At 35.6% G+C, this 72,089-nt stretch overlaps 4 protein-coding genes across 4 annotated transcripts; 2 read left to right on the top strand and 2 right to left on the bottom strand.

Annotated features, from left to right (window-relative positions):
• The first annotated feature begins 32,072 nt into the window (after positions 1-32,072).
• Positions 32,073-32,868, top strand: LOC119769798. The gene is made up of 2 exons (XM_038263439.1): positions 32,073-32,353; positions 32,422-32,868. The coding sequence occupies exons 1-2, from the start codon at positions 32,156-32,158 to the stop codon at positions 32,587-32,589; spliced, it is 366 nt and encodes a 121-aa protein (XP_038119367.1). The 5' UTR covers positions 32,073-32,155; the 3' UTR covers positions 32,590-32,868.
• A 4,203-nt stretch (positions 32,869-37,071) lies between these two features.
• Positions 37,072-37,545, bottom strand: LOC6046796. Its single transcript, XM_001863905.2, has 2 exons — positions 37,315-37,545; positions 37,072-37,251 (listed from the first exon to the last, which is right to left on the bottom strand). The coding sequence occupies exons 1-2, from the start codon at positions 37,531-37,533 to the stop codon at positions 37,081-37,083; spliced, it is 390 nt and encodes a 129-aa protein (XP_001863940.2). The 5' UTR covers positions 37,534-37,545; the 3' UTR covers positions 37,072-37,080.
• A 6,719-nt stretch (positions 37,546-44,264) lies between these two features.
• Positions 44,265-44,746, top strand: LOC119769243. The gene is made up of 2 exons (XM_038261176.1): positions 44,265-44,459; positions 44,528-44,746. The coding sequence occupies exons 1-2, from the start codon at positions 44,265-44,267 to the stop codon at positions 44,708-44,710; spliced, it is 378 nt and encodes a 125-aa protein (XP_038117104.1). The 3' UTR covers positions 44,711-44,746.
• A 6,953-nt stretch (positions 44,747-51,699) lies between these two features.
• Positions 51,700-52,342, bottom strand: LOC6053458. The gene is made up of 2 exons (XM_038264185.1): positions 52,113-52,342; positions 51,700-52,048 (listed from the first exon to the last, which is right to left on the bottom strand). Exons 1-2 carry the CDS (start codon positions 52,311-52,313, stop codon positions 51,866-51,868), a joined length of 384 nt encoding a protein of 127 aa, XP_038120113.1. The 5' UTR covers positions 52,314-52,342; the 3' UTR covers positions 51,700-51,865.
• Positions 52,343-72,089: the final 19,747 nt, after the last annotated feature.

Genomic DNA, 72,089 nt, shown 5'->3' with positions numbered 1-72,089 from the left:
GCGATTATTCCATCCCTGACCCAGACTCGATTATTCGAAGGCCTTGTAAAAAAATCATTTGAGACAATCGAATCACGAAAAAACCCATTTTTTTCATTGTCTTATTATTGACGGTCGAACTTAAGAGCGAGTTTTTCACCAATGTGTAACAGGTCGTATCGAGGTGCTCCGATTTGGATGAAACTTTCAGCGTTTGTTTGTCTATACATGAGATGAACTCATGCCAAATATGAGCCCTCTACGACAAAGGGAAGTGGGGTAAAACGGGCATTGAAGTTTGAGGTCCAAAAAACATAAAAAACCTTAAAATTGCTCGCATTTTAGTAAAACTTCATCATTTCCAACTCTCTTAGATGCATTCGAAAGGTCTTTTGAAGCACTTCAAAATGAGCTATAGACATCCAGGATTGGTTCAACTTTTTCTCAAAGCTTTTGCAAATTACTTTTAAAAATTGATTTTTTTTAAACCTTAATATCTTTATGCAACAGCCTCTAACATCCATACTCTTATAGGTCAAAAATTAGGGAATTTCATGGACTGTAAGCCTACGGTAATAACTTTTCGACCAATCGCAGTTTTTCTCATAGTTTTTCGATTTTTCAATAACAAACTTTTTACAAAGTTAGTTTTTCCCCTGTAGGCCAAGAAGACGGCACTTTTTGGTATCAATTTTGTCATATTCGGAATCCTCGGAAAATTTCATGTTAGTTAGAAACATTGAAGTTGTAAATTTGATTAGAAAAAAATGCCATTTAGAATGAATTAAAATATTTTTTAACAATTTGTTGAATTAGGGCAGGCCCGTAGCCAGGGGGGGGGGGGCTTCCGGGCTGCAGCCCCCCCCCCCCCCGAAATTTTTTCCAATTTTTTTTAAAATTGAACTACCTTAAAAAAATCTTAAATCAATGATTGTGTGTTCTCTTCCCAGAAATAATTTGTAAGATAGAAAATCAAGAATTGATTGATCAAACTAAGTAATTTGCCTGTCCATTGCCGGGCTCAGTTTTTGTAGATTATGGATCCAAAATTTGGATATTTAAAAATTGAGCTGCAGATTTGAACATTGTTCCATTCAGTAACATCTCATTTATTTTGTAGTTTTAGCATTACATTGGTTAGGATGGTCCAAATCTGAGCTTACTTGGGGCTATCCCCTGAAATCAAAGATTTACGCATCACTAGCCTAAGTTCCAAAATTTGAGCTTTTTCTGACCACTGACCACCAAGTTTGGGCAAAATCGTCAAATTGTATGGAGAAAAGCAACTGTTTCAGTTTTTGACCAATGGAAGGCGCAATAACTATCCAGTTCTTATCAATTTTCAGAACTAATATCTTCTTTAAATTTGGAAAAACTTTCCCGAAGACACCTTATTTTTTTGGGTTTTTGCTAAAAGTTATTAACCTTCGAAAATAGCAATTTCCGGCCCTGCTCTAAAGGGCTACATAGAACTAATTACCGTCATCTGGGGCGAATCGGGACTACAGTCTGAATAGGGACAGCAAAATCCTTAGATCTTGTTGTCTTATTTTTGATTGTAGAACTTAAGTATGACCCTGAAGAACCATAAAATAATTTAGAATTTTTGGATTCAATGTGGCGGTCAAAATGGAGCTCAAGAAATATTTCTGGTGTTTTTTAAAGGTCTAATAAACCAAATTTCCAGTTTTTGCTTTTTGGGTGCTTTTGAAACCGTCAGGGTATTAAAAACACCCAAAAGCAAAAACTTGGTGTATTGGACCATTAAAAAACAGATGCCGAATTTGATGTTAAAAACAAGCAAATAAAACATGCCGATTTCATTTGTTCCTGATTCGGTTATCCGAAGTCCTTCGAACTTCGGATAATCGAAACTTTGGATAATCGAGGCTTCGGCTAGTCGAATTTGGATTGTAAAACTAATAGCCCTCCTTTATTTGCATTAAAACCTTTAAACTGTTAATACATGTTTTGACAAAGAACTTTGTCCTAAGGTTTCTATACGTGGTGTCAATCCAAAATTTTCGCGAAGCGAAAACTAAAAAAATATCATTTTAAAATTATGTTATTCAAAATCCAATAAATTATGTTTTTTCAATCTTAATTTTTGGATGCTTTAAATATTTTTATGTTTGAATTCTAGTATTCCTAAATTAATTTATATTTACCAGAAAATTAAGTGATTTTTGTAATGGCTTTTCCCTTATTTCAGCATTTTAAGATTCAGCGTTTTGATAGTCAGCTTCATGAGGCAATTCTTCAATATTATTTAAGCGAATACATTATTTTCAAACGTTATTTTCAGTCGCATCCAAATAAACAAATCAAAATCTCATCAACACATATTGCTCCCGAAGAAATATCAAACGAAGCTTTTGTTTCTGTTCCTTTTCAGCTGCGTACCGCTTAAGAGAAGTCTTTTCGTAAACCTTTTCTTGACCGTTCCTTGAGATTTTTTGTATGGAGTTTTAAGAGTCTCCGTACTACAGGACATTTTAAAATTTTCGTTTGAAAGTAAAATATAGTTCTTGTAGCAAAATTCAGACTAAGATTTGATTCACAGGAAAAATGTAATTGATTTAAGAATTCTTACATAAAGTATTCTTTACTTTTAAAACAAAAATTTCAGATAATAATTACACATGATAATTTCAAAAAAATCAGAAATTCCAAAAATGAAAAAAATCAAATAATAAAAAAATATAAAATAATTACAACTAAAAAAATCCTTAAATTATAAAAAAAAAACATTTTTTATCATTTTTAAATAAAGATATTCAAAAAATAATTTTCAATCATTTCAATAAATTATGTTTTAATAATCTTATTTTTTTGATGCTGAATATTGGTATGTTTGAATTCAAGTGCAGACTAAGATTAGATTTACAGGATAAAACTAATCAATTTATGAATTCTTACATAAAGTTTTCTTTATTTTTAATTTAGCAAGGTTTCGTAAATATAAAATTTCTAAACCATAAAATGTGCAGGATTTTGTTCCTAGAGTCAAGATATTGCTTGAACAAACATCGATTTTAATAAATGGTTACAATCCTAAATTATTAAACATGTATAAAGATTAAAATTTTATTAAAAATTATCTTTAGAATTGAGATCTGATTAAATTTTTTGTCATGTTTTAAAATTTTATTTTTGCTCAAATTCTGGACCAATTTTCAGAATACAATGAGTAATGAATTTGAAAATGGCGTTTAGTCGGAATATTGAAGTTAAACATGATTCGTTTTAATGTTTGATGCAATCGAGGAAAATTTTAACGGTTACATATGCATTTAAAAATGGTTACATATGCATTATTAACAACTCTTCCAGTGAATATTTTGGCGTTAAAAATTAATTTTATACATTTTATCTTAATTCTTTAACACATTAAAATTAAACACAGGCACTGATTTTTTTTCTTCAAATATATATTTATTATAGGCCTACACAGAAAAAAATGTGAATTTACTCGACACGGAAAAAATGAATCACATGTAAACTCAGTTGATGTAAACTTGAGATTCGACGTAATTTTTTTTTGTTGCCATGGAGACACTTCAGAAGCTGAAATTTCAACGGTTATATTTTTTTGTATTTCATTAAAATTATTTATTTTTGAGAGCACCAGGAGCTTCGCAAAATATGAAATGGCTTCAATAGCTTAGAACAATTAAAATAAAACATTGTTTAAGTTTGTTTATAAATTTTTAAGAAAAACAAATATTCCAGTTATGAGTTTTATGTTGTGCTAGAAAAAATGAAAAATGTTAGATAAACCATCATAATTATCACACAGCTGAACATGTAAATACAGACGGTTTAAAATTTCTCTCAGTATAAAATACAGAAAACACAATACTTATGGTTAGATAAATCGATATTTCTTTTAAAATAAATTTATGCTTTCAAAAATTTGATTCAAGTTAAGTATATTTTAAATTTAGCGACGTTTATCACGAAATTGGATTACAATTAAACAATTCAAGAAAATGTTAAAAAAACACTTTCTCTACTCCTTTAATACAAACTAGCTGTTAAAATAAAGAAAAAAATGACGAACGAGTTTCTTCAATAAATACATTGATAACTTAATATGAAAATCTTCGAAAACTTTTTTGCATACATTACATTAAAATTTTACAATTCATCTCAATAATTATACCACAAACCAAGTGATGGTATAAATGATTTGCTGATTTTTATACTCCTTGAATTTTTGCACCCAAGCCCCCCCCGAACAAAAATCCTGGCTACGGCCCTGAATTAGGGGTAAAACAGGTTTTCGCCTACTTAATACAGCATTTGACGTATTGACCACAGAGTAAATAAGATCTATTTCTTTTTTCAAAAATGTTTTATTTAATCATTTTTTAAAACAAATTTACAACTTCAATACATCTTACTAACGTGAAATTTTCCGAGGATTCCGAATATAACAAAATTGAGACCAAAAAGTGCAGCTATGGAAGCCTACAGGGCAAAAACTAACTTTGTAAAAAGTTTGTTATAGAAAAATTGAAAAACTATGAGAAAAACTGCGATTGGCCAAAAAGTTATTACCGTAGGCTTATAGTTCATGAAATTCCCTAACTTTTGACCTGAAAGAGTATGGGTGTTGGAGGCTGTTGCAAAAAGATATTAAGGTTTTAAAAAAATCCAATTTTAACAGTAATTTGCAAAAGCTGAAAAAGTTGAACCAATCCTGGATGTCTACGGCTCATTTTGAAGTGCTTCAAAAGACCTTTTGAATGCATTGAAGAGAGTTGGAAATGATGAAGTTTTACTAAAATGCGAGCAATTTTAAGATTTTTTATGTTTTTTGGACCTCAAACTTCAATGCCCGTTTTACCCCACTTCCCTTTGTCGTAGAGGTTTCATATTTGGCATGAGTTCATCTCATGTATAGACAAACAAACGCTGAAAGTTTCATCCAAATCGGAGCACCTCGATACGACGTCTAGAACAAACCGAGCAATATTTACAAATACTGCCTCTTAAGTGTGACCCTTAAGCTAAGAACAAGATTGTCCGTTCGACGCAGTGGTGAACGCAGAACGCTGTGCCAGTTCGATTTTTCCATCAACTGTCAGTCGAACAATCTGCAGGGGTTGCTTTGTTCAATGGTCGATTACTGGCAGGCTATGATGACAGGCGCAAAGTTTTGTGTTTGCGTTCAGGCCTGACGGACAATCTTGTTCTTTCCTCGTCGCCATCGTGCTAACTTGTCGTACGTGCATTTTGGGCCAAATTGAGTTAAGAACGCCCTTTTTTCGTGCAGCTCTCAAAGCCTCACCTTTTGACCTTCACAGATCCCCAAAATTCGATTTCAATCCTGAGATATTCAACAAAAACCGAAAAAACTCCGTGCATTTTTGTCACTTTACATATGAAAGTAGTTTCAATCTTGTCGTGCTATCTTGTCACTCCATGAAAATTGATGTAAGTGCGACAAAAGGCCAAAGGGATTTCAGGCCTGGAAAGTCAGGGTGCGTTTGTCGCACGTACAAGCTAGACTACCGTAAACATTTGTAATTATAACTCGGGACTCCAGCAACCAACTTCAACCAAACTTTGGGACAATGCACAGAATGGTCAGCCAAACAAAACGTTTTTGTTATTGTTTTCATTGCGTGCTTTTCTCGGAACGTCAAAATGGCGGGTGCGACAAGATAGCACGACGACGTCGACCTTTAGACTACTCTAAAGTAATTAAGATTTTTTTTAAATCCAAGGCCAGACTTTTATATAATATTGAGAAAAAATGCATTTTGTAATTGAATAGGCAAATAATCATTCAAGTATAACTTAACTAAGGTCACAGAACTGAAATTTGACGCAGAAAGAAAAAGATGAAAAAGTCTCATACAATTCTCGAGGCTTCGGATAATCGAGTCTGGAATGTACTGGATATTTATGGTTTTTTGAAAAAGCACACGATTTTGAACCAAACTACATCAATTTCTCAAAAGCGACGACAATGCATATGGGACATTAATAAGAACATACACATGGCTAAAGATTAAAAAAATCCAAATCAAGAATCCAGCTGCGAAAATATTTTAAACTAAAGTTTTTTAAGTGCAATTTCCTAAGGTGAAAACGTTATGTTTTAAATGCTCTGGATTTCATTTACGGTTGTATTCTTCTTGAAGGCATTTAATAATTTATTTTGCTAAAACAAATGTGACTCAAAATTTATGTGATTTAACGATGCAATCATTTACGTCCCGGTCAATAAACTCTGATTCTTGATGATCTTCATAACTTTACAAGAAATAAAACAAATCGTCGCCAAAATAATCATTACGGCTTGGTACCGTTCTAAACGGGTGTACCCCATTTGGCATAATGGACATTTGGCATAACAGGTTTTCAAGATGGACGTTTGGCATAATGGACGTTTGGCATAATTGGTCCAAGACATCAGGGACGTTTGGCATAATGGACATTTGGCATAATGGACGTTTGGCATAATTCGTTCAAAAACCATCAAGGACGTTTGGCATAATGGACGTTTGGCATAATTATTACTAGCTTGTTTTTTTTTGTTAAGTATTTGTCATTTTCACGAACGAAACTGTATATTTTTTACCTTTTTTATATTACTTTAACATTCCAACGCCCAAGCCTCCAAAAAAGTTGGAACGGTAACTTCAACTCAATGGTTCTCGGGCATAACTCAACCAATTGAGATGATTCTTCTTTCCAGTGATTTGTTAGGATGTTCAGATAATTCTAGAACTTTGCAGAACTTAATTTGATCAAATCTGTAATTTTTGCGATCAAAAATATCGTTCCAACTTTTTTTTTCGCGTGTAAAAAAAATTCGCCAAAAATTCCGCGGAGGTAGTCTTTTGAAAAAAGGTGGAACGATGTTTTCGGTCGCAGAAATTACAGATTTGATCAAATTAAGTTCTGCAAAGTTTTAGAATCATCTAGACATCCTAACAAATCACTGGAAAGAAGAATCATCTTGATTGGTTGAGTTAGGCCCGAGAATCAGCGAGTTGAAGTTACCGTTCAACCTTTTTGTGAGGCTTGGGCGTCCGTGTAAGTTGGACATGCGTTGGGCGTTCCAGTGTTAAGAGATCATCATTTTTTTCTATAAAAAATTAGGTATCTCTATATTTTTCCCCAATAGTCAATTCTTTCCTTTTTGAATAATTCACAATAAATCTTTTCAATGAGATTTTGATATTTTTATTAAATAATTAGTATAAAGAAGAAAATATCTCTTGTTAGCTTAAGATTTTTCCCCTTTCAATATAATTAGCAGTAATTTTTTAAATGAAATTTTCCCTTTTATATGAAATTCATGATGAGAAAAACCACTTCAAATTTTCGACAATTGAGCTTTTATAATGCAATTTGCCCTTCTTTTGATCAAAATTTTACTTGAAGAAGGAAATCTCTAAATAAATTCACATTTTTCCCTTCTTTTTCGAATTTAATCTAAAGAAACCCCAGAACTGGGCAGCACTCATCCGACACGAGACTAGCGGAAAGATTCACAGACACAGAGAACACAGTTCTAGATGACCGAGAGAATTATGCCCTCGAGTCCATTTTCAAGAAAAAGTTCATCCTTCAAAACAAAAAGTGTTCTCTACGGGAACTGAACCAGAGACCTTTAATAGACTAACTCAATGACTAAACTGCCTTGGCCACAGCAGCTTGGTGACACAAGAGTAGTCAGATTTCGATGTATGACTCTTGTTGCAGATTTACTGTTTCAATTAATTAATGAAATTAATTGTTTTGCAGGTGTGAGTTGGTACCATTATTCTATCGAGTTTAGCATTGAGCTCTCTATAAATTTTGATGGAATTATACTCTCGATCCTGTAATTTGGGTGAATGGATGTCGATGCTGCTTTTCTTTAAATATTTTGCAATTAAGTTTTTTTTATTCAATTTTCCCATAATTTTTTATATTTAACTTGAAGAAGGGAAATTCTCTTATAGATGTTGTCTTTAAACATTTATATAATTTCTGCACATTTTTTCTCTGTTGGTTTAATTTTTGCAATAAAGTTGTTTATGGAATTTTCCCTTCTTTTATTTATTCAATACTAATCTTAAAGAAGGGACAACTGCCCAAAAAAAAATGCTGATTATATGTTATTTTTAAGAGAGGTAGGTGAAAAACATAAAAACTTTGCGATAGTCAAACATTTAAAGAGTGTCAAAATGTGAATCTTTAAATTTACCTTGCCTTCCATAAGTTGAATTTTATATAAATAAATATAAATGTTATAAAAAATTTCATAATCGAAGTTAATTGTCAAATATTCAAAAAGTATTGTTTTTAGAGATTTTCCCTTCTAAAAGTTGAATTTAAAATAAAAGAAGGGAAAATTTCATAACTCATTTGTCCAATATTTAAAGAAAGAAAAAATGTACATCCCTTATTAAGGATGAATATTAAAGAAGAAAAAATTGCATAAAAACAATGATTGCAAAATTTTGAAAAAAAAAACAAACTGCACATTTTTTGAAAGATTTTACATTATTTTAGCTTTAAAATAAAAGAAGAGCAAATTGCTTTAAAAAATTTAAATGCATTTCGTTAAAGAAGAGCAAAATGTACATACATTCTTTAGGTTGAATTTGAAAAAGGAGGGAAAAGGGTGAACAGTATAAAATCTTTATTGCTTAATTTCAAAGACTGGCAAAACTTACATCACTTTGTTAGGTTGAATTTAAAATAAAAGAAGGAATAATTGAATACAAAAAATTAGCTGCAAAATATTTCAAAAGAAGACAAATCTCAATATTATATATTTATGAAAAAATGCATTTTATATTTATGAAAAATTGCATTTTCAAGCTTTATTAAGAAAAAAAAAGGAAAAAAATACATCTATTGGGAGAAAATGACAAAGATACTAGATTTCTTAAAAACAAAGATCATTTTTAAAGTAAAGTTATCTGCTTAGAAAAAAGAAAAAAAATAGCTAGCAAAAATTATGCCAAACGTCCATTATGCCAAACGTCCTTGATGGGTTTTGAACGAATTATGCCAAACGTCCATTATGCCAAATGTCCATTATGCCAAACGTCCCTGATGTCTTGGACCAATTATGCCAAACGTCCATTATGCCAAACGTCCATCTTGAAAACCCGTTATGCCAAATGTCCATTATGCCAAATGGGGTACACCCGTTCTAAACAATTTGTAGAGGATAAAATATTGTCAGGTTTGCAAAATGGTCAAAGCGTTACGTCACGTGTTTCATGAATTATATTATGTCACTTAAAATAGCAATGGTTTAATCTAATATGCAAATTAGAGAGCATCGCAAGGAGTGCCCATATTCTTCAATGAGTTTATCAGTAAGTTAGACTTCACTACAAAATGTTGTTAAAAAAAATGCCAAAAATATCACGTTCTTTCGAAACGGTAGATTCATTCATCAGCACCTGACCACCAACAGAACACAGAAGTCACTGCACTGCTTTTCTCGGCAAAATATTTCGCCACTGGCATTTCCCCGAGATCAATTTGCATGCTTGCCGGCCCAATCTGATCCGTGTCGTGTTCGGTTCGGGGTCCGTTGTGTGCAATAAATCTTTTTCACATTTCATTTGACCAAGCACGTCTTCGCCGTGTCCTGGCCTGTCCATCCATCCCGATCCATTGTTGGAGCCCACTTGTCAGTTATGACATTCCTGTGATTCTTCCACTTTATCAACTCTATCGCACCCCGTCAGCCACCCGTCGGTGACCCGTGAAATATACGACCGACGGTGAACCTGTTCCGAGGCTGATCTGCTTCTTCGTTGCCTGCTCCCGTACTACACATTTGTATACGTCCGCGTGGTACAAATCGGCCGCGATTCTTCAACAGAGGCGGAGCAATTCTTTGCTAAATCAACATTTTTAGCTATATTTCATCATATATTTTAAGCAACATTTTGAGAACGTACCTTTTCCAGAGAACCTGCCAAGCAGTGACGAATCGGAGATTAAATTTGCATACAAAATTGACTGCGCACGCTGCTGCTGCCGCCGAGTCGGCCTCCAGATCTCCCGAGAGCGCCCAGGCACCGCAGGTCCTCCAGAACAGGTCCCCAAGAAGATGTCGGACGACACCAGAAGCCGTTGATCGATTTCTTGGCCTGGATGAACACGGCGTGTGTTTGTGGTGTGTATCGCGAGCACTTCTACGAAATTTTGCATGCTAATGAACTGCCTTGGCCGCCAAGCAAGCAAGCAAGCGTTCGTTCAAGTTGTTTGGGTTCCGTTTTATTTTCAGTTTTCGCCATCATGTTCTGCTACCGCTCATTTCTCATGGACCATGGACCGGCAGTAGGGCTCGGCCCCTCCCTCCTCGTGACCGGTTGGTTGGTTGGTTGGCTGTCCAAACGGTCTCCAAATGATATGTGAGTGTGTATACCGGGCCCCTTTTTCGTTCCCGATTCCTGCCAAGGAGAGAACCCGTATTACGGCGGTGCGGCATGGGTTTCAAGCAGGCAAGGGAGCATGCGAGCAAACCCCCACCGTAAATATATCAAACTGTCAAAATAAGGCTCTGGGCTATTCAAGTCCCCGACCCGGGCGGACACTTGGCGGAACTAGACATGTGACCCTCGACGTCGGGTTGTTCTTTGGAATGGGGCGAAATTCCTTACATTGCATTATTTTCTTATTTTCTGAAATGGGTTCTATTTCAAATACAGACCTGTACCTAAATGGGGGGAATGAATACCATTTTTACGCAAATTGTCCCCTATTTTCACTGTTAGTTGTGGAGAATGGCGATTTCAAAGTTTATTCGGTACCATTTCTGTCCTCCCTTTTGCTTTTGAATTTGTGATTTAAGCAAATTGAATCGCCCTGATGAGCTACCATTGTCAATATGTGATCGAAATTGTTAAAATTTTTAGTTTGTTCAGATTTAAGTGTTTTAAAAACAATTTTTCAGTTATTGCGGAAACATAATATTATTGAAAATAGGTCCTAACGGTGTTATTTCAAGGTGTCAAGAAAAATACATACCCAACCCCTCTTCACGGAAAAAAATCAATTCTCGAAATCGTGAATTAAATTCACGAATGCGAAACCATTTTCGCGTTTTTTTTCGCGAAACTTTGTCCCTGCATTCCCTTGATCAAAAGAAGCAATTTTGTATCATTCGTTTTTCTATACAAGTCTCCATACAATTTGAGGCGCTGGTCATACAAAATGGGTTTGTTATGCATACATACATTATGCATTCTTTATCTTGAGAAGAAATTTTCTGATCGATGTGGTGTCTTGGGCAAAGTTGTAGACTATGATTAGAACTTTTCGAAAAAATAGGTCAACGGAAAAAATCGTTTTTTTATTTAGATTTTCTATCAATAAAAACAAATTCTCAAAATACACTTTTTGGTAATTATTGATTTTTTATATGTTTAGAAGAATGAAAAAAAAAACGTCTTCTGAGCTGCTTCGTGCTGGTGGAAAATCTGGTTTAAGAGATGATTTTTTGAAAATAACCTTGTTTTTTGGGACCTTCCATAAGCCATGTGGATACTTTTTTATGTTCTTTCAGTGCCCTAAAATATATCAAAAAGTATGAAAAATTAAAAAAAATCTGGGAATTTAACTCTCGGCGATAAAAAAAAGATTTTTTTTTCCGTGCTATTGTCTTATGGGTAATTCTCCGCAAACTCACACAGCAGTTGCCCCGACCCCTCTTCGATTTGCGTGAAACTTTGTCCTAAAGGGAAACTTTTGTCCCTGTTCACGAATCCGAGGTCCGTTTTTTGACATCTCGTGACGGAGGGGCGGTACGACCCCTTCCATTTTTGAACATGCGAAAAAAGAGGTGTTTTTCAATAATTTGCAGCCTGAAACGGTGATGAGATAGAAATTTGGTGTCAAAGGGACTTTTATGTAAAATTAGACACCCGATTTGATGGCGTACTCACAATTCCGAAAAAACGTATTTTTCATCGAAAAAAAACACTAAAAAAGTTTAAAAAATTCTCCCATTTTCCGTTACTCGACTGTAAAAAATTTTGGAACTTGTCATTTTATGGGAAATTTAATGTACTGTACGAATCTACATTGACCCAGAAGGGTCATTTTTTCATTTAAAACAAAATTTTACATTTTAAAATTTCGTGTTTTTTCTAACTTTGCAAGGTTTTTTTTTTTAGAGTGTAACAATGTTGTACAAAGTTGTAGAGCAGACAATTACAAATTTTTTAATATATAGACATAAGGAGTTTGCTTATAAACATCACGAGTTACCGCGATTTTACGAAAAAAAGATTTGAAAATGTTGGTCGTCGTTGATCATGGCCGACAGCGACAGACACGGACGACGAAACAAAGAGAAACGCATTTCGTGTGAGTTGGTAGTGAATTACCCATATCCGTGGACCATGGTGTTCTGCATGCATGCAAATCGGCAAAATTGTCAATGGTCATTTGTATTATGTCGAAATCAGAATTTTTCAATTTGACCTCCAGATCGAGGGGATAAAATTGAAAAAAATATGAATATATCAGTAAATCCAAGAAACAACCAGCAAAACTGAGAAATCATTAAGTATCAATCCGTTACACTAGTACAACTGTAGGCCCGGGTCTCTCTTCTCCCGCCCAAACACCCCGGCTACATTTCTGCGATTGCGCGCCAATTGTGCTGCTGCGCCCCTACGCGATTGCTTTTGCTTTTGCGCGCGCGCCCAGAGTTTAAATAAGACAAAATAAAATAATCACGGTGGGCACAACAATCAAAGTGCTTTCTAAGCGAATGGAGTTGAGCTGCTTGATTTGATTGCTGTTGAATAATTTATTTCCTCGGCATAGCACAGCTCGCTTGTCTTGTACTTGCTGCTGCCGGTTTGCTACTTTTGCTGTTTGCTGCAATGTCGTCGCAGAACTAGACAACAACACTGCTGCGGCCAGTCCGCCAATGTCCGGGGCTTCGGGGCTCACAACAATGGGATGCATAGGAGGAATTTTAATCATTGGCAGGCCGGCCGTCGGCAGGAGAGACTGACTGACTGACAGTGAGCAATCTAGCACCTCCTCCCCATGGGTCTCTTGTCAAAGGTGCTGCAGCAGCAGTAGCGAATTTCGAGTTTCGAGCACGTTGCAATGAACCGTTGCAGAAGTGCCCGATTGAGCCGGCTCAACAATTTTATGGCGCTAATTAAATGTTTAAAAAACAAACTCTGTTTTATGATTCCACTCCGAAAGGCACTAAAAAATCATGTTTCTGCAGAATCTCCTTAATTGGTTTGGTGAGCAAAGTGATCGTCAATTTTCACCATTAGCAAATAGTCGTAAAATCCGGAGGCAGTCTGCAACATTGTGTTTCGTTGAGGTCCCTCCAAAGGCGTCAATAATCCTTGTGTGGCCACCTTTGGCCTCTTTAGCTTATACCTACCCGTTTAATGGGCAGAGAAATGTGCGCAACCTTTTGCACCTTTTTTGCTACTTTGTACCCGCTTTCGTGGGCTCAAAACCGGGACCATCACCTTTTTATTGGATTTTGATTAATACAATAACTGTCACACACAAGGCGCAGGTTTTATAAGTCACTTCGGTGCAAAGGGGGCTTGTTCGTGGTCCTGCCGTCCTGCCACATGCGTAGAGTACCACTTAGCCGACCTGCAACGCGGATTATTGGTTACGATGTTTGCGTTGAAAGCAGGTCTATGTAAAGGCTGCCATTTTAATGAAACCAAAACATTACCAACACTACTAAACACCAGAAAATTTTGACAGGAGCTACTCACAAATACTAACGCATGGACTAGTTTCAGACAGAGGCTACTCACGAATACAACTGCATGAGCTACACTCAAACCCCGATGGTTTGACACCAACTGTTGTCAAACGAACGGGGTCACTTTTTAGTTTAACACCCCTTTAACACGGTGTTCACACACACTACCAAACGTTTGTTTTGGTAGTGTGCGTAAGCGCCGTGTAAAAAGTGACAGTTTGTCACTTTTTAGTTTGTTTTTGACCAACCAACGGGGTACAAACTAAAAAAGTGTCAAACGAAAAAGTTTGAACATGATTGAAGTCGATATCGTTACTACGGGTTAGCCAATAGATTTCGATTTTTAAATTGGGTACTAAAGCCATTTGCCAATTTTTATGTACAACGGTAAAAAAACACAATTAAAAACCATTTCTGATCAATTTTTTTTTCATTTTAAAGCAAAAAAAAAAATATTGACAAGACAACATTTTTTCGATGGATCAACTACAGTCCTTTTGGAACGAGCTGTCAAGTCAGAACTTTTCTGTCAAGAAGGAACGCGAGGTTAATTTTTCCAAATTGATTTAAAAATCCATTTTAAACTCTTTGTGGTCGTACAAAGGGACATTGTACTCAGAAAAATAAGCTTTATCGCTGTAAACAATAATATCAGCAATCTAAGCTTCATTTTAGGACCTGATTCCCGGTTTTTCCCGGTTTTCTTCCGAGATCAAAGAGAATTTTAACGGAAATTGTTTGCATTAGATGCCAATTCTTTTTTATCTAACCTGTGCATCAAAATACATTTTAAAATGCTTACATTTGGTACAGGTATTTTGTGTATTATTTTCATGTCTTATGAAAGTTAACAATGTAAATTTAAATCTATTAAATTCTTTTTAAATATTGCACATGTTTTTATCATGGATTTATCATCAACCAATTTTTATACAAGAAAAAAAATTTGATGGCGATTTGATTTTTTTTTTATTATAGAGACTTTACACCATTGTGCATTCATCTCTTCAAGATTACAGAGTTTAAAATCACTTGTCTAGCTATATTTCAATAATTGTTGCCATGCCTTTTTTCTAACGATTTCTGTCTATGTTTCAAATATTTAGCGGAATATTTAGACAGTGAATTATCAAGTTCTTCAAGTTTATCTTCGTCGTCTTCTTCCAGGGATTTAGAAGTTATCTCACAACACTTTTTCTTATAATATTTTGCTTTTATGACACCTTCATCTTCTTCATCTGTTTCATCTGCAGCTTTCTTCGTTTTAATGAAAATTTTTACATGGAAACAGAATTCTTTAAGTTCCCCCAACCTTTGTGCAATATTTTATTTTTATCAAGGCCAAATATTTTTCAAAGCTCATGTCGCCTCCTTCAACCAGTGCCGAAAAATCAGTGGGCAACAAATGTTTCTTTCAAAAAATTTTACAACTTTAATAATACATAATAGAAATCTAATCAACTGAACAATTTTAAATGCCTTTTTCGTCCTTCATAATCATGATTTGCAAGTCCGGGCTCGTTTGAAAATATTTTGAATTTTTGTGAAATTCCATGCACAGTATAGCAACAAGATTTTTTTTCCACATCCGTGGTGTCCGGTGGAGTTGGCTGGCTACTCTCCATACAACAGATTCTGACAAATTTCTATTAACATGCTTTTTTTTTAGTTTTTCATGTTATGTTTGTAGATTGTAAATTTTTATTTTAAATTAGGCCGTTGCAAATATTTTTTGAAGTTTATGTCCTTCGACTCTGACCAAAGTCGAGGGGGGGGGGGCAAAAAAATAAAAAAGTATAAAAATTGATATTACGAGCCATGTTTTCAACCTTTTAATGAAAAAATTGTTTTAGAATGCATTATACACCTGCACAATTGTTTTGCCATCATTGGTTTCCAAAATATCTAAGTAATGACGAAAATTTTATTTTTTTTCGAAAAATATTTTTTTGGCGGTGCTGTACATTGGAATTTCATAAAAATTAAAAACATTTTAGAAAAAGCCCAAACATGCTAAATATGATAATCAATGCAGAAAAATGCTTTTTAGATTGTTTTCAGTTGATGAGACTTCTATTTTCATGGAAATCTTGAAGTTCTTTGAAAAAAAAAAAATTGCCCCCTGATTTTTCAGACCAATTTTGAAGGGGGGGCGACACAAACTATGGAAAATATTTGCAACGGCCTTACAAGAATCGGTAAATCACACTGCAACAGCAAAACAACAGAGCAATTCTCTACGAAATCGGCCGACCATTTTTTTGTATGTTTGTTACTTTGCTCAAACATTTAGGGGGCCTTTCTTATGACCAAAGAAGCCATTTTGTGTCATTGGTTAACCCATACAAGTCTCCATAAAATTTTGACTGATCATACAAAAATGGGACGTAAATATTCGGAAATCTGTAACTTTTGAGTGAATTTTTCGATCAATTTGGTGTCTTCAGCAAAGTTGTAGATATTGTTGAGGACTATTGGGAAAAAAACATAGGTACACGGAAAAAATCTTGCTGGTTTTTTAATTAACTTTTTTTTCACAAAAATTATTTTTTTCATTTTTGATTTTTTTTGATAAATTTTGCAGCCATAGAAAAGTATGGTCAAAAATTTTGCCGCTGAGTTATGATTAAAAAAAAATGGATATTTGGAAAAGTTTAAGTTTTATACAAACATTTTTTTTGATCTAATTTTTTATGTAAATTTGAATTTGCAATCGAAAAGTACCTGACAAATTTTTTTATTTATAAAATGCCTCGTATTCAAAATATAGCCTCCAAGAGTTGGATTTCAGTGAAATATTTGCAGTTTTTCGATTTTTAAAAATAGTGACCATGAGTGACCATTTCTGAAAATATTTTTTAAGTTCAAAAAATTTCTTATAAAATTAAATATCTAAAAGACATTGAAGATTGGACCTCTGGTTGCCGGACTAACAATTTAAAAGGGCTAAACATTCAATATTATTGGTCCCTCATGGTCACTATTTTGAAATCGAAAAAGTGCAAATATTTTATTGAAATCAAACTTTCGGAGGCTATACTTTAAAAATGAGGCACTTTATCAAAAAATCTCTAAAATACTTTTCGATTGCAAATTCAAATTTGCTTAAAAATATGAGGTTTAAAAAAATATGTATTTAATTGAAAATAAAAATAAAATCCGTTTCCGGTTTTGGTAGAGAATTGCTCAACATTGAATGTTAGAACAAATAACAACAAAGTTTGAAATTTTACAAAAAATGATAAAATAATGGACATTCAACGCTCAAACTCAACCCTTGCCCCACCTAACGCATTAGTGTACGAGGGGTCCAAATCGCAGAAAAAGATCTGCAGCGCACTTTGCATCTCGCAGCAATATATCCATTTTGATTGTCTGAAACTAGGAACGACCATCCACTTTGCTGCTCGACTCGCTTTATAATCCGCTTAGTTGAAGCCAATCTGACATTGGTCGAATCTTCTTGAAGTCGCAAACCTACGCGGAGGGGAAAAGGTGACGTGTTTTGCGAGTGTGTACCTTTGAGAGATCATACAAAGTTGGCTCAGGTGGTACGATTCTGACAGGAATGGGGACCTTAAAGATTAACAGACTCAACTTTTAATCTTAGTATAACTTGTTTGAATTTTGAGGAGTTCCTTATTTATTTTTAGAATCTGACATTCTATTCAACGACAATGTTGATTTGTTTAGTAAAAAGTTTTTAATACATTTTGTTGAAGGCAAGTTGAAGGCTCATCTAACATGTTTTATATTAAAAAAAAAATTTGAGAATTTCTTCAAATGTGTTTTCAGCAGTATTTTTTCACAAAAAAATATGGATTTTCGAGATTTCTTATGATGTTATGAGGTTTAAGCAAAGTGCCCCATTGTTGGAACGGGAAGGCCCCACGAAGTGACACCTTCGGGGGCTCATGACAACTGCACCCCGAAAAGCTAGGTTAAGTTTAATTGACGTCTCACCCAGAAGGGCGCGTTTGTGCGCTCGCAAGATGGCGACCATGATCAAGTAAGTCCAGGGACGGATGAGGGCAGGGTAATTTGTTTTGAAAGCCAAACCTACACCTTTTCGGTGTGCCAGTTGGTGCACAGATTAATAACTCAAGTCACCGAAGAACAGTGACTTTGTTGCAGTTTCGCAAGATGACGATTGGGTGGTGCACAGAACGAGTTGAAAAAAGGCAATCATTTGTAGCTCAGTGAGTGCGATTGTAGATTGCAGATTGTGTGGCTGATATTGTAATAAACCTTGTTGGAGGCTTGATTAATTTGCAGCTGTCAAAGGGGGAGTCTAGTTTGGAAGCCAATCTGATCTGAGCTTGGCTTAGAATATTGATATTTTAAAGAATTACACTTATTGTTTCAAAACAAAAAAAAAAAAACATTACTGAGCAGTTCTCTCAGATTTCGGTCATTCGATTTTTTTTGTATTTATTTATCCGACTGAAACTTTTTTGGTGCCTTCGGTATGCCAAAAGAAGTCATTTTGCATCATTAGTTTGTCCATATAATTTTCCATACAAATTTGGCAGCTGGCCATACAAAAATGATGCATGAAAATTCAAAAATCTGAATCTTTTGAAGGAATTTTTTGATCGATTAGGTGTCTTCGGCAAAGTTGTAGGTATGGATATGGACTACACTGATTATCAAAAAGTTTATTTAAAAAAAAATAAAAATATTTTTAAGTTTTTTATGTTAAAAATCGTCAGTTTTTGATTTTTGTATTTTTTAAAAAAGCAAAATTTAAAAATCGGGCTTCGTCATGCACACGGGATATGTCTTGAGAGTCTTCATCCCAAATTTCAACTAATTCGGTCCATCTCATCTCGAGATATCGTGGCACCCGTAAATAAACTCTGGGTTTAGAGAAAAATGCTCACAAAGTTTGACAGTTCGCTTTGCGCATGGCAAAATTTCAAACTTAAATCGTCTGTTACTCACTTGAATCAAGAAATATCTTCATGAAACTTTCAGGAGTGATTGAAAATCATATTTTAGTGGAATTAACAATTTTGCCGTAAAATGAAATTTTGAGATTTTCTACATGTATGTAACCCCTTAAATGTACTTTTCGAATCTACATCAACCCAGAAGGGTATTTTTTTCATTGTTGAGTGGCGGAAAATGGAAGAGCCTTTAAAAAAATAGTGTTTTTTCGAAAAAAAAAAGTTTTTTTTGGAATTTTGAGTACGCCATCAAATCGGGCGTCCAATTTTACAAAAAAGTCCCTTTGACATCTCATCACCGTTTAAGGCTGCAAATTGTTGAAAATTATGTCTTTTTTCGCATGTTCAAAAATTGGGTTTTTTGAAACTTTTTGAATAGTTAGGTTTGTTAATAAAAAAAAAATAGTCATCTTTGTGAGAAAAATTCACAAGTGTTTCTTTATTTGACAAAAATGTCAAATTGAAAAGCAATTAGCCAGTGGAATCAACAATGGTGACCAAATAAGAGACATGACCATGAGCTACCAGGTTTGTAAGGCCCAAAAAGGCTATAAAGTTACTTTGCATCGCACTTTTACTGTATAAATTTAAATGAACTAAAAAAAATTACTTTTGAAAAAAATATAAAAAGCGATAACTGAAGAAAACCGGTTTCTTCACTTAAAATAAAAATACAAATTTATGATTGCTGAAAGTAAAATGAAATATCAGCCATTGACCCCTTTCGCTCTTTTCTGCAAGGAACAACGAAACTGCTGTTCGTTCAGTCTCGTCCCGAAATTACTCGATAAAAACCACCCGAAAGAACACAAGAAAACGGTTATTTGAACACGTAACTTTGGCAAATTTTATGATAATATGCCCATAAAAGTTATCAAAGATAACAGCCAAATATTTTGACCATAATGTAGTGTGATTTATTGCCCCCTCCCTAATATATATTCTTATTTTATAGCATGCATATTAAATTTTACAGCGCCCCCTTTTTGACACATTTTTTTTCGGTCTCCTCGAACACTCTCGAAAGTCTGAGCTGATGGCACCACGTCCGCTGCAATACAATATCAAATTAATAAAATATGAATTATTGAACAGTCCATCTCGAACCACGATCAGGATCGAGGCGTGAGCTGCTCACCCATCTCAAAGCGAAAAGTGGGTTGGTGGCCATCGTGTGTGATCTTTAATTTATGTCACATTCTGGTGTCGATGGCAATTTATAAATTCTCATCGATTCGGAGAGGAGATTTTCATTGGCTTATATTTTTTTTAGTTGGAATGCATTATTTCTAGAAATAACATAGTTTAAGAAAATCAAAGAATACAGAAATATGACTTCTGTCAACACGAGTAAAGAAGTTAATTTTTCCTTGAATAATAAAATTGGCACCACTCAATCACCAATCCAAGCCTAAGCCGGTCAAACTGATCACACCTTCCAGCGCAGGGATGCCATCACGATTTTTCACGCTCTATTCCGGCTTTTGTTGATATTGATGATGTTGCTCCACGGTTGTTTATGAGGGCAACTTTGGCTAAATCGGTGAATAATTTATTGCAATCGGGTTTTCTTGCCAGCTATAGATGAGGGTGTTGATGGATGAGGACCGACAGGGACGAGATCTGGCCACATTTGTATTCCGATTCCAACGCGCGCAACCCCCCCTTGGCGGCATTTATGATGTGTATAAGTCGACAGTGATTTAAGGTGGGGATTGTCTTAAGAGAACGTTTAGCGGTTTCGAAAGCTTTCTGATTGATTTGTCGAGCTGTGGGATTGGATAAAAGCATGTAAATCAAGATGAAACCTTTATAAAATATAATTTTAAATGAAATGATAACAGTTGAATAAAAGATTCTGCTTGGTTTATGGATGGTCTTAATCCTGTACACTGATTATTAAAAATATTCAATTAGGTAAATCCAAAAAAGAATATTTTTTACGGGTTAAATCCCATTTAAAATTGAAGGGCGGAGCGCCAGCTCCTGTTACGTACAATCAAGCTCATTTTTGGGATTTAGGCTCAGTATGCCCACCGGAACAAACCCCGGAATGCCCGCCAAAAAGTCATTTTTGTTACACTCTAACCTATAAACTATTGTCTTTTATATGTTTAGAGGATCTATTAAAAAAACTCTAGAAGTCATCACTTCAATATTATGTTTTGAGGTGTCATTTTTTTAGAATTGAGTCGGCGGATGTTTATGAAAAAAATGATCTTGAAAAGCTTTTTTCAGTTGTGTGATCAAATTCCAAGTTTATTATAAAAAAAAAATGTTTTTCAACTCAAATATTTTCGATTGCTGTACTGAACTGAATCGTCAAGACTCTTACTAGATTGACCTCTTGATTGTTTATTTTGACAACAGTGTTGCTAGAATATTTTTTCTAATAACAAGGTGTTTAAGATAATTGATTTTGGAAAGTTCTGAAATGTTTTAAATTTAAACAAAAATTATTTTGATTGAGAAGAACAGAGTTCACAAAAAATCATTTTTTTACATTAAAAATCTATCTAACAGTTTCCAAGATAACGTCATTTGAAAAATATAGTCTGATTGGGTGACCATGGAAAAAACTCATTTGTCAAAAAAAAAAAAAAAAAACTTTCATAAGCTGTTTTTCTTGTGTAAGATGTTTTTAAGCTTTTCGAAAACATTTTTTCCATGAGTGTTTATCACTCATGAAGCGCTTAAATTGCAAAAAAAAACATTTTTTGAAAATTTTCCATAGAATTCTTATTAAAACTAAGTTATTTTTTAATGGAAATTTGATTTTGCACTTAAAATGACAATTTAAAATATTGTATGACCTATAGAAGCACAATATTAAAAAAAAACTTATCTTAGGGACCAGAATTTGCTCTTTTTAAATTTTAGCGCAAGGATGCATCATTATGTTTTTTTATACTTATAATTTTTTTATTCATATTTTTTATCTAGCTGCCTGCAAAAAATTCACTAAAAACAACAACTTTTTGTAATGAAGAGAAAAATCTAGATTTTTTTCCGTGGACCTAATTTTTCTGAAAGATTCTGAACATACCCTATCGTAAGACATTGAAGTGATAACAAAATCTCTTCTCAAAATACAGATTTTCGAAAATGCACATGCTCATGTTGTATGATCAATTTCAGAAGAGATATTTTTAAATTTTGAAATTGTACTATATTTATAGAAGGTCTGAAATCCATTTTTTTTTTTTGAAAAAATAGCCTAAGATGTTAAAAAAAGACTGACGAAAAATGCAGGATGGTATGTCTCTTCTAAAAAAAATACAAAAATCATGTACTAAAACTGTTTTTGGTACAGGGGTGTAATCGTCATTTTCAAAAAAAAAACGATAGTGGGAATCGATTCTCCAGACAATTTTAAATAAAAGACTATGGTGGCCACTGTCCTATGTCCAATACTTGGAAAGATACAGCGGTTTTAAAAATAAAAATGTTGAAAATATAGGTTTTTTGGTGGTTTTTGGCAATTTTTATGTGACAGAAGACTTGATTTTTCAGTCTCGTATTGTTATTGGAAAGCTCGTCCAATTTCCCATAAGTTTGCCTTTGACATCTTTTTAATTTGACTTGTTTTAATATTTGCGTAAGCTTATTTAGTATTCAGGTTTCTACCGCACTGAAAAAAATATTCTATTTTCAGTTATGAGCATTGTAATTATACTTATATCTGTAAGCCCATACATCCAATGGAAAAACTGTCAAAGGCAAACTTATGAGAAATTGGACGAGCTTCTCGATAAAAATATTTACGAGACTGAAAAATCGAGTCTTTAACATAGAAATAGCCAAAAACCACCCAAAAACCTATTTATCCATCATTTTTATTTTTAAAATTGCTGAATCTTCCAAAGGATTTGACATAGGACAATGGTCAATATAGAGTCTTTTATGTAAAATTGACTGGGGAATCGATTGCCACTATCAGGTTTAAAAAAATTGTCGTTTAGACCACTTTTCAAAAAAACAGTTTTAGTCATTGTTGGAATTTGAGCGAGAAGAAGGAAAGCATTTCTCGCTCGCGAACGAGGGAGAGAACTTGTAGTACTTTTCTCTTCTCGCTCGCGCTCGCATTTACGTTCGCGTTCTCGCTCTCACCGCGAGCGCTCGCGAGCGCCTCGTGCTAGCCGTTCGCCCTAAGCTAGCAATTTGTTTATCAGGCTTATGAATACGAACCAGGCGATGGTATAGAGGTGTGTTGTTTTTTGTTCGTTTCTAACACGTTCAACTTCTCGCGAACGGGCAATTCTGGCTCGCGAGAAAGCCCGTTCGCGAGCGGAGGAGAGCACGGGCAATCGGTGAGTTTCTCTCGGCAGCTCGAGACTCGCGGCGAGAACTCGAGAGAGAGAAAATTTTCTCGCGAGAGCGCGATAATACCAACACTGGTTTTAGTAAATGATTTTTTTATTTTTTTAGGAGAGACATACCATCCTGCATTTTTCGTCAGTCTTTTGGTAACATCTTAGGCTGTTTCCTCAAAAAAATTGAACGAAAAAAATCGAGACATTACCTTTAAATTTCACTTTAATACTTAAAAATCAAAAAATCTCCTAGAGGTGGCGTGTATTTTTATTTCAGTGTATTTTTTTTCAGAAAGCCCGTTCAATTTCCTACAAGTCTGCATTTGACCACTTTTTGGTACGATGCAACGGCTTCGAGATACAGTAATTTTTAAATTGCAAAATATAAAAATATTTAAAAAACTTACGCCCTTCTCAAATGTTATTTTCGAGTACAATTGGTTCCATATACACAAAAATGGCTTATATAGGCCTAGGAAAACATGTCTACAAAGTTTCATTGAATTCGGAGAGGGTCGGATACGAAAGCACCAGAAATATTCCTGATTTGAGCTGGAATTGCTCTAAATGACAAAAGTAACACCAAACTAAAAAAATATCAGGGATGGAATACTCGTAAAATAATATTCTTTGCTTGCGAACTTTTTTGTGAATCTCTTTGTTAGCCACACTTAAATCAACTTATTTTGTTTTGTTTCCATTCATTGTTAATCTAAGACAGGCCATTTTTCGACGTGTGACATTACACCTGCAAGTGTATTAGTGAAATCGGTGTTCCGCCGAATAATCCAGATGATAATATTTTGAGTGTCCTTTTACTAATCTTTCGTGCACTCACCGTAAAAAAATGTGTAATTTTGGAAGCTGTAATTATGAAAGGTTGAATATTACCTCTTTTATGATGTAATTTTACCTCAATTTAGACTGAAAAGGTGACATTACATCAGAAAAGTGGTAAATTTACATTTTTCCAGAGGTAAAAATACAACTTTTTTCTGACATAAAAGATGTACCACTTCCCAGATGTAATATTACCATGATTTTTTTACTGTGTAGAGAGGAGAGCACTTTTCCCTTCCGATTTTTCCCCTTGATGAGCGTGAAAAGATTTTCTTTTGATGAAGATTCTTCCATCGCTGATTTTCATAATATTTTCAAATAAATACTTGGTAGAAAAAGTCAGTTTAATTTGCACCGAACACTTAGAAAAATCTTCTTTGAAGAAACCTCTTGAATCTCATGAGAAACTATTTTTTAATCAACTCAAACTGTTTATAATTTTGAAACAAGTTTTCACCACCAAAGTACACACAAGCTTGCCATAAATTGCTCAAATTTATCACATTTTCAACAATACTACTGCAGCCTTAACCACAACACGAGGGGCATGGCCAAAAAAGAGACCACACTTATCTTTTAAACAACATCTCCGTTGCACCCCCAAACGGTCTCTAAAACAGATAAATTTTCTCGATGGCGGCCTCGGGGTGCAGGCATTAGAATTCATTTCACCTCGTTCACGTGATAGCTTAATTTCCCGGCAGGGAAATTATTAGGTAGAATTACGGAACCGTGGCGGCCGATCTTTTCGGCTGGGGATCGCCCTCTAAAAGTTGGCGCGAAACAAAAACCTAAAAAAACAACCTACACATCGTAATTAGCCGAATGTTCTGAAAACCCGGAGCATTTCACGGTTGATAAATCGTGAATGTGTTGGAACGGCCATTAGGAGCGAAATTTATTGGTCAATTGTTTTGGAATTTTACGCCGCGGCACTGAACAATTTCGATTAGAAGTCGAAGAAGAAGAAGAAGAAGAAAAAAAAACTGCTGGTTGGGACTGATTGACGTTATTAAGGGACGTAAACGGAACATAAACGAAGCTTTTCCTCCGCGTTTCATGCTTGAAAGCTTAACGGGAAGGAAAATGGACACTAACGCTGAATGATCAAGAGCGTTGCAACTTTGTTGCTGGACTAACGGACGGCAACAGGTTGAACAGTTGAGAGGGCAATAAATGCGATTTATTGTCACAGCAAGTGAGGGTAATTTCAGCGAGGGAAATGTTGAGGAAATGCAGCGATGGCCAGGGATCCAGGGTTTAGTGAAAGTGATCGTAGAATATAGCATTATGCCTCTTATTTCCTTATTATTTCTCAAGCTAAATGCAATGTTAGTTTGAAAAACTGCTCATAATCGAATTTGAACTGTAATGCAGTTTACAACACCTTTGTAACTGAAATAAAAAATGCAATGAGGTAAACTTTAGTTGTATATAATACATAATCAAATGGACCGTCACTCTAGTTTGAAGTCTTTGTGAAATGCTAATATTACCCTTAAGAAATTGACAATTCCGCGTTCGTTACGCCTGCAAGGTTATTCTTATTCTATTCAAATCGCACTTGAAATCCAAACTTAGCGAGACACTAAACCGCTCCTAGGGGAGCTGGGGGTAAGACGGCCAGGCGGGGTAAGACGGCCACCCCACCGTTTTAATAAGTATAATAATGAATATTACTAAAATGTTTAGCAATACTGTTCCTCATGCTAAATAATGCATATGGAGTCACCTTTGCCAGAAATATTGTTTGAAATAGTATAAAAATAGCACAAAATAAACAAATAATTTTTGAACTTGAAACTGGATGTAATTTTCATGAATTACAACTTAGGCATTTTTGTTAAATAACAATATGTTTTTCTGTATTCAAATATTTTTTCATGATAAATTGAAGTTTTCCCTAGATTATGTCCCTCGAAAAAGTTCAAAAAATGCGATGAACTGTTTACAAAAAATGTTTAAAAAAATAATTTATTTGGGAGCAAGACGGCTACCTCCTCCGGGGGTAAGACGGCCACCCGTAATTTGTAGATTTTATTTGATATAGGTTATATTTTTGACGGTTTTTGACTATTAAGACATATTTGTAGATAAAGGAAAAGCATTTTCAATAAAACTATCCATTGTTAATCAAAATGCTCTTAACTACCGTTTCGACAACATTCTTTACTGTGATATAGCAAAACTCATTGAATAGTATGAAACCCTATAAAACTTTTCATAAAAATCGCTAATTTAATATTGTTTACATAATTTTGATATACTTATTCTAATCGAAATACACAAACTAATTTTTTTTTGTATCAGATTGTGCTTGGTTTGTAGTAAAAATTCATAGTTTTTTCATAAAAATGTGGTCGCAATAATATGAAATTCACTGAGCCAAAATATTAAATTTTTTAAACAGCATTTTTCTTCACATTTGAATCCTGATTTTTTTCAACCAAAATAGTTATGATGTTCAGAGAAGTCTGTTGAACCAACCATGTAAGTGTTTGGGTGGATTTAGCAAGGTTATTAAGTTAATTTATAGTATTGGCCGTCTTACCCCACATAAGTGGCCGTCTTACCCCGCGTATTTCATATATATATATACGATTTCAATTAATTTTTTAAAATTGCTGAAAAGTATTGAAAATTGGTTTTTAGACCAACTAATTTATGTCATTTCTATAATGGACTAGTAGTAGAACAATATGTACGTAATTTGAGATTAAAATAATCTGTTGGGAAAATTTTATTAGACTTCTCCCTTAGGGTGGCCGTCTTACCCCCATCTGCCCTACCTCTTAGACGGGGAAACATCGGCGCGGAGGAATCTACCCTCCCGCGCGATAAGCAACAATGCCGCGAAAGGGAGGGCTTGGCAGCACTGTGAAGCCATTTAAAGCCATTTTGTGCGCGGGTGATTGTCAATCGCAGCACACTGCAATAGATGCAGAATTACGACAAAGTAGCATTTTGCGCGCGCGTGTGCATTAATAAGCGAATTAATCAAACAATAAGAAAGCAACTCAATTGGCAGCTATTTTTCTTGCTTAAGCATGGCCGAACCTTTTTTGAAATGCTAAAACAAAGCACTGTAGAAAATGTGGCAACAGTTTTTAACTATCGATTTACAACTTTCATATTCATTGGCTTTTATGAAATTCATCCAATTTGGAAATATACAATTTTCTGTGTGAAAAACTATCTTTTTCCTGTGATTTTTTTTCCATGCCAACGAAATCGGAATTTGTGCAAAAGCACACTAAACCACCGCGAGCAACACACGGAGTGCAATGAATGTCACTGCCACTGAATGTCTCACCAGCAAATGTTCTTGGTCGTGATCATTGGGTTGATTATTCGCTGACTTTTCAGAGAGTCTATGTTTCCCGCAGTTTTTTATTTAAAAGGCTCATGTTTAATGCCACACGATCGATGATTGATGGTGTTGCCAATTTCGCTCCTTACTACTTTGTGGTGTGCTAATCGCACCCAGTTGCAAGGTTTCTTATATATGTTACTCAGCGGCGGGGTCTGTGTTTGATTACACTCAACCCCCGGTGGTTGGTCACTTTTTCGTTTGACACTTTTTTAGTTTGTACCCCGTTGGTTGGTCAATGTCAAACTAAAAAGTGACGAACTGTCACTTTTCACACGGCGATCACATACATTATCAAAACAAACGTTTGGTAGTGTGTGTGAACTCCGTGTAAAAGGGGTGTCAAACTAAAACGTGACCCCGTTCGTTTGACAACAGTTGGTGTCAAACCATCGGGGTTTGAGTGTATTTGTACTTGTTCGTAATTAGCATTTTAAAATGTTGCCCAAGGAATGTGCGTTTGGATTATGCGTCAAAGTATTTTTCCGTTCACAGAATTTGATCTGCGCTTAATGCAACATACCAATTTGATATTGAGAGGACTTCGCATGGCCGATATTACGCCCATTTAAAATGCTAGTCTTGATTAAAAAAATTCAAAATATTTTTTCGGAAAGATCGGAATTTCACGAATGTTTTATGTTTTAACATTGAAAATCGGACCATAAGTTGCTGTGATATCGACATTAGAAAATGGTGAGCTGTTTGGGTGAGTCTTCGAAAACTTCAATTTTCCAGAGGTCCAATCTTCAATGACGCTTAGACAATTTTATAGCAAATCTTCTGAACTTTTCAAAAAAATATTTTTAGAAATAGTCACTTATGGTCACTATTTTTATAAATCAGAAAACTGCAAATATATCGCTAAAATCATACTTTTGATGGCTATATCTTGAAAACTGCGCCCTTCATCAAAAAATCTGTAAAGTACTTTTCGATTGCAAATTAATATTTACATCAAAAATTGAGGTAAATTTTTTTTGGTATAAAATTTCGATTTTTTTTTCCAAAAATCACTATTTTTTCAAAAAAAATTAACTCGGCGGCAGATTTTTTGACCACGTTTCTCTACAGCGGAGTAGTCCTCAACAATACCTACAACTTTGCAGAATTGGTGTCTTCTGATCAGAAAATCCACTAAAAAGTTACAGCTGTTTGAATATTTACGTACCATTTTTGTATGGACAGCAGACTTGTACTGCCGTTTTACGGCGATATGATGTATATGCCATTGAGGTGATTTTGCTGTAGACACGATTTTCTGTTTTTGTTCATTTTTTCAATTTAAAATGACTAATTTAAGGTCTGCTCTGTAGAAACTGTTATAAAGTACAATAAAAATGTGGCCCCTATAAAATTTCTTGATTTTTCCTATTCTCTACGATTTTAAACCACAAACATCATTTGGCCGTAAAAATAGCATTAAAAAATCACTACTTTTCCTTCCCAATGATAATGTATACATTGGTCGATCAATGCAAGCTATATGTTTTGTGCCAGCTATTTTGACAGCTGAGCGGATTAAGGGAATGCATTGTCCACGTGGATACTTTAAGGGGCGGGGGAGGGTACTAGGGAGCTTTATTTTATTACGTAACGCATTTGGGGGAAGGGGGGTCGGAGGCCGTTTTACGCTCCATACAATTTTTTAAAATTTGTATGGAAATTTTGTTACGAGGGGGAGGGAGGGGGTTTAAAAATCCGATTTTTTGCGTTACATAATAAAAGAACGTTCCCTTAGCGATAATCTACGCTCCATAAAAACATTTTTGCATGAACAATTGTCCGTAAGGGAGGTGGGTAGGTCCAGAATTTTCAAAAAAGTGTCTACGTGTGTGTGGATAAGGTGTCATCCATTAAGTACGTCACATTAAAATCAGCCAAAATTTACTACACCCCCCTTTGCCACGATTTCCCTATGCTTTTAACGCGCAATGTCACGCTTGCTCAAACCCCCCCCCCCCCTCCCCCTCAGAACGTGGCGTACTTTATGGATGACGCCTAATGGATGTCCCCTTAAGTATTAAATCGAAATAATGTAATAAATTATTTCCCAGTCTTGATTTGGTACCAAAACATCAAATAACAATTCAAACAGTATTGAATTTGACTTCTATCAATTCTCAATGTATACATACATCATGATGAGTAAAATTGGCGTATACATCATTGTTTGTTTGCTTAATAAAATGGGCCCCAGAGCAGCTTTTTGAAAAATTCTTTCGTCAGGAGGTAGCTTTTAAGATTCTTTATCAGACTGTTCAATAAAATTAAAAATGTCCAAAATGGCGTATACATCATATCGCCGTAAAACGGCAGTGTATGGGTGAACCTATGACACAAAATAGCTTCTTTGGTCATAGGGAAAGCCCCCACAAAGTTTGAGCCAAATCAAAATATACAAAAAATAAAAATGGTCGAAATCGGCCGACTCTGTAGAGAGTTGCTCATATGTAGAATCATTGTCAAGTGTGAGATTGTTATGTAACATATTATGACAAAAAACTTTTTCGAAGACCGCAAAACGATTCGAGTTATGTAGAATCAAAAATATTATTACTGAGAAAATTTCATTTTTTATGTGCTAAAACAAACAAACAAAATCAGAGTTTTGTAAAAACTTGTTTGACTCACAAAATCAATGTTTTGTTTGAATCAACGAATAGAGCAGAATTAAGAAAACAATGTTCTCAGAATTGCTCAATGTTTTTGAATGGCGGGCCAAATTTGAAGTTTAATTAAGCTTGCGGGCCAAATGAGAAAAAAAATATCAAAATTTCAATCACTAACTAATTTTGAAATTTAAAAAATCTACCAGTTGTTTTTTATTAATTTCAGGTATTTTAAGAAATACTTGTCGTTAAAATGTCAGAAAACAAAGAAAAAGTTTTGTACAAAAAAGCTTTCAATCAATTGGTTAAATTTTATTGGTATCAGATAAAAAAAAGAATATCAACACAAATATTATTCATCTTCTTTTCATTGTAACTTTCATGCCTCAACAATCGTGATTTCAATGTTAAAAGGTTGTTTTTTGATTGTTTTTTTTTTTCATTTTTTTCTAAGAATATATTTTAGAAGGTTTACACAAATTTTGTAGAAGTGTGTTATTTTATTTTTAAATAATGTGCAATCTTGAAAATAAATAGTTGCTCAAGGAATTTCAAAAAATATTCCTCCAATTTCAATGAATTTAATTCTGCCTTAATTAGATGTTACTGAAATTCGTAACCCACACGTTATGAGTTCAAATCACGAGGTGGATCCATCCATCCATCCTCCATCGATGGTTCTATGTGGAAAATAATGAGGCCTAGATAATAAAAAGTCGTACTTAATTATTTTTGCAGTTTTCTGCTTTTATCAAATTTAAACGTTCACTTCCAAAAATATTTGATTATTTTTTTAAATTTTCCTTCCTCTTACCTACATTATTTCAATAAGATTGATTATTCTTCACAATATTTGTTTCATATAATCGGGATCAATGTATGGAAAAAACATTAGTTTACCTTAATTTTGAAACATTCAATATTACGCCTTTTTGAAACGTTAGTCTTGATTTGAAAATCTTGAAAATATTGTTTTCGAAAAGATCAGAAAATTTCACGAATGTTTCATATTTTAACTTTGTAAATCGGACCATTAGTTGCCGGGATATCGACGTTAGAAAATGATGGGTTTGTTTAGGTGAGACTTAGAAAACTTCAATTTTTCTGTTTTTAAACCTTTGCATGGCAATATCTCAGAAACTAAGGGCCGTATCAACAAAGTTCAAAAAAGCAAAATATAGAGAGTTTGCACAAATTAAAATAAAGAATAACTGTGACTTCAAAAAAAATTATTTAAAAATGGCTATAACTTGAAAACGATACTCTATAAAATAAAAATTTCACTAAAGTACTATTTAATTTCAAATTTGTTTTTAACATCAAAAAATAAAGTTGAATAATTTTTGCGATCATTTTTTTTTTGAAAAAAACTGTCTCGATTCGAATGTTAATAACTCGTTCAAAGATTTTTTGCACAACCTGGAAATTTCTGAAAAGTTGGCATTAGATGTCCCCTAAAACATATAAAAAAATGCAAATCAAGTTTTAATGACAAAAAGTGAAATTAAAAATCACCAATTTTTTTAAGGTGTATCATTTTTTTCAGTGTAGTCCTTATCCATACCTACAAGTCTGCCGAAACACCAAATCGATCAAAAAATTCCTTCAAAAGATACAGATTTTTGAATTTTCAAGCATCATTTTTGCCAAATTTGTATGGTAAACAACATGGACAAACTAATGATGCAAAATGGCTTCTTTGGGCATACCGAAGGCACCAAAAAAGTTTCAGCCGGATTAAAAAATACAAAAAAATAAATAAAAAAAGAACGATTTCGTAGAGAACTGCTCAGTAGTTTAATGCTAAGATATCATTTTCGTTACTTTCGCCGTTTTCACAGTATTTATCCGATTGACCGTAACGTTTCCGAAAACCAGTTTTGATCTTAATTTGCCACTTTCATTCTCAATAAAATGTCTCGTCTGCATTTTAAGCTGTCTTCTTCTCACAAGTCTGATTTTTTGGGTACGTAGCTCCAAACTTAAAAAAAAATGTAATCATGCTCAAAGTCACGTACATTTTTCCATTTCCAGTTGAATCGAGTATAAAATAATTCGGGAACCTGTTTTCGGTTTATCTGCAGCGTGAATTTTCAGCACAGATTTGTTTACGCTGAGCCAAAAAGGTCGTAAACATTGCAACTCGAGAGTCCCTTGGCAGTGACCCACATCGCGAGCAAGATTCATTCATTTTTTGTCCATTCAATTAACTTTACCTCTCGTTCGTTTTTTGGGGTCATTCCGCGATATAAAAATGCCCAAAAATTGTAATGTCCTTGCGATTAATGCTGTATAAAAGCTTCGAAGCTCGTTGGCCTTGGGTTAGTGCCGATTCTGTGGTCCGAGATTAAGCAACCATGTCCGGAAATCAGTACCTGTTCGTAGTCGGGGTGATCGTACTTGTGTGCAGTTTCCCAGCCGCATACGGCTTGGGTACGGCACCAACGCCAAATCTGTCGCAATTTCTAGGAGTGAAAGCACCCGCCAATACCCTCTGCTATCAGACCACGATTCCCAAAGGAACCCGAACGCCGGTAACGGTAGCGAACCCAACGGTAAGTGTCGACCTTTTGTCTGCAGTAGATGCAATAAAAATCGCCTTCTTTTAACTTTTTGCTTGCAGCCAGCGGCGGCCATCACGTACATCCAAGCCGTTGCAGATCGATTCAACAAGGCCGGTTTCAACATGAGGATCGTTTCCGGTGCCCTTGGAGCAGTCGGTACCATTCCCATCACGATCTCCGGGAAGGCCATTCTGCCGTACAACATAATGGTAGAATATTGGTGTTAACTGTGTGGTGTGTGTGTGTGCTCATGGTTTCTTGGCGCAATTGTTATCCTAAGAAGATAAACATTTTTGGGATGAGTTGTCATTTGACTATTTAATTTCATAAAAGTACATAAAAGTGGACAATATCGCGTAAGCCAAAAGTAACAAAAACGATGAGAGAGAATAACGTCGAGACGAGTTAATTAAAAAAAACATAAATTTATTTTGAAAATTTACCATTGTAGTCAAATTGGTACGGTTTAAGTATGAAAATAAAGGTGACTTGGTGAAGAAAAGGTATCAATCACAATGATTTATTTATTTATTGATCGGGGCTTTTAATCATCAACCATGATTCACTTTAGTAGTTAAACTCAAAGATTATATTTTCAGATTTTATTTAATAATTTCTAAAAAAAATTGAGTGAATTAAAAGTGTAGCATTCGTTGGAGTCAATTTATGTTTTCAGATGACACTCGACTATTACCGAAAGCTATAACGTCAACTTCGTTTTCCAATAATTGTCACAAAATGAAAATATAACGCATTGCTTCTTGGAGTGAATGAACAGGTTGAAGTTTGACTCTTTGCAAGCCTTTTAGTTACATGACAGGACAACTAAAGTAGCTCCATAAAAAACGCCTCCACTATTTACTCCTTAGCATCAATGCTTGGTCAATATTTTAACATTAAAAGCTTGTTTACTATTTCCATTAAAAATTGAGAAATTAACAATCTGGTGTACTTCCGTCAAGATTTGGAATATATTCAAAGTAAGGTAACACAATAAAAAAAGAATCGAGAAAAAAAAGTATAACATATTTCCATTTCTCATGACAAGTTTTTCTGTACAAGTCTCTTTACAATAAATGAAACCTGTATGACATGTTTTGCTCTTGTGAATAAAAATAAAATTATGGATGGAAATTATGGAAAAAATTGGTCGTCGACGATCATGGCCGTTCATCGCCACCCGCGTCAGACACGGGCGACGAAACAAAGAGAAACGCAAAAAGTAACTTTTTCAAAACTTTTTTTTCGTAAAATCACGATAACTCGCCATGTTAATTTTGTTCTAAATGAAAAAATGACCCATCTGGGTCAATGTAGATTCGAAAAGTACATTAAATTTCCCATAAAATGACATGTTCCAAAAATTTTTACAGTCGAATAACGGAAAATGGGAGAATTTTTAAAACTTTTTTAGTGTTTTTTTCAATTAAAAATACGTTTTATCGGAATTCTGAGTATGCCATCAAATTGGGCGTCTTATTTTACATAAAAGTCCCTTTGACACCAAATTTCTATCTCATCGCCGTTTCAGGCTGCAAATTATTGAAAAACACCTCTTTTTTCGCCTGTTCAAAAATGGAAGGGGTCGTACCGCCCCTCCGTCACGAGATATAAAAAAACGGACCTCGGATTCGTGATCAGGGACAAAAGTTACCCTTTAGGACAAAGTTTCACGCAAATCGAAGAGGGGTCGGGGCAACTGCTGTGTGAGTTGGCGTAGAATTACCCAATTACAAAATTTGACATTTGAAAATTGCCAAAATAAGTGTTTGTAGCTTTGATAAAATGTTTGGCAAAATATTCAAAATGAAATTTGAAATTATATCTATCGGAAAGAGCAGGAAACTTCACTTTTAATGGACATTCCCTCAGTTTTTCTAAAATCTATTTTTTGCAGGGCGCTTTTTTCATTTTTTTTTTCAAAATGCTAGAATTGAACATTACAAATACGTTTTTGGAAATTTTAATCCGTGTAACAGAAAGTGAAACAAAAAACAGGAAATATTTTTTTCCGTGCAACTCCTTTGTTTCTGAAAAGTATTAATGGGTTTCATAAATGTTGAAAATCTAAACATGTCATATCTAATCTAATCGAATCAAATCAAATCAAACACAAGCGCAGCCAGTCCGAAAAAAGCATCCTGGAAGAACATGTGATTAGATTACGCCCCATGATCTTTCTTGTCAATATTAATGATTATAGTACATTCGAGTATCCCCGAATCATATTACACTCATAAAAGCGGCCAGGCCAACTGCGTTGCATTAACCGCAGAGAGGATTCTGTGAACGGATCACATTTCACAGAATCTACAGGGGAGGAAGGATGCGTGGACATACCGTACCAAACGCTCCGGATCAGTTTTGATGTGGTGTTGTGTGTTGTATGTGCAGTTGTTGTAAGTGTCGTGAGTTTAGAAAATCTTAATATGTCATATAACTGTTTTTTTTAATCCACCGAAAAGATGATTTCCAATCACTCCTGAGAGCTTCATGAAAAAAAGTGGAGTAACACACGATTTAAAGTTTTCAGCTTTTTCTTGCAACACCGAGTTGATTTACGGGTGTCGCGATATTTCGAGATTAGATGGACCAAATTGGCTTAAATTTAGGGTGAGGACTTCAATACATATCCCGTGTGCATGACAAAGCCAGATTTAAACATTTTTGTTTAAAAAATGAAAATTCATAACCCGAGCAGACGGAAATAACTTGGGAATAACATTTTTGATATTAGAAAATACTAGGTCAATAACATTTTTTGTTATTTATAACATGATTTGTTATTCGCCGTTATGATTTTTTTGTTATTGGATTGTTATTGTAATAACAAATTAATAACATGTTGAGTTATTTTTCGAACAAATCTTTGTTATTCTTTTTTGTTATTTTAACAACTACGGATTAGTCATCCCAATAACAGTTGGAGTTATTTTTCCATAACAAAAAATGTTATTCCAAAGTTGTTTTGGCTTTCAACCAATATCAGACCAATAACAAATTTTGTTATAATAACATAAACTGTTATTAAACTCTTATGCGAAAATGGATTTTGCAAGAATATTCCATAACGCTTTTTGTTATTTTAACAGTATTTGTTATTGAAATGGCATGAATTTTGTTATTACCGTCTGCCCGGGAAAAACATTTTTAATCTTTTTTAATTATCTTTTTTGAAAATCGGCCTTTGTCACGCACACGTTCTCATACCAAACCTTAGCATTTTTGTCGATTTACATGTATGTAACCCCTTAATCATAACCTACAACTTTGATGAAGCCACCAAATTGATTCAAACATTTCTTCTCAAGATACAGATTTTTGCTAGCAAAACTGTATGGAAACTTTGATGAAATATCTTATGACTCAAAATGGCTTCTTTTGCCATAGGCATTGGGATAAAGAAATATAAGAATACAAAATCAATGATCTCGGAAAATGCGAATTTTCACAGCATAACTGCATTCTGCATTTTTTGTAAGAAATGTTGACGTTAGATGGAAAACCTAAGTGCAAGAGTCAAAAAAATGTTTTTAATTTTCTCAATAAAATTTTACCAAAATATTGGAGGTTGTAGAATAAACCTAATGCTAGTGACCAAATTACATTGCAAAAATAATAATATAATAAAAAAAAATAAAAGAAAAATATTGAAAATAAAAGATGCTTCCAATCAAACTGTAAAGTTAAATGTAGAAAGAAATTTCCTGAAAAATACATCGATAGCACGGAATAGAATCGAGAATCGAGAATAACATTAATTACACGGAATAGAATAGAAACAAATGGAAGTAGAGGGTTTATTTTGCGACTTTAACGATGCATTAACCTTTTAAAAAGTTGATGTTCATTTAAAAATTGTCATCGAATTGCGATATCATAGTGTCACTGCTTAATTTCTCTAAATTTTGCTTCAAAGGTCCAAAATATATCCAATACAATATTCAATAACAAAATTACTAAGTCAGTAAAAACTGGCAAGTGAAAAATAGTGGATAAAAGTAGGAAAAAACAGCATCAAATTCCATTGGTAGGATTAGCAAGGCCTCACTTTTTAACCCCCTTCTTTTAAGTTTTCTTCCCTTTTGCAATTGAAATGTGAGATATGTCGCATGATCACGACAACGCACGGTTGCACTTTTTATCCTCCGTGTCCACAACTAAATGGTCAATAAAATGCATCACCACGCTTCTATTGGCCTCTTGCCCGGAAAGTTGCTTCACACAGGGTCTTATTTTTTTGTGCTGAATTGTGTCCCCGCCATCAACTTCTTCAGGCCGTTCTTTAGCCACGGAGGTTGTTTTGTTTCACAATTCTCGCAGCAGCAAATCGCGCCTGTCATTTGATGACTTAACCCTTCTGCGGACTTTACCTGTACCTTCCATGCGAGGGGGGACAAATCTGCGGCCATGGTCGGCTGCAGATCAAAGGAAATTGTAGATGCATGAGAAAAATTGATTTCATCAACAAACCGGCGGCCGTCCGAGATTCCGCGGTCCAGATAGAGGTGAGATATGTTTGGAGTTATTTTTCCACATATTGCGCAAATTGTGCACCGGGTTGCTGTCTTTCTCAACGTTACATCTGGAAGGAGTCTAGGTTGACCTCATTTAATTGGTTCAATAATTTAAAAATTTTAAAGTATTTTTTTTATTGAAGCCAAATACAGTGCAGTAAATTATTTTCAAACAAATTAAAGATTTTCAATTTAAACTGCTCAAACGCACCAGTACTGAAATACGACATTGTACGGCAGGACGGCCTTTCCAGTAAGCTGGAAGTTCAATGTCACCGTTCCAAGCGCTCCACTCAGAATGCTCACTCTGAAGCCGTATTTAGCGTAGCGATCAGCATTAACCGTGACGAAATTGATGAGTCCTGCGGCCACCTAGAGGATACAACAATTTCAATGTTGGGCCAGTTCAAAATAAGAAAAAGTCTTCAAACTTACCGGATTGGTGTAATACACGTTCACCGGTGTTGTGGTTCCTTTGGGAATGGTCCTCTCAAAGCACAGCACGTTGCCAGCCGGACGAACTCCGAAAAAGTACGACAGATTTGGTGTGTAGGCGCCCGAATTTGGAATAAATGCATCAACTTTGCGGAAATTGCTCACCAAAACAACGGTAACAAGCAATATAGCAGACGAGAGTGCGAACAATTTTGCCATTTTTGAGTTAGTTCAGTATTGATACTGCTGAAATTTCATGCTCATCGATCCCTTTTATAGCGGATCATTTGAGGTTCTTTTAAAAGTATTTTGCATTGCTACACTTTTTGAATAATGACTATACATTAAACTAATGACCTTTACATGCTTTCCCCGAAGCTTTCACTGAACTTTAATCAATCGCTTTTGCGGTGTGCAGATCGATGACATAATTAATTCACATTTTAAAAATTGTTTTGGCTTTGTTTTAACAACTTTCACTAGTAGCAATTGACAAGGTAAAATTATTTTTAACTTTAGTCCAGTCACCATCCGTGCAAGTGAGATATGCATGTATGCTTCGTCCAAGGAGTCTTTCTTATGCAAAATTAGCTGAACTTTCCGAAAAAATACTTTCAAAAGCACACGATTGAGTTTTATGGGTTAAAAATTCGAAAAACTGGTCAAAAATGGTCAAAATCATAACTTTTTCAAAAAACTTTTTTGTAAAATTCCGATAACTCGTGAAGAATACATGCAAACCCCTTATGTCTGTATATCAAAATTTTTGTTTTTGTCTGCTCTACAGCTTTGTAGAACATTGTTACCCTCTAAAATGTAATCCTGCAATGTAAGAAAAAACACGTAATTTCAAAATGAAAAATTTTGTTATAAATGAAAAAATGACCCTTCTGGGTTATTTTAGATTCGAAAAGTACATTAAATTTCCCATAAAACGAAATGTCTCACGATTTTTGACAGTTGAGTAACGTTGAGTGATTTTAAAACTATTTTTTAACTTTTTCTAATCTAATCTAATCTAATCAGACCCTAGCGCAGCCAATCTTTCGAAGGGATCCTGGAGAGTGCCTTAGGTTAGATGACGCCTAGCACTCTTCTTGTCATTTATTAACATTTGTAGTGCGCCATTGCATCGGAATGCATTGAAACATCACAAGCGTTAAAGCGGCCAGGCCTACTGCGTAAAGCCGTATCGCAGAGATGACTCGTAATTGGGTTGAGTTTGAGCACTGAGTGTTCGAACAACAACACAATTCTGAATCGACAGGGAGGAAGAAGCGTGGGGACACACCACCATACGCTCCGTGATTTGGTTGTATTCGTTGGGAGCACCATGCTAAGAAGGTTTGGTACTCCGGGACCCTCTGGGATGGGACATTGTATTTCCACGAATGCCCTGGACTCTATTTGCCGTGGTTATAGCGCCACAACTCGCTCTCTGTAACAGTATTCCTAATTCCAGTCCAAGCTTACCAAGTCGTCATGGCCTAGTGGTTAGCATTTTTGCATACCAACCCAAAGGACGAGGGATCGAACCCCGCCTCGAGCGACTTTGATTTTTCGTTCATATTCATCATTTCAAATTTATGTGTGTTCTTAACTTTCTCGTTGGGAGCAGATGGGCATCGAACCCAGAACCATTCGCTTACAAAGCGAACACCGTAACCAGTCAGCCACGGCCGCTCCTAAAACTATTTTTTAACTTTTTTGAGGAAAAATACGTTTTTTTAAATTTTGAGTACGCCATCAAATCGGGCGTCTAATTTTACACAAAAATCTCTTTGACACCAAATTTCTATCTCTTCACGGTTTCGAGCTACAAATCACTGAAAAACGTGTCTTAGTAAAAAAACTAAAAAATGAAAGGGGTCGTACCGCCCCACCGTCACGAGATATCGAAAAATGGACCTCGGATTCGTGATCAGGGACCAAAATTACCCCTAAGAGCAAAGTTTCACGAAAATCGAAGAGGGGTCGGGACAACTTTTTCCGAATTCGTGTGAGTTGGTGGAGAATTACCCAAAGCTATTTGAAGTTAGTAATTTCAAAGAAAGGGTGCCACGATATCTCAACACTGCTTTGACCAAATCGGCTCAAAATTGGCGAAGACTCGTAAACCGATCCTGTATGCATGACGAAGGCTGCTTCTCAAAAAGTTTATTAAAAAAAGGTAAAAAACATAAAAAATCGTCAGTTCTAGATTTTTGTATTTTTTTTTTATAAAAATAGATCTTCTAAATTGGGCTTCGTCATGCACACGGGATATGTCTTGAGAGTCTTCATCCAAAATTTCTGCCAATTTGGTCATGGCATGGCAAAACTCATCTTCCACTCATTTTAATAATGTAATATCTTCCTGAAACATTCAGCAGTTATTGGAAATCATCTTTGCAAGGATTTAATGTATTTTCTGAATTATGAATTTTTAAGATTTTCTATGTACGTAACCCCTCAAGCATCTCGATGCTAACTAGATAAGATAACCAACAAGCTTAGTACAAGAGAGCACAGAGGCATCGATCTTGTGAAACTTTTTGTTTAAAGAAATTGAAAATTGTGCATAAAATTTGGAGCTAGGTTTTTTTAAACGATTTTTTGACCATACCCTTTAATAGCGAAAAATTACGAAATTTGCATTATTTTGAACACAGTGTAGGTCACCCTTATGGCCGAACAAAAAAAAGGGTTAATTATTCGGTCCAAAAAACCACTAGACGAGTTTTGGGCCCGCACAGCCTGATTTTTTTGAATCGTGCTGTTTTCGTGGGGAACTGCTAAGCGTTTGGTACGGTATGTCCACGTCTTCTTCCTTTCTGATGATTCTATGGAATGTGGGTTCCATTCATAGAATCTGTCTCATGCGATTAATGCAATACAGAAGGCTAATCGTTTCCTAGATAGTACTTAGGGCGTAGTATAAACATTTTTGCATTTTTTGTCAAAATATCATGAAGTGATGGAACTATCCCAGATTTTTTTTGCTTGTAAACTTTTCTCACTCGCAAAAGTGAGAGGAGAGAAACACGATACAGAAAATCATTCTAGAACGTTCAAAAGAACACACAAGAATTTTTTTTTCGTGAACTTCACTTCCAAAAGGCTACCAACTCTTGCTGATAAACTATTGTCTTTTATATGTTTATAGGATGTATAAAAAAAACTCTAGAAATATTCTCAAAATAAACCGTAATTTGTTGAATCAAATCTTCATGTTCTTCCATTTTTTTTGTTAAACGTTTACGAAATGTCTAGTTTGCATTTAGAATAATATCGTTCTCAGTGTTTTCACGAAAACATTTCCAGAGTTTTTTTTTTGTTTTTGAAAAGTTCCTATAAACATGTGAAACACAATAGCTTACAAGACCTTTTCAAAAACAATTCTAGATTTGTTAATTCAAATTATCACAGGTTTCAACTAGATTTAGAAATCCTTTCTCTACCTTTTATTGGATAAATATTAGGGTGGGTACGTTTTTCAAAAAGTTCTCGGATCAAGTTTTAGTATGGTTCCCCTTCTAGGGCATGCCCAAGGGGACTTTCATGCCAAATATCAGCTCATTTGGTTGTAAACTGGCTGCGCGCATCAGGGTTAAAGTTTACATGGGAATTAGGGGAAATTCTCGTATCTTTGGCAGGTTAAGCACTCGCCCCTAACTCCATCCAATTTGCTGATTTTCACTATTTAAACAACTAATTTTGCAAAACTTTTGATAGAAACTTGCTTGCTCACTTCTTATTGAGCTATTTATCACGCGATTTCTGTTGAAATCGCTTTTAATGAGCTTTAATTGAATGTCAAAGTTCTGACCTGCCAACATTAGAGGCACGCTGGAATTAGATGCTGTTCCCCTACTATGGGAAATTGGAACTTTTTGTTCAAACGCTCCTACAGGTCTGGGAAAATCACGTGCCAACTTCTGGTATGGTCAGGCCTATGGGGAATGGTCTGGAGAACACTTTTCCCGAAGAGAGCATATGGATTCGTTGTCCCTAGACCTGGCGCATCGGCAAACAATCTGATGTCTCCGGAATCAACGGTTTTCCCTCAAAAAGCATCAAATTTTCCTTAGCATGCTATGAAAGCTCGATGAACACCGCGACGCCATACATCACGCAGCTACCACGTGGTTGAAATATTTGAAAAAAAAAAAAAATACAAATTTGCTATGCAAAGATTCTGAATTCGACTAAATAATATCAGGATTACTCGAAATGATCACTTTCTAGTTGAAAGAAGGTTTGCAATTAAATATTCCAGCCGTTTCTCACCCACGTGGTAGCTGTCTGACATATGGCGTCGTGGTGTTCATCAAGCTTTCATAGCATGCTAAGGAAAAATTGATGCTTTTTGAGGGAAAACCGTTGATTCCGGAGACATCGGATGTTTTGTCGATGCGCCAGGTCTAGGGACAACTAATCCATATGCTCTCTTCGGGAAAAGTGTTCTCCAGATCATTCCCCATAGGCCTGACCATACCAGATGTTGGCGCGTGATTTTTCCAGACCTGTAGGAGCGTTTGAACAAAAAGTTCCAATTTCCCATAGTAATTCCCATGTAAACTTTAACCCTGATGCGCGCAGCCAGTTTACAACCAAATGAGCTGATATTTGGCATGAAAGTCCTATGGGCATGCCCTACATGGGGAACCATACTAAAACTTGATCCGAGAACTTTTTGAAAAACGTACCCACCCTAATAAATATATTTTGTAAGGAATTTAGAAAGAACAATTATTGATAATCAACTATAAACTGAAAAAACGATCTCACCCATTCTTTGAAAAGCGGGATTTTGATCAGTAGAGTGTGAAACAACTATGAACTGAGGAAAACTACCCAAGGTATTCCTTTAAAATAAAACTGACAGATGAATAAAAATGTTCTATTAGCAAAAGCATAGGCCAAATCAAAAAAGCAATTAAATTTAAGATAAAGCCGTAAAAATTCCGTACAAATGTTATGCCAAAAAACCGACCCGCTAAAAATCCGCGAAGAGGGTCCCAATCCGTACGGCAAGGAAAAAAAGCCGTACAGTTTGTAGCCCTTCACTTCCATAACCACCAAGGTTAATAACGATACAATTATCGTGGTTCGATAACGATAACGATAGCTCTATCGTTATCGTTGGGACGATAACGATAATCTATTGTTATCGTTATCGTCATTCCGATGATTCTATCGGCGATAATTTTTCGACGATAACGGATGATAATTTATATTTAATATATTTCTAAAACTGACTAAATTCAGCCAAATTATGTTGAATTTTCAAGCTTACTCTTAGTAAATATTTCATTGAAAAAATTGTATGTTTCAAAGTATTAAAACTTAAAAAAATACAAAATACCGTACTTTTTTGAAAGTACTCACATTTTTATAATTTGCAATATAGGTATCAAAGATTTGAAATTTTGCATCTATTTTAACTGTTTTAGAGTTTTTTGAATGAAATACTCAAATTTTCAAAAAATACCGTATTTTCTCAAAAATATTAAAATTTGTACAATCCTCAATATAAGTATCAAACGATTCGAAATTTTGCAAGTATGTTAACTGTTTTAGAATTTATTGAATGATGCAAAATTTTGGTCCGTTTGATACCCATATTCCAAATAATGAAAATTTGAGTACTTAAAAAAAATACGGTATTTTGTGAAAATTTGAGTATTTCATCCAAAAAACTTCAAAAAAGTGAAAATGCATGCAAAATTTTGAATCGTTCAATACTCATATTGCGAATTATAAAAATATGAGTACTTTCAAAAAAGTACGGTATTTTGCGAAAATTTGAGAATTTCATTCAAAAAGCTCTTAAAAAGTTAAAATAAATTTAAAATTTTAAATCGTTTGTTATTAATATTGCAAATAAAAAGAAAAGTTTTTTCGGGAAATTTCGGAATTTTGTGAAAATTAGAGCATTTCATAAGAAAACACTCTAAAAAACTGTAAAAATACATGCAAAATTTCGAATTGTTTGAAACCCATATTGCAAATTATAGAAATTTGAGTATTTTCGAGAAAATACGGTATTTTGTGAAAATTTTAGTATTTCAATAACAAAATACACTCTAAAACAGATAAAATACATGCAAAATTTCGAATCGTTTGATAACCATATTGCAAATGATAATAAAACAGTACTTAAAGAATATGGTTTTTTGGTGTTTTTTTTTTAATATTTATGCTTTGAAAATTACCATATTATCAAAAAAATATTTACTAAGAGGAAGCGAAAAAAATATTGCCGATAGAATTATTGGAATAACGTTATCGTCCCGACGATAACGATAGCCACATCCTGCTCATTTGTGTTCTTTTTATTCAGTCCAGACTCGATTATCCGAAGGCTTCGGAAAAATTTCACTTCAGATAATCGAAACTTTGGATTATCGAACCATGAAATTGTTGCATGACCCCTAAACTACGTTAAAGTGATTCAGAATTTTTTGATTCAAGATGGCGGCCAATATGGCCACGACGAAATATTGAAAAAAATGCATTCAATTATCTAATAGGCAATCAACTATTAAAATTTGACTAAAATCGGGTTGCAGAACTCGAATTTGATGTTTAAAGAGAAAAAATGAAATAAAAACGAAAAAAAAAAAAATGTTCGCGATTCGATTATTCGAAGTCTCATACCAACCTTCGGATGATCGAACTTCGGATAATCGAAACTTCGGATAATCGAGGCTTCGGATTATCGAGCCTGGACTGTGTATCGTATTTTAATTAAATGCGCCGAATAAAAACCAAAACACTTTCACACGCTGCCCATGACTGTGACCTCTTTTTAGGCTTACTGTCCAATGCGTTAAAAACCACAATTCCCTTTTCATTTCTTTGGCAGCAAAATTATCTCAAAAACATTGTCCTTTATCTTTTACGCCGTATAAAAGCTTCAGGAGCAGCTGGCCAGTGCGTAGTACCGCTGTCCACTTTCTCCCAGAATGTGCCCCAAAAACCGGTATCTCTTGGCGGTTGCACTGCTGCTTCTTTGCTCGGGTGTAGTCCTCGGATTGAGCCCCGTAACGGCCCCAGCCCTGTCAACGTTCGTAGGAGCCAAACCACCCGCCGGCACCCTCTGCTACCTGACCACGGTCCGGAAGGGGACGTCTTCACCGGTTACGATAACTAATCCAACCGTAAGTCCGGCATACTTTGGGGGATAAATCTGAATTGATTCTCAGCACAACCTTCCAACCCTCAACAGCCCCCAACTGTGGTTGCGTACGTACAAACAGCAGCGGACCGATTCAGCAAGGTTAGCTACCGAATGTTGCTGGTCAACGGAGTTCTTCCGGCGGCTCCAGCGTCCATCCCAATCATTTTGACCACCCTCGGCGGAAAGTCCGTGTTTCCGTACAATATTGTGGTCGAGTATTGGTGTGCATAGGGTGGGTCCAATAAAGGTGACGATAAAAGTAAGGTTAATTTGACGAATTTACTTTTATTTTGATCGACATCGCTAACTCAAAAGGGCGCTGAATCTGGATCACCGAGTCAAGTGACACGTGATACCTCCCATGTCCGAATCATGTCGAGACTATCAATTGATTGCAATAAAATATTACGACAGGATCGGCTCAGGTGCTCACCCCCCAAAAGCAACGAATGAACTTAGCTTGGGAACGTAAATTTGGCAAACCAACCTGAAACAAAGAAATCCGTCTCTAATTCGATGAAAGAGCAACAAAGGAGGAAGAAGGAGGGCACGTGGCTTTGATCCTTGGGCGATCAAGGGCAACGTTGACATGCTTTATTTGGTTCGGTTAAGCGACAGCAGCAGATGCATCCAAAACTGGGCGGTTCGGCGGCAATTTGAAGTTTTGGTGGCTGGTCCTCTCGAAGGAGACGTCAGGACGGCACTAAACGGCGATAAATTATTCCCGTTCGGGTCTGTTTTCTGTGTGTGTGTGTGTCAGGTTTTGGGCTCGTAATTTGTGGGGCATTTCGATCGATCTTTTTTACGAACTTTTTCAGTTGGAGAACTTCGAAACGTCCCTCGCAAGGATGCGCATGTTCTGCCTGTGCCGTGGTGAATAACTGGTAAAAAGGACGAAACATAAAGTGGTGAGCAAGTTTGCATTATCCTTGTGGTGATGAACTTTTGTTGGAAAGCTTGCAGCTGTTTCCACTAGTGAACGCATGATGGCGCTCTAGTTTTGTTTAGGTTAATGTATGCTTTTTTAAATAAGGCACGTTTTTTGCAAAGTTAAAAAACCGAGAAAATTGTATTGTTATCAGCATTATATAGAATTACGTTAACGGCCTATAGAATGGTTTTCTGAAAATTTTCCATATAAATTTGTATGGGGAATTTTTTTTTAATATTGATATTTATCAAATCCACGTTTCATGCTTTATATAAAAAACGAAAACGAAGTTGACTTTATAGCTGTCGGCCACCATTGCTAGTACCAACCACTAGTGTCTTCCTTTAATCTACAAGGACTTCGCCGCCCTGGGCTCCTAAAGTGTATGAAAGTATGGCACGGAGCGACGGCGCCGAATACCCATATTTACACAAAGAATTTTAGAGCGCCCGCCGCGGGATTCGAACCGGCGACCTCTGGATTGTGAGTCCAGTGCGCGGTCCGATTGATCCACACGGGCGGGACCGGGACTCATATTCGGATGCTCTGGAATGTGCTCTATAACTTTGCCGATATAGCGATCCTCAAAACTCGTCTAAAACGTGATTTTCGAGCAAAAAACACATATTAGACGAGTTTTGAACACGCTGCATCTTTTTTTAGGGGCAAGCTAGCACATACTCTCTTCGGGAAAGTTGTAGAGCACCTTCCAGAGCATCCAAATATGATTCCGGTTTTAGTACAGCGTGAAACGTGAGTTTTATTTAAATCAAAATCCAAAAAAAAAAAATGTTTTTTTCCATACAAATTTACACAGAAAATTGAATCGCTTTGCGCAAAGTGAGGACTTAATCAATTGTTTCCAAACTATGGGGAGTTGTTTAAGACCCCAAAAGGAACTGAACAACTTTATTTTTTTCTCCATTCAACCATATTTCACCCTGTTGTACCATACATAAGGCTACGTGTAAACTTTTCACGAAAAAAAACTGAATTTCCTCCGGATTTGTAGAGTTAAGTACTTGATACAGTGAAACACTGATGGTTTGACACCAACTGTAGTCAAACGAGCGGGGTCACTTATTAGTTTGACACCCTCTTTATTCGGAGCTCTTACACACTACCAAACGTTTTGTAATTCTCTACCCACTCAGACAAAATCGGGAAAAGTTGCCCCGACCCCTCTTCGATTTGCGTTAAACTTTGTCCTAAGAGGTAACTTTTGTCCCTGATCACGAATTCGAGGTACGTTTTTTGACATCTCGTGACGGAGGGGCGGTACGACCCCTTCCATTTTTGAACATGCTAAAAAAGAGGTGTTTTTCATTAATTTGCTGCCTGAAACGGTGATGAGATAGAAATTTGGTGCCAAAGAGACTTTTATGTAAAATTGTACGCCCGATTTGATGGCGTACTCAGAATTCCGAAAAACATGTCATTTTAAGGGAAATTTAATGTGCTTTTCGAATCTACATTGACCCAGAATCTAAAAAATAACCCTGCAAATTTAGCAAAAAACACGAAACTTTAAAATAAAAAAAAATGTTTTAAATGAAAAAATGACCCTTCTGGGTCAATGTAGATTAGAAAAGCACATTAAATCTCCCTTAAAATTACATGTTCCAATATTTTTACAGTTGAGTAACGGAAAATGGGAGAGTTTTAAAAACTTTTGTAGCGCTTTTTCGATGAAAAATACGTTTTTTTCGGAATTCTGCGTACGCCATCAAATCGGGCGTCTAATTTTACATAAAAGTCCCTTTGACACCAAATTTCTATCTCATCACCGTTTCAGACAGTAAATTATTGAAAAACACCTCTTTTTTCGCATGTTCAAAAATGGAAAAGGTCGTACCGTCCCTCCATCACGAGATATCAATAAACGGACCTCGAATTCGTGACCAGGGACAAAAGTTACCCATAAGGACAAAGTTTCACACAAATCGAAAAGGGGTCGGTTCAACTGCTGTGTGAGTTGGCAGAGAATTACCCAAGTGTAGGTCTCGTGTAAAAAGTGACGAACGTCACTTAAAATTATTTATATAATTGTATAATATTCTCGAAGTGTCATGTTTTTCTCAGTTATAATGAGTTTGATTTGGAACATGGACTGTATTATTGGGTTCATTGAACAATTTTACACTCAACAGTTAAAATTAGTGTCTCAGCTTCAAGTTTCTAGTGTTATTTAAACAGAATTCAAAAATACTTTTAGATGTATACGGATTTTCAGTAGAACAAGTCTCTGTGAGCAGTTCTCTACAAAATCGGTCTTTTGCCTTCCTCACTGAGGTAAGGCTATAATCCTGCTCTAAAAATGAACTTTGTATAAAAACGTCGTAGACCCACCTTCATGTATACATATCGACTCAGAATCAAAAACTGAACAAATGTCTGTGTGTATGTGTGTGTATGTGTGTGTGTATGTGTGTGTGTATGTGTGTGTGTATGTATGTATGTGACCAACAAACTAGCTCATGTTTCTCAGCACTGGCTGAACCGATTTGACTCAAACCTGTTGCATTCGACTTGGTTTAGGGTCCCATAGATCGAGTTTTATACAGATTGAAGTTTCGATAAGTAGTTCAAAAGTTATGTATAAAAATGTGTTTTCACATATATCCGGATCTCACTTAAATGTATGTAAACTATGTCCGGATCCACCATCCGACCCATCGTTGGATAGGTTATCAAAAGACCTTTCCAACGAGTCCAAAACATTGAAGATCTGGCAACCCTGTCTCGAGATATGGCCATTTAAGTGATATTTATGTACTTTTTGGAAGCCGGATCTCACTTAAATGCATGTAAACTATGTCCGGATCCACCATCCGACCCATCGTTGGATAGGTTATCAAAAGACCTTTCCAACGAGTCCAAAACATTGAAGATTTGGCAACCCTGTCTCGAGATATGGCCATTTAAGTGATATTTATGTACTTTTTGGAAGCCGGATCTCATTTAAATGCATGTAAACTATGTCCGGATCCATCATCCGACCCATCGTTGGATAAGTTATCAAAAGACCTTTCCAACGAGTCCAAAACATTGAAGATCTGGCAACCCTGTCTCGAGATATGGCCATTTAAGTGATATTTATGTACTTTTTGGAAGCCGGATCTCACTTAAATGCATGTAAACTATGTCCGGATCCACCATCCGACCCATCGTTGGATAGGTTATCAAAAGACCTTTCCAACGAGTCCAAAACATTGAAGATTTGGCAACCCTGTCTCGAGATATGGCCATTTAAGTGATATTTATGTACTTTTTGGAAGCCGGATCTCATTTAAATGCATGTAAACTATGTCCGGATCCATCATCCGACCCATCGTTGGATAGGTTATCAAAAGACCTTTCCAACGAGTCCAAAACATTGAAGATCTGGCAACCCTGTCTCGAGATATGGCCATTTAAGTGATGTTTATGTACTTTTTGGAAGCCGGATCTCACTTAAATGTATGTAAACTATGTCCGGATCCATCATACGACCCATCGTTGGATAGGTAGTTGAAAGACCTTTCCAACGAGTCCAAAACATTGAAGATCTGGCAATCCTGTCTCGAGATATGGTCACTTAAGTGATATTTATGTATTTTTTGTAGCCGGATCTCACTTAAATGTATGTAAACTATGTCCGGCTCCACCATCCGACCCATCGTTGGATAGGTTATCAAAAGACCTTTTCAACGAGTCCAAAACATTGAAGATCTGGCAACCCTGTCTCGAGATATGGCCATTTAAGTGATATTTATGTACTTTTTGGAAGCCGGATCTCACTTAAATGTATGTAAACTATGTCCGGATCCATCATCCGACCCATCGTTGGTTAGGTAGTTGAAAGACCTTTCCAACGAGTCCATTACTTTGAAGATCTGGCAATCCTGTCTCGAGATATGGTCACTTAAGGGATATTTATGTATTTTTTTGTAGCCGGATCTCACTTAAATGTATGTAAACTATGTCCGGCTCCACCATCCGACCCATCGTTGGATAGGTTATCAAAAGACCTTTTCAACGAGTCCAAAACATTGAAGATCTGGCAACCCTGTCTCGAGATATGGCCATTTAAGTGATATTTATGTACTTTTTGGAAGCCGGATCTCACTTAAATGTATGTAAACTATGTCCAGATCCATCATCCGACCCATCGTTGGTTAGGTAGTTGAAAGACCTTTCCAACGAGTCCATTACATTGAAGATCTGGCAATCCTGTCTCGAGATATGGTCACTTAAGGGATATTTATGTATTTTTTTGTAGCCGGATCTCACTTAAATGTATGTAAACTATGTCCGGCTCCACCATCCGACCCATCGTTGGTTAGGTTATCAAAAGACCTTTCCAACGAGTCCAAAACATTGAAGATCTGGCAACCCTGTCTCGAGATATGGTCACTTAAGTGATATTTATGTACTTTTTTATTCCGGATCTAAAAAATAGAAGAAATTTGTGTACAACCCCATCAAATCAGCCATTGTTGGTAATGAGTGAGGAAGGCTCCAACCACATAGGTGGATTAAGTTAGTTTTTTCTTAAATTTTAATTTTTGTATTTTTTAATCCGGCTGAAACTTTTTTGGTGCCTTCGGTATGCCCAAAGAAGCCATTTTGCATCATTAGTTTGTCCATATAATTTTCCATACAAATTTGGCAGCTGGCCATACAAAAATGATGTATGAAAATTCAAATATCTGTATCTTTTGAAGGATTTTTTTGATCGATTTGGTGTCTTCGACAAAGTTGTAGGTATGGATATGGACTACACTGAAAAAAATGATAATATTATTAAAATTAGAATATTATTTTTTTGCAATTTAAGTTTTAGTGACAAAAAGTAAAATTAAAAAATCACCAAATTTTTTTACCGTGTATCATTTTTTTTCAGTGTAGTCCGTATCCATACCTACAACTTTGCCGAAGACACCAAATCGATCAAAAAATTCCTTCAAAAGATACAGATTTTTGAATTTTCATACATCATTTTTGTATGGCCAGCTGCCAAATTTGTATGGAAAATTATATGGTCAAACTAAAGGCACCAAAAAAGTTTCAGTCGGATTAAAAAATACAAAAAAAAAAATCGAATGACCGAAATCTGAGAGAACTGCTCAAGTGCAAAAAATAGGAAATTTATAATTTTATGAATATCCTCAAATTTATATAAATCGTATCAAAAGTTAATAAAGTTAATATAACGAAGGGGAGACAAAATCAAAAAATCAAAATCAAATTATTCGCTCTACAGCATTGCCTTGGCGTTCTCGATTGCGAGATTCCTACTCGAAACTAGGTGTACGAAGGTTTGGTTGTTGAGGCAACTGCAAACCTCTTTTTACACCTTAGCTTCCATCCACCCCGGGATTCGAACTGACGACCTTTGGATTGTGAGTCCAACTGCCTACCAGCGACTCCACCAGGACAGGACCCAGGGAGACGACTCCTACACCTGGACTGAGCTAACGACCTAACCTTTTTTAGGTTAGTCCGGGGCCAACATTTACTTCCCGTCCGACGGAAGGCGTGATCAGACAAATCTCGTCTCAAAATTTGTCACCGGGACCTTCTGGGATCGAACCCAGGCCGACTGGGTGAGAGGCAATCACGCTTACCCCTACACCACGGTCCCGGCTTGAAACGAAGGGGAGACAATAACTTGAAAAAAATTGCAATGGCATTAGAGTGACACAACAAAATAAGTGACACCCACTGTCTTGATTCCTTATGCGAAGTTAAGATTCTGTACCAATTTTGAGCCAATTCGGTTGAGGTTTTGTAATCGCTGTAGACAATTTAAGTTGACAAAAAAAGTTAATTGCGTCACTTTAAACCACTTATTACTTTTCAGGATCAGTACGGATCGCTTTGCACTCTTCGACAAAACTGTAGAGCGTTTATCTAATATAATCTAATCAGACCCTAGCACAGCCAAAACTGTAGAGCGTGAAATTTAAAATTTGAATTTCACTCTTGACCAAAGTACCACACAATCAGCACCACCTTCCGGGAAAAATTGAATATTTTGCTTTTAAAAATTCTTATGAAGCCTTCAAGTCTTAATATCGATTCTAAAAGTTAAAAAATGCTAAATTTTGCTTAAGTAATCGAGCTAGGGGGTGCCACTTAGGATTTTCAAAAAAAAAAAAAAAAAACACATTTTTCTTGTCCCCCTATTGTACAAACAAGGGTGAGAGGGGGGCAGACGGGAGTCTACCTGTTTTCCGTGGTTCCTCCAAAAAACTGTCCACCATATTCGTACCACGATGAGTAAAGTCAACAAGTTCAGTTTTTTGGTAACATTCCTGATTTTATTTTGTTTTCTTAAATTTTTGAAAAGAGAATTACGATGCAGGATTAGGTTTTTTTCTTTTTAATGAATAATTTAACCTTTTTTCTCTCATTTTTACTGTTAAACATGCAACAAACATTTCAAATCTTTTGTTTAACATAAGCTTAGCTCACGGCGTGCACTTCATAGTAACAATGATATCGTTCAGGAACACTGGTTTCCCGCTGGATTCGGTCACCTGCAACGTCAACATGGCAGTGGCAATGGCTCCCCTAACGATGGTAGCCGTAATCCCGGTCGCCCGATAGATGGAATTGCTCGCATCAACCAGTACGTAGTTTATGGGCATGGCCTGCAAGTTTTGCGGAAATAGTTAAAAACTTAAAAGTGATAATTTTATATTGCATAATTCTTACCGCAGGCATCGTGTGGGTGATCTGAATTGGGCTGGCCTGTCCCTTGAAGATTTTCTTGAAGAAGCACTGCGTGTCGGCGGCATTGTTTACACCGATTTCCACCAGCAGATTGGGGGCGGTTTGCGTTAGCAGCAATGAATCGGCACCTCGTTGCACCAAAAAAACGGCCACCAAAAGTCCCACAATGTACCAATTAGCCATCACTTGATCTTGCTGTCTGTTTGGATGCACTGAACGATGCACCAACATTCGGGACCCCTTTTATAGGCTTTCACCCGGGCAGATCCAGATCCCAGAATCTCCGACAAAACCTCCCAAACATGTGGGATAAATTCCATGTAATGCTTAACCTCCTTTTTTTGGCACTAAATTTACAGTTAATCGAAAAGATTTTACTTTTCGAGCGACCCAAACCGGTCCCGGAATGTCCGAATCGAGAAATTTTGCCGCGCGAAGTGCACCATGCAGTTTGGGCGAATCAGACCCGCGAGACGCAGTTGGTAATAAACGAAGGAATTAAGATGACAGGGTTGATTAAAAACTGTTTGCGAAAAGGTCTAAAACACATTTGCACAATCCAATGCACAAACATGGTTTGAGTGCATAGGACATGGCATGACAAAAAACTCTTCAAGTATATTTTATATTTTGAATTCAATGATGAATGTCCAATTGCTTTTTGAATATCCAAGACATTGAATTTTGAAAAGTTAAGAGCATGCCCCAGGCATCAAACTTGATAAACAACGCTCTGATGTGATTCTCAATATAACGTTTGACCTAATGATCAAGGTTGTTCATCGATAGAATTATCGCCTAACGATAACGATAATGGTTATCGTTATCGTCGGAACGATAACGAAATTTTATCGGCGATAATCTTAACGACTTAACCGACAATAATTCATTTTTAAAATCTTTCTTAAATTGACCTAGTCTATCAATATCATGTTTAATTTTAATGCATTATTTTGAATATGTGTTTTGATTATGTAGTAAGTTTCAAAGCATAAATACTTTAAAAAATCACAAAATACCGTAGTTTTTCGAAAATCGTCAACTTTTTATGATTAGCAATATGGGTAACAAACGAAGCAAACTTTGGTATGCTTTTACAAAGCTCTAGTTTTTTTTTAAATTAATAACCAGAGTACAAAATAGTGTTTTGCCTTCCTCACTGAGGTAAGGCTATAATCCTGCTCTAAAAATGAACTTTGTATAAGAACGTCGTAGACCAACCTTCATGTATACATATCGACTCAGAATCGAAAACTGAACAAATGTATGTGTGTATGCCTGTGTGTATGTGTGTGTGTATGTGTGTGTGTGTATGTGTGTGTGTATGTGTGTGTGTATGTATGAATGTGACCAACAAACTAGCTCTTGTTTCTTGGCACTGGCTGAACCGATTTAACCCGAACCTGTTGCATTCGACTTGGTTAAGGGTTCCACAGATCGAGTTTTATACAGATTGAAGTTTCGATAAGTAGTTCAAAAGTTATGTATAAAAATGTGTTTTCACATATATCCGGATCTCACTTAAATGTATGTAAACTATGATCGGGACCATCATCCGACCCATCGTTGGTTAGATAATCAAAAGACCTTTCCAACGAGTTCAAAACATTGAAGATCTGGCAACCCCGTCTCGAGATATGGCCACTTAAGTGATATTGATGTACTTTTTGGAAGCCGGATCTCACTTAAATGTATGTAATCTATGTCCGGATCCACTATCCAACCCATCGTTGGTTAGGTTATCCAAAAAAACTTTCCAACGAGTTCAAAACATTGATGATCTGGCAACCCTGTCTCAAGATATGTCCACTTAAGTGATATTGATGTACTTTTTGGAAGCCGGATCTCACTTGAATGTATGTAAATTATGTCCGGATCCACCATCCAACCCATCGTTGGTTAGGTTTTCAGAAAAACCTTTTCAGCGAGTTCAAAACATTGAAGATCTGGCAACCCTGTCTCGAGATATGGCCACTTAAGTGACATTTATGTACTTTTTTGAAACCGGATCTCACTTAAATGTGTGTAAACTATGTCCGGGTCCAACATCCAACCCATCGTTGGTTAGGTTATCAAAAGACCTTTCCAGCGAGTCCAAATCTTCTGGCGACCCTGTCTCGAGGTATGGCCACTTAAGTGATATTTATGTACTTTCTTATTCAGTATCTTAACAATAGATGAAATTTCTGTTCAAAAGTATGTGTACCATCATCTCTCCCACTGTTTGTAAAGAGTGAGGTAGGCACCAACCATATAGGTGGATTAAGTTAGTTTTATTTTTCGAAAATTCTCAAATTTTTACAGCTCAAAAAATCAGGGGAAAAAAATTTTTTTCTAAAAATTTAATTATCAATGAGTTAAAAAATTAAAAATAATTCTTTTGCGTTTAGAATCATTTTTGTTATGTTTGAGTAAATTCAAAATTATTTTAAATTTAAATGAATGTTTGAAGCAAAAAAAAATTCGCAAAAAATGTTGTTTTCAGTTTTTTTTCATTTTTTGAAAACTTATGATAGCATATCAACGGTACGGTTGCATAATGCTTCAAATTCTGGCTTGTAATTTCAATTATTTTTTTTAATTTTTGACCACCCTCTCGATCTTGGCCAGAGCCGTGAGACAAAGACTTTGAAAATATTTACATAGGCCTTTTGAAAATTTGAGTGCTTACGAAAAAATTCTGTCTTTGGTGAAATTTTAGTACTTTCATAAAAATACGGTATTTTGTGAAAATCATAGCATTTCATTCAAAAAATTGTAAATCAGTGAAAATGCATACAAAATTTCAAATCGTTCGATACCCATATTGCAAATTATTGAAATTTCAATACTGTCAATAAATTATCACGAAAAAAACAGGACTGCGCGTCCACAGAAGCACTGCACTTATAAAAAAAATCGATATTTGTAAAAAAAACAGAATTAAAAAAAAAATCTAACAGAGGTGAATACCGCTAATACCGAATTTCGATTGACACCCATGATGCAATTTTTTGAAGTTTGAGTATTGTCGAAAAATATATTAATTTTGTGTAGTTATTGTGGTATTTTTTTTGTATTTATACTTTTAAACTTGTCATATAATAAAAAATATACTTTGAACTAGTGAAAATTCCTGCAAAATTTCGAATCGTTTGATAATATGGGTATCAATTATAAAAAAATGAGTATTTTTTAGAAAATATGGTATTTACACACAATATTGGAAAAACATATTTTCTAAGAAAAAGCTTTGAAAATTCAACATAATTTTGTTGGATTAAACCAATTTTAGAATTATATTAAATATAAGTGTCCAAGCCACGTAGCCTAGTTATAACCAACACAAACTGGTGATCTTTTCCCTTCTGGATTTGATTGCTAAGGAAAAGTATTGTAAGTATTGATTCGTCACAACCTATGGAATGTTATCAATAACCTTAACATGTCAACATTAACTTTAATAAACGAGACAAGATTTGTCTGATCACGCTTTCCGTCGGATGGGGAAGTAAATATTGGTTTCGGTCTTACCTAGAGGTAAGCGAATTTTCCGCAGTAGGAAGTGAAGTTGGACTCACAATCTAAAGGTCGCCAGTTCTAATCCCGGGGTGTATGGGAGTTAGGTTTAAAAAAGAGATTTGAATTGTTCTATCGTTTAAAGCCAACGAACACCTAGTTTTGAGTAGGAATCTTGCAAAATACCATGTTGTAGAGCGAACAGTTTGATTTTTAAGATGGTGAAACCTAAAAAAATCTAGCCTTTTCTTATTGTGGGCCATGAACAAAAAATACAACAACTCCTGTTCCAAAAATTACCCTAATTACATGGTCAATTTCAACACCCTTCTCCAAATTCAATTGAACTCTGCCCTCTGCACTAATCAATTTCACCTTGACCTCCAGCGAAACGTCGGAAACGGAGCCAGAATCAGTTGTAAACATCTGGCCTGGGGTCTGTCTGCCGGTCGTCAGCAGCCGTGAAAAACAATACTTCATTACTCTGGGATGGGGGGAAGGCGGGGAGAGACGACGATCGGGAACAATTTTCTAATTGCATTTTTTTTTTGCTCGCCGTTTGGCTGCACTTTTATGCGATCGATTGAACTCTTGGCGGCCACGACGGTGGAATCTAACATGCAATTTGCCAATTGTTTAGAAGTATTGAATAGTTTTGAGTGGCACCGCCTCTGGGGATCGATTTTTCCGGTCTGAGGCACGGCTGCTTAAAAACACAAGTGTGGAAAAAAGTGAAGTTCAATTGTTGCCACTTCAATTGCCGTCAACATGAGGGGATGTTTGAGGAAACCGTATGATGGGGGTACGTTATTATTTTTAAGAAGGTCGCTGTAAAATTTGAAATTGTATGCCTCTCGATGGCATCACCCTAAAGTTCGGGTTAAACTGCGATATTTCGACAACTGCAAGTCTTAGATAGTTGACCCAGGTAGCTCTGACACCGGTACAAATGACCTTCTTTGTACGGTGCTGTACCCCCGTCTGCAAAAACCCCTTTGATGCAGTTCACCAAGTTGTCCCTTTATGCATTACCTTCCTTCCTTCCGTCCAGAGTTCAGAGCACATGGCGTGTGCAATTGCCGCCGTAGAGTTGCGGTAAGCGCGCAACACTTCACTTTCGCTTTCGATGGAACTTTTGCGAGTGTTGCACTAGGGTGTCCAAATCGTGGTCCAAACCTCCTAAAGACGTAACAAATAAATAAAATATTTCATCGCATTTTTAAATATTCCAAACAAAACAGAATTAGTTGCCACCCTAACGTGTGCAATCGCCAAAATCTGCACTCGCTATGCCCTTCGCGGGCCAAATTAGGGAACCAGGACACCTCGGCGCAACGCAACGGATGTAATGTAGACAGGCTGGGACGCGTCGGTCGTCTCGGGAGGATTTTTACGGAGGGCGTCACCTGATGGGCTTTTGTTTCAAGGGACGTCGACGAGTAATTGTTTTGAGCAAGTAGGTAGGCTCCCAATGTTTGGCGGGTCGCACTTCGCACAATTGTTAATTATGCAGAAATTGTTGGCTTTGTGCAGATCTGCGCCGCGAAGTTTATGTCTGGTGAACATCTGGACGCAAATTGAAATGTTCGCTGATGTCAACTTCTTTAGAACTAAAAAAAAAATGAATGGCTCATGACGGGAATTGAACTACCGATCTTTCGGTTATAAGAACAATTCCTTATACATTGTATTACGGCAGCGCATCAGAAACCTTAAAAAAATCAATCCTCACCAAATAAGGCATTGTTCAAAGCCACAGTCGATTGTGCCCCAATTGAAGGGGATTAAAGTCCGAAACCCCTTTTCAAAGCCACTCTCTGTTTACCAAACAATCCAGATTTCCGACCAAAGACTTCCCATTTTTTTCGTCCTCTAACGCGGTCACACTCACAATAGTTCCGATCAATTGGAAATCGTTAAACATCGAAGAGTGCAGGAACGCCCCTCCGCACCGAGCAGTGACATTCCCCTCGTCAAGCCAACCCGTCAATAGAGTCACCTTACCCGGTGTGTAAACAAACAGATTAATACCCAATCGATCGGGGAAAGGGGGAAAATTTTGTCATGAGGGAGAGAAAATCTATTTGAATGTGAATTAACCGACTCGACAATGGATTGAAGGTTACAGAATAAGAGGATGGATAAGATTTATGAGCACTTGAAGCGAGTTTGAAAATGTAAAAAAAATGAAATTGTTTTAAGAAAGTGACTCATAAATATTCTTTGCAATGTAATGATATCTGAAGCAATGGTAACGTCGAAGGGAACAAAGGAAATTTATTGAAAACAAAGAAATAATTCACAGGCAATCTTGAGGGCTTCAAAAATGCAAAACAGCACATTGCAAAAGTGTGCAATATTATGCAACTGTCAGGCTAGAAAAGGTCACATAAATTAGGCAATAAATGCAAATGCAAATTTAGAATGAACTGATAGTTTATGTGTTTGTTTTTGAGGACAATGGTGCGCATTCAAGTCTTAATAACGATGTTCTAAATGTATTGTTTGCTCCCCGATTTGCGAACGTAATTTATTTACAATGATGTAAGTGTTACATACCCAACTCGCATTGATCTAGCCAATCTAACATTTTGAGGGGTTGTTTGGACATATACCTTTAACTAGCATCTTGGCCAAATATGAGTTAATTTGGACACAAAGTTTGATGATTTATTAAATTCAATTCAATTTATTTTTAAATCGAAAAAAATATCTTCTTTTTTTTTTGGGGTTTTTTGTTTCGGCTGATCAGTCAATTAATATGCGGTTGGTCCGTTTTATACCAATGCCAACGTTTCGATGCTATTGGGGGGCATCTTCATCAGGGCCTATTTATTTTATTTAGACAGTTAGGACATGAATTTTGACGTGAGAAATACAACAGAACTTACTAGGGCTCGACCAACTTAGTCAGGTTTCGTCGATCGGGCGATAATTTGTCACTTTTGGTTTGCACTGCCTCCCGTACTATTAATATTAAGGAAATAAGTATCTAAACTGACAAAAAATTTGATAAAACAACTTACATTGTATCATTAAGCTCGTTAAGGTGTACAGATCGTTATTTTTACTTAAATGGACACAAATGAACGGGGATAAACGCAAAAATTGGCACAGGTCACTATTTTCCATGCAAAACGAAAATGGTTTTAACTACTTTAGGATCAACTGGGGGTGGTGTTGGTTGCAGTGCAGTGGGATGTTGTGTTAGTGGAATAGGGCTATTGGGATGGTTTGTTTGGGTATGGGATGGTTGACTATTGGTGTTCGTGTTTGGTTTCGGTTTTTTAATGAGTGAGATAGACGATAGGAGATGTGCGTACGCTACACTGAGCCCCTCCGTATCAGTGCGTTTGTTTACGGTTTGGGCTGTTGTCGCGATATGGCACATCTCGAGGAATGGTAGTGTGTGGGTCCTGAAGGTCTTATCGATGATCTTGGGGTGCTTGATGTCAAATCTGTGTTGGTGATCGACACAATGTTGTACTAACGCACTTTTCTCCCGTAGTTGTTGGACCTGCGGATCACTGTATTGTTGACCGGCTTGCAGCAAGCGGTCAAGTGTGTTGATGTGGGTTTGATGGCCGTACATCCTCTCGCGGAGCTGGGTAGTGGTAAGACCCACATAACAACCCGGACAGTTTGTACAGCTGATATGGTAGATAACGTTCTTTTTCTGCATGTGTGGGCTGCTTGTTTGGTGTTTGTGTACAACTGTTTGACAATGTGTTTGTTGCTTAGGGCCACGGCTACTGTGGGGATGTTTCGTTGTATGATGTGTTTGATATTGTGTGTGAGACCAGGGACAGCAGGGATTGACCGGTAGCTGCTATCGGGGGGACGGGGGTTGTGGGGTATATTATTTGCTGTTTGGTGGAGCATTCTGTTGATCAGCTGGTTGGGGTAGTCGTTTCGTCTTCATAAGTTGCTCTATACCCCCGACAAAATATTTCAGTTTACCCCCCCCCCCCACCCTTTCTTTCACGATGCCAAATCTTAGTTTGTTCTACAAAACACACCGTGCCTTGAAAAGAATTACCCTCCATAAAGTGGCCAGGCCTACTGTGCTGCATTAAACATAGAGAAGATTCTGTGATTATAACATACAGGAGAGATAGGTTGCGTGGACATACCGTACCATAAGCTCTGGAATATCAATTTATTTCACTTTAAAAACTGTTTGAAGTGGCTCAACTACACATTACAATAATTCAATGTATGTACAATCAATTTAGGCTTGTTCAAATTGTATTTAAAAAAAATCCCGCACAAGGTTGTTAATCGATAAAATTATCGTCGATAATATTAACGTCTGACGATAACGATAATGGTTATCGTTATCGTTATTTCGATAATTTTATGGACGATTTATTTTTAAAATCTTTCTAAAATCGATTAATCCAACCATATCATGTTAAATTTTCAATGCTTTCGCTTAGAATATTTTTTTTTAATGTAGTAAGTTTCAAAGTGTAAATTTGTACTCAAAATTGTTCACAAAATACCTTTTTTAATAAAATACTCATAGCGAAATTTTGTATGTTTTTGCAATTTATTAGAGTTTTTTTTAAATATAAAACTGTTTACAAAATACCATTTTTTTTAAATACTCAAATTTTCAAAGTTTGCAATATGGGTATCAAGAGAATTGAAATTTTGAATGCGATTTCAATTTATTAGATTTCATTTTGAATATACAAAAAAATCACAAATTACCGTATTTTTTTCGAAAATACTCAAATTTTCAAAATATGTAATCTGTTGATACCCATATTGCATATCTTGATTTTTTTTAAATGTTTGTTTTTTGTCCATATTGCATTTTTTTATATTCGAAAATACGGTATTTTGTAATTTGTTTTTGCATTTCATAAAAAAGCTCTATTAACACTGGAATGCCCAACGCATGTCCAACTTACACGGACGCCCAAGCCTACCAAAAAAGATGGAACGGTAACTTCAACTCGCTGGTTCTCGGGCATTACTCAACCAATCGGGACGAATCTTGTTTCCAGTGATTTCCAGTAATTTCTGCGACCGAAATCATCGTTCCACCTTTTTTAAAACGGCTGCCTCCGCGGAATTTTTTTTACACGTGAAAAAAAAAAGTTGGAACGATGTGGAACGATTATCGCAAAAATTACAGATTTGATCAAATTGAGTTCTGCAAAGTCCTAAAATCATCTAGACATCCTAACAAATCACTGGAAAGAAGAATCATCTTGATTGGTTGAGTTATGCCCGAGAATCATTGAGTTGTAGTTATCGTTCCAACTTTTTTGGAGCCTTGGGCGTTGGAATGTGAATGTGAAAAAGCAAACCAAATTTCACTTCGTTTGATACCCTATTAGGATGTAACAAAAATGACTTTTTGGCGGGCATTCAGGGGTTTATTCCGGTGGGCATACTGAGCCCAAATCCAAAATATGAGCTTGATTGGACGTAACAGGAGCTGGCGCTCCGCCCTTCAATTTTAAATGGGATTTAACCCGTAAAAAAAGATTTTTTCAAAAATGACAATTTTTGAGGCATTTTGGCCACTGAAGCGTTTACCAAAAACATCACTGGCGTGTAGGCCAGATCCTTGCGCATCTTTTGGTATATATAACATTGAAGTTTGGAGCACCCCGGAGCTCGGTACAGACCTTCAAAGTTTGGCATTTTTTCGAGAAATCGGCCCCGGCAAAAAAGATATGCGTCGCACCTCGCGACGCCCGAGACGCCATTTGATTTTGCCGTGGCCGATTTTTCGAAAAAATGCCAAACTTTGAAGGTCTGTACCGAGCTCCGGGGTGCTCCAAACTTCAATGTTTTATATACCAAAAGATGCGCAAGGATCTGGCCTACACGCCAGTGATGTTTTTGGTAAACGCTTCAGTGGCCAAAATGCCTCAAAAATTGTCATTTTTGAAAAAATCTTTTTTTACGGGTTAAATCCCATTTAAAATTGAAGGGCGGAGCGCCAGCTCCTGTTACGTCCAATCAAGCTCATATTTTGGATTTGGGCTCAGTATGCCCACCGGAACAAACCCCTGAATGCCCGCCAAAAAGTCATTTTTGTTACACTCTAATACCCTATATTGCATATTTTGAAAAATTGAGTATTTTCGAAAAATCCGGTAATTTGTCATAATTTTTTGATTTTCCAAGAATTGCACTATTGCATATTTTGTTTATTTGAGTATTTTATAAAAAATACGGTATTTTGTGATATTTTTTTTTTCCAAAAAAAGAAAATTATTGTGAAAAAGCAATTTAAATTTAGCTACGTTTGATACCCATATTGCATATTTTTAAAATATTAGTATTTTCGAAAAAATACAGTAATTTGTGATATTTTTGTATATTCAAAAAAAAAAAACTAATAAAGTGAAAAAGAATGCAAAATTTCGCTTCGTTTGATACCCATTAGGGTGGGTACGGATTTTGAAAAATTCTCAAATCAAGTTCTGGAGTGGTTCCCCTTGTAGGGCATACCCGTAGGGACTCTCACGTCAAATTTCAGTTCATTTGGTTGAAAACTAGCTTGTCTCATGGGTTTACATGGGATTTACCATGGGAAATTTTGAACTTTTGTTCATTCGCTTCTACAGGCTTGGGTAAAACATGTAGAATCTTCTAGGATGGCCAAAAATGAGCGGAATCGTCTGGAGAACAACTTTCCCGAAGAGACCAGGTCGATTCGTGCAACCCTCATCGGGCTCAACGGCAAAAGAGGAGAAAAGCAACTCGTGACAAAATTTTGAGGCTAGGAATTTTGACAGGTATGATTTTCATAAAGTATTCGCCTCCTTTTCTCTCCCACAAAAAAACTGGGGACAAGGTAGCTGTCAAACTAAGCCAAAATGTTAAAGTCACTCACAAAATGAACTTTGAGTGATTTGAGTTCATTCATGACGTCACGATTTTCTCCTCTATAGGCAAGAAAACCGTGACGTAGCAAATGAACTCAAAGAACTCAGTATTCATTTTGTGAGTGCCATTCGAGTGGTTTGACAGGTGTCAAATCTGGACTTAACATTTTTTTGAATTTGAATTTGCTTCCGAAATATTTGATAATGCTATTCACTAACATTTCAGACCAAATTTGTGCGATTCATTAGAAAAAACAACTGTCCGGAATTCGAAGCAAAAGTGTCCGGATTTCGAATCAGCTTTTATCAGTTTCCGGAATTCGAAGCACAACAAGTAATTTTAATTTGCAAATTCTGATGAAAAATTGTTAGAAAAGACATAATTTGCATGCATTCTCTTTATACTGACTGTTTATACTACATCCTGATGATATTTCTTCATTTCCAACTTATTATATGATTTTTTGTCAGCTGTAACGAAAATGATATGCTACTAAGTGTCCGGATTTCGAAACATGACGTTATATAGGGGAGAGTGGGGAGACTTGATCCCCGGGGAGACTTGATCCCAAGCCTGTATCTCGTCGGCATGTGGGTAAAACAATTAGCATTGTTCCAGAAAGTTGTGCAAAATTGACTAAAACTCATTGTAGAAAACAAAGAAAAAAATTAAAAAATGTTTAGATTGAGTTAAACACATTTTTCTAAGAAGTGCTGCAAAAAACATCCAAGAGAACTTTTTTCTTTGTTTTGATAAGTATAGAAAACACTCAAAAATTATTCAAAAAAATATTTTTTATACATGAATTGTTTGATAAACATATCAACTCCAAAACCCTTGCACATTTGACGTTAAATTTATCGTCATACTATTTTTACAATCAATTCGTCACCATCGTGCTAACTTGTCGTACGTGCATTTTGGGCCAAATTGAGTTAAGAACGCCATTTTGTGCAGCTCACAATGCCTCACCTTTTGACCTTCACAGATCCCCAAAATTCGATTTCAATCCTGAGATATTCAACAAAAACCGAAAAAACTCCGTGCATTTTTGTCACTTTACATATGAAAGTAATTTCAATCTTGTCGTGCTATCTTGTCATTCCATGAAAATTGATGTAAGTGCGACAAAAGGCCAAAGGGATTTTGGGCCAGGAAAGTCAGGATGCGTTTGTCGCACGTACAAGCTAGACTACCGTAAACATTTGTAATTATAACTCGGGACTCCAGCAACCAACTTCAACCAAACTTCGGGACAATGCACAGAATGGTCAGCCAAACAAAACGTGTTTGTTATTGTCTACATTGCGTGCGCTCGTTTTTGTATATTAAAGGTCAAACATTAAAACGCGTTTTTCTCGGAACGTCAAAATGGCGGGTGCGACAAGATAGCACGACGACGTCGAATTGTTTAAAAAAGTTCGTTTACAGTCACTGGAATCAGCCTCAAGAACAAATAATTGGGCTGGGTTTTCGTACATAGTTTCCTTTAATATAGTTGTACATAACTTACTGCAGTTTGAACCATTTTTCAAAAGTTCAATGTGAAATTGTGTAACTTATAGAAAATTAAAAGTTTGGATGAATAAGAAACATTTTGCTTACTATTTCTTCAAAATGTTGAAAGGGGGATCAAATTACCCCCAACATTTTGAAAATACCGGTTTAAAATATTTTTTTAAGACGCTTGGCATGATTCGAAGAGTATATCTGATGAAGTACCCTTATCAGCCAAATAAAGTTGAATGTTTAAGTTTTCAATTCATGCAAAAAGTTCATAGTTTTGTGAGAAATTGACAGAGTTATGTGCGATACAAAAAGGGGATCAAGTCTCCCCACTCTCCCCTATTTTTTTTAAACTTGCTTAATTTAAAAAAATGTGCTTAGTGGAAGCATTGAAAATTTAACATGATATGGTTGAATTAATCGATTACAGAAAAAAAATAAAAGTGAGTTATTAAAAGATAGATTATCGTGCTTGTTCCGACGATGACGATAGAATTATCGTTATCGTGATCGAGCCTCGATAATTTTAGCGTTAACAACCTTGGTCCCGCAGTACTGTAAAAACATTTATAGAAATCTGAATGGACAACAAAAATTGGATTATTTAGGGGAGCAAAAGCTAAAAAAAAAGAATTTTTAACTTTTCTTTAAAATACTAAAAGGAAACCAAAAATATTGAGATAAAATTTGAATTGTGAAATCATCTTTAGATTCCTTTAATTGTGTAACATTATATAACTAAGCTTTACGAAATTAAGCTGACTTCAGTCACCTGAACACACTTCGTACTTTCCCAAAATATTATAATATTGATTGCTTCACCTTTTATAAATGATCAATACCGCAAAGAGTACCATTTTTACCATTCACATTAAACTGGCAAGTCCTTCTTTACAGAAACAAAACTCCCTTGGGTAGAAATTCTTTTCCGTATATTACTTTCAACTCCCACCCACCACCCCATCCTTCTCTCTCGATGCTTTTCATTTTCCAATCTCACTTTGCTCACTTGCGTCAATCCTGATTCTGAATGCAAACCCACCAGGCGCTACCAAGTTTATGAACCGTACCGTGCAAGCATGGGGGAGGGAGGGTGAAAACACAGCCACTTGAAATTTACATTCGCCGCATCCAGCTGGAACGGAAAAAAAGGGAAAATCTCTCCCAACGGCGGCGCAAGGGTGATGCCATCTCGCGTGATTTTTCGTATGTGTGTGTTCGAGTTGAACTTTGGCGAAATTTAAACTATGGCTAAAAATTGATGTTTGTAGTTAACCCTCTACTGCCCATTTTTTCATTTTTTTTGTTTTTCTCGTGTTTAGGAGGTCAGTTTGAGCAAGTTTTGTTCTACGAAAATCTTAACTTCTCTTGTTTTATGTTTTTCTTGTTTCTTTTCTTTTTGCCTTCCTCACCTCACTGAGGCAAGGCTATAAAATCACTCAAAAATTGAACTTTTTAAATAAGCCTCCCAGATATAACTTTACGTATACATATCGACTCAGAATCAAATTCTGAGCAAATGTCTGTGCGTGTGGATGGACGTAGAATTTTTTTTCTCACTCACTTTTCTCGGAACTGGCTCGTCCGATTTTGTCCGGATCTATGTTTTTGGATTTGCCTTCAGGTTCTTTAAGTCTTTTTTAAATTTCATCCGGCTTGGTGCAGTACTTTAAAAGATATGTTCGAAAAACTGTTTTGGTTGATACTAAAAAGGGTCATTATTTACATAATTTGAAAGCTCCGGCGGATAGCTGTCGGAACTTTACGCTCAGTGCACGCACACTAACACTGCAGTGCTTTCAAATGGTTCATTAAATTTATCATACCTAGATGGCAGCACTCAGATGTATAGTGTCTTTACTAAGTAAGCGTTAGCCAAAGCTTTTGTAGTGTGTGGTTGCAAGGCTTTTAGGAGGAAGGCAGCAACCACCTTCCGGTGGATTAAGTAACGTTTTTAATTTGCATTTATCCTAACAGCAAAAAATTCGATGGTAAAATCGCATGCAAAAATACATCACCTTCGTCAAAACAAACACTAAATATTACACACTGCCTGTACATTTTTTGCAAACACAAAAAAAAAGTTGCAACCGACGGGATTCAAACCCAGCACCAACGGTAAGACCTGGCGCCTTAGCCCACTTGGCCATCAGACCGATGAATAGCTGAAAGGATAAACGCATATATGAGCTTGACATTTCGGTCAAGTAGGTTTCCCATACTGATGGGAATTTGTAAATTTCAGGGTGTAAAATCACATAAAATTGCGTAAAATAATGCAAATTTATTTTACATCCAGGTTTTTTTACACGCAGCTGGATTACTACTTTTTTAGCTGTGCTGTTAAGTTTATGATTGTTTTTGGTATTATTTGGCCTATTCTACCACCTACTGTCATATCATTTTGCCTTTCTTATGTTTTCATGTTTTTACAGACACTTTTTTATTTTTTTGCTTGTTTTCACATTTTCTGTTTAAGGATGGCACCATCATCAATAAAATTGTAAAAAATGCGTAGAGGCATAGTCTGAGACACTTTCTCTTTATCTATCCTTTTCTCATTGCACTTTCTGTAAGTTTTTTGAAAACTTTTTCTTACTCTTGTCTGTTCAATAGTTATATAAGTAATAATGCCTTCGATTGAACTACGATGTAACACACAGCTGAAAGGAACTCCAAAACTCTGTTATGTACCGATAAGAACTCATTGTAATTTGATTATTCATAAATAAACCCGAATTGAAATTGAAAAAAATATTGGCAAAATCACATATCACAAGTAAAACTTCAAAACAAATTTCCTAAAATTTTAAGAGTTCTTTTTCCAATGCTTTAAAAAATCAAACATTGGCTGGAAATTGAATTTTGGCGATTTTTAAACCGAAGTTGTGGATGGTTAATTAAATATGATAATAGGAAATTTTATGTTTTATGTTTTATGTTTTATGTTTTATGTTTTATGTTTTATGTTTTATGTTTTATGTTTTATGTTTTATGTTTTATGTTTTATGTTTTATGTTTTATGTTTTATGTTTTATGTTTTATGTTTTATGTTTTATGTTTTATGTTTTATGTTTTATGTTTTATGTTTTATGTTTTATGTTTTATGTTTTATGTTTTATGTTTTATGTTTTATGTTTATGTTTTATGTTTTATGTTTTATGTTTTATGTTTTATGTTTTATGTTTTATGTTTTATGTTTTATGTTTTATGTTTTATGTTTTATGTTTTATGTTTTATGTTTTATGTTTTATGTTTTATGTTTTATGTTTTATGTTTATGTTTTATGTTTTATGTTTTATGTTTTATGTTTTATGTTTTATGTTTTATGTTTTATGTTTTATGTTTTATGTTTTATGTTTTATGTTTTATGTTTTATGTTTTATGTTTTATGTTTTATGTTTTATGTTTTATGTTTTATGTTTTATGTTTTATGTTTTATGTTTTATGTTTTATGTTTTATGTTTTATGTTTTATGTTTTATGTTTTATGTTTTATGTTTTATGTTTTATGTTTTATGTTTTATGTTTTATGTTTTATGTTTTATGTTTTATGTTTATGTTTTATGTTTTATGTTTTATGTTTTATGTTTTATGTTTTATGTTTTATGTTTTATGTTTTATGTTTTATGTTTTATGTTTTATGTTTTATGTTTTATGTTTTATGTTTTATGTTTTATGTTTTATGTTTTATGTTTTATGTTTTATGTTTTATGTTTTATGTTTTGTTAGTTGGTTTGTTGATTTTTATGTAATTTCTTTGTATGTTGTGTTTTTGTTTTATTGTTTTCAATTATTGACGCATTTTTTTTGTTTTTTCAATCATACCACCGCGACTGGTTTATTATTTGATTTAATTTTTTACTGGACATATCTTGCCAAATAAATGTATGAGTTGAGAATTATATAAGATAGATCAAATAATTTTAAAATCTTTAAATAACATTATTCTTTTTTTTTTGTATAGAAATCATATTTTTGATTCCAAGAATAGACAAAAACAAAAAGAATCGCTCATAACCACGGCAAACACATCCATCCAATGGGGAAAAACGAGGGAAAATTGCTACATGTGTAGTATGCTTTGGGTGGGTGGGGGCCTGACGCTGCACGAGGCCAACAATATGCATGTAAGTAGCGCTATGCTGAATGGGTGATGGGTGCTGGCATCCACACACGACACCGAGTGAGAGAAATCCGTAACTCCTCCCCCAACTCAGTCAACCTTGGCATTCGCCGACGAAAAAAAAAAAAAAAAAAAACATGCCCAGAAGATTTGCCAAAGGCGAAGAAAAGCCTTTTTCCACTTTATTCTTTCCTGCCTTTCCCCCTTTTTTCCGTGTGGGCGAGCACCACATGTCAAATCTTGCGACTTTTGTGCAATTTTGGTGTGCAATTTTCTTTTATTTTCTTATTTTTGTTTGCTTGCTGGTATGGGTGTGTGATTATTTTGATGACAGGCTATTTGTGAAATGGGCGAATTTTCTTTTTCTTGGTGAGGGGGAGACGAAATAATGCGATTCTTTTTTTCAACGGTCTTATTACTTTGCCGGTGGGTTGTGGAAGACAGCACTACCCACATGGGTTGGACGGTGTGCGCATATGAGGCTGGGGAAAAGATTTCTCGCATGATTTCACAAGACAGAAACTAGAGTTGTTCTATTGTCAAAAATTGATAAATTTGCAAAATTCAAACTTGATTAGTTCTGTTATTTTTAATTTTTAATGTTGATAAACTTGAGAAATCTCTGAAAAATATTTGATTGTAAATTGCTGTTGAAAATTTAAGAAACGTTAGAAACATTGTTTTGCAAGTTCTATTTTTGGAAAAAAAAAGTTAGCGTAACCACTCTAGTTTCCCTACCACCACACATGCCCATTCGAATCACCACCCAGAAGGGGGAGGGATTTCCACCCGCTTTTCACCACAGCCGTCAACACGTGTTGCTGTGCGGTGGGCATACGTGAGATTTAGTTTCCCTCCACGATGCTTCTTTGGGCATCATTTTTTTATGGCCGTTTTTTTCTCGCGTCACATTCTTCACATGTTCTTTGGAGAGTAGAGAAAGAAAAAAAAACATGGCGCATGCGTTTCCCCGCCAAAAAGCCACCACTTGATCCCTGTATCACATCCCCAGCCACTTGAGGGAGAGCAGAGAAGAAGGAAAACCCCTTTCCATCTTAGATCATGTATGGCGGCGGCCCAGCAACAGCACACATGAGGAAAATGAATTTAAAAAAAAAACGTCAGGAAGATGGAAATCGTCGACAGGAAAAGTATTCGATAATTGGCGCGAGATGGATTGCTGATGCTTAGCCTGTTGTCTGAATGAACTTTTTAATTGATTAATTGGACACAGTTTTAAACTTTTCAATTGAATATTTTTTTCAAAGGTTTGTTTGATTGCATCATTCAATATTTTTTCTAGAAATTAATTAAAGAAATCCTTAAATATTTGTTTTATATTCATAGTACTTTTCGACATTTTTATATAAGCTGCTCTTACGAGACACAAACAAAACTTTATTTTTAAGTTTCTTTAGCTTTTATTGGTTGAACCTCTGAGATATCATAAAGGAATCCCAGCAATTCTCTAGATAATCTAGTCTTCGATATTTTTTTTATATATTTTAAAAATTTAATAATCTCTTTAGGGGCATTTTATATTACAAAAAAGCTTATTTATGTTTTTTAATCGTTTATTATATTTCAATTGATTACACAGTTCAACAAAAAATCAAATGTTTCTTGTCTCTGAGACGAGTATATGTGTTCCAAGGAGAATTTTGCCTGCAAAATCCGAATCCGGGTCCAGAATTGCTCCAAATCGTCCCAATTTTGAGATACACCCGTTTGAAATGTTAGTTTAGGCCAAAATTAGCTATCTTGTCGACTGTTTTACAAAAGAACTATTGAATAAACAACTAAACCAATACATGTATCTTAAAGATCACGTTTGTCCTTTCTGTAACACCCCTGGTTTTTAAAATTTGATTGTTTCTACGCATATATATATAGCCATTTTAAAATAATATTTTCAGTTGGTTCTCATTCAAATTTTTCCAACTTGCATGCAAGTCAAGTTTTGCTGGGATATCAATAATAAAAATCAAAAACGTTAAGTTTCTTTATCTACAGATAAAATATTCTTAAAATCCAACTCAGGTTTTTGATTTGTCGTATTGGAAATCATTGCAGTAGCTGTTTATGTCATGGAAGGCATAAATATTGCAGAATTTTGAAAATTTCCCTCTTTTTGTACACTTATATTGTAATAACTTATCAGAGATTGGTTTTAGCTGAGCTTAACTTACCTTAGTTGACCGTACTCTAGCCGAGCATAGAGCTTTATGACGTTTCGCGTACGCACACTAGCTCACCATCTGATTTTGCTGGCCGGACAAAATTAAACCTCAATCTTTTTCGTGTACATACACGCAATACATGCGCACGTAGAAACCTCTATAAAGCTCGCTAGGTTGGCGTCGATAAGTAAAATAAATGCGTCAGGAATGTGCCGAATGACACATTGCCACTCATTTGTCCTTTTTGGTCGACTCCTCACGATCAACGGGGGAAGTGGGGAGGGATGTGATGATTGGATACCCTATAGAGATGCCTAAGAACTTAGGCGACCTCCAAGATATCCAGATTTGGAAGAGGAAAGGGATTTATGGGATACTCCACCGACGAATGAAGTAGTGGGAATTGGTTGATAAATATATTTAAAATTGAAATGCAGTACAATAACAAAGACAAAACTAGAACGCTCTCACCCAAATCCTGGGATCATCCAACCCGCTCCGTAAACATGCGCTGCTGAATGTGGCCGCCAAGTAATCACCGCCTGCCTCCGTTGAACTGGTTTCCAGCTTCCGCAGCCACCTGGCCCTGATTTCCTCCGGATTGAGCTCCATCTCGAATTGCTTCTTCTTCGCTTGAGATACTTTACGGCAATTTCTTCTTGTGCTAAATCAATAAGCCGGATATTTTCAAAAAATCGTGACCGATCGAAAAATAAACGGGCCCGCACACCACGACTACTTCGATCTCTCATATGTCATATGGCTCTGTATTATTTAAAAAATAGTTGGTGTCGTTGCTGGTCATATTTTTGAATAACTTTGCAGATATTGGTTTTGTTAGTAATATCCTCTGGTAAATTTATTCAAGATGTTATTTGCTAAAAACCTTCATAATCAGAGTTGATAAACACAAGACATATTGATATTTCCAGATGGATTAGAAAGAAATAGGAAAACACCTATTTTGCAGCTTCTATCGAACCTGACGACCGAGATAAACATTTTTACATGATGTAAGATATTGAAGACATGTTCAGGGAACTCAAAACTAATGTTTTGATGAAATAAGACTAACTAAGATAAGATATTTATCTTAGTATCAGTAAAATTTTTGATAGTTTTTTGTGAAGTTAGCTAAAATATATGGTAAAAAACTTCAAAATGAAAAAAAAACAATTTTCACCGATAGATGATTTTGAAAAACTGTTTCCCTGACTCGGCACAGTTCCCCCAACAAGCTTTGGAGTGAATTAACGAGATCCATTCAAGTTCGATACAAAATAATCTTTAGACAAGCTGTGTGATTTAAGAAAATGCAAAAATACGATTTTTGTCCATTTTCATCCAAAATGCTCAAACTTCAACTGATTGTAATTTTTGAACCCCGGGGTTTAGATAGTTGGTACAGAACACTTTTTTTATGTCTCGGCGAGATCTGTCGAAGTTGATCTAGTTCGTGTACATTCTTGGACCAGCTCCAATACAAATTTGTCCATTCTCCTTTATTTAAGATTCAAAAAATTACACTAAATTTTCCATAAAATGACATATCTCACAATTTTGGCAAAAATAGCAGCGATTTTGAAACTATTTTTAAATTTTTTTTAAGCTAATCTAATCTAATCTAACCCTAGCGCAGCCAGTCTTTCGAGGGCATCTTGGAAAATGCCTTAGGTTGATTAACGCCTAGCATCCAATTGTCATCATTAACAATTGCAGTGCCCAATGCAATAAATTGCTTTGAAACATCACAAACGTCAAAACGGCCAGGCCAACTGCGTAAAGTTTACCACAA

This window comes from Culex quinquefasciatus, chromosome 3, assembly GCF_015732765.1.
Source record: "Culex quinquefasciatus strain JHB chromosome 3, VPISU_Cqui_1.0_pri_paternal, whole genome shotgun sequence".
Classification (NCBI taxonomy): Eukaryota; Metazoa; Arthropoda; class Insecta; order Diptera; family Culicidae; genus Culex; species Culex quinquefasciatus.
The sequence above is the reverse complement of the archived record's forward strand: the minus strand, read 5'-3'. Positions and strand labels throughout refer to the sequence as shown.

Coding starts and splice junctions, on each gene's coding strand:
- LOC119769798 (XM_038263439.1), top strand. CDS start 32,156: ATGTCCGGAAATCAGTACCTGTTCGTAGTCGGGGTGATCGTACTTGTG. Junction 32,354..32,421: donor TAACGGTAGCGAACCCAACG/GTAAGTGTCGAC, acceptor TTTTGCTTGCAG/CCAGCGGCGGCCATCACGTA.
- LOC119769243 (XM_038261176.1), top strand. CDS start 44,265: ATGTGCCCCAAAAACCGGTATCTCTTGGCGGTTGCACTGCTGCTTCTT. Junction 44,460..44,527: donor TTACGATAACTAATCCAACC/GTAAGTCCGGCA, acceptor AACCCTCAACAG/CCCCCAACTGTGGTTGCGTA.
- LOC6046796 (XM_001863905.2), bottom strand. CDS start 37,533: ATGGCAAAATTGTTCGCACTCTCGTCTGCTATATTGCTTGTTACCGTT. Junction 37,252..37,314: donor ACGTGTATTACACCAATCCG/GTAAGTTTGAAG, acceptor TGTATCCTCTAG/GTGGCCGCAGGACTCATCAA.
- LOC6053458 (XM_038264185.1), bottom strand. CDS start 52,313: ATGGCTAATTGGTACATTGTGGGACTTTTGGTGGCCGTTTTTTTGGTG. Junction 52,049..52,112: donor TCACCCACACGATGCCTGCG/GTAAGAATTATG, acceptor CAAAACTTGCAG/GCCATGCCCATAAACTACGT.